The sequence below is a fragment of the Ambystoma mexicanum genome, chromosome 3p, assembly GCF_040938575.1.
Source record: "Ambystoma mexicanum isolate Mex_15411 chromosome 3p, UKY_AmexF1_1, whole genome shotgun sequence".
Classification (NCBI taxonomy): Eukaryota; Metazoa; Chordata; class Amphibia; order Caudata; family Ambystomatidae; genus Ambystoma; species Ambystoma mexicanum.
This window is the reverse complement of record NC_090925.1, coordinates 764,207,890-764,279,978: the sequence shown is the minus strand read 5'-3', so window position 1 is coordinate 764,279,978 and position 72,089 is coordinate 764,207,890.

Here is a 72,089-nt window from a genome sequence, read left to right as displayed (position 1 = left end):
GGTAGAACAATTTTCTGTCCTATATGGAAATCAGAAATGATTTTTGGCAAAAATAAAGGTTTGACCCTTAGAACAATCCTATTGTTGTCGAAGATAGTAAAGGGTGGCCTGGATGGAAGTGCCTGCAACTCGCTCTCTCTACGGGCTGATGTTAGAGCTAACAATAAAATCGTTTTAACGGTTAACAACCTTAAAGGACATGAGTGTAGCGGTTCAAAAGGTGCACACATTAGGAATTTTAGAACCAAATTAAGATCCCAGACTGGAAGCTGGAACGGAGATGGAGGGAACACGTTGGTGAGCCCCTTTAGAAATTGTATCACCAGTGGAATTTTGAAGTAGGAACATTCCTTTGACGAATGCCTAAAGATGGACAGCGCCACCAAGTAGCCTTTAATAGTAACAATCTGGAGCCCCAAATTAGCTACAGATAATAGAAAGGATAAAACATCAGATGTTTTACATGTAAAAGGATCTACATTGTTTTCTCTGCACCAGTTGCAGAATGTATTCCAACGGCAACGGTACAGAGACTTGGTTTCTGGCCTTCTGGCCGAAAGCAAAACCTCCATTACATAATCTGGGAGGTCCTAATCCTTGTATTTTAGCCTTTCAGAAACCAGCATGATGGTTGAGGGTTTTGACCTCTGGTTGGAGAACCCCAACCAGAGGTCAAAACCCTCAACCATCATGCTCTCCTCTCTCTCTCTCTCTCTCTCTCTTTCTCTCTCTCCCTCTCCCGCCACTGTGTTGTCCCGTCATTATCAGGACATTATTTTCCCATACAGAAGGCAGAAAGGCCTTCAGCGCTAGTCTGATTGCCCTCAGCTCCAAAAGATTGATATGTAATTTGGATTCCGATGGATACTAACGACTGCTGACTGTCAGATCGTTGGTATGGGCTCCCCACCCCGTGAGTGAGGCATCTGTCACTACTGTTGTCTCCGGTCATGTTTGCCAAAAGAGTTCCCCCTTCAGAATATTGTCCTCGTAGGCCCACCACAGAAGATCCTGTGCGACCCTGGTTGGAACCCGAAGTAGGTCCAAAATGATTCCTAAGAACTGGGACCATTGAGTTCTTAGAGCCCATTAAAGGGATTTCATTCTCAGGCGGACCTCTGGCACGAGGAAAATGCAGGATGCCATGAGGCCAAGCAACCTCACAAAAATCAAAGGCCGGAAGACTGTGGGCATTCTGAAACTTGGTAATCATCTGAAGAATGTCTTGAGCCCTCACCTTGAGCGATGAGCTCTTTCCCATGGAAGTATCCACTACAGCTCCGATGAACTGGAGTTTTTGAGATGGTGTCATATGGGACTTCTTGTAATTGAGGGAGAAGCCCAGTCTGTGGAGAGTGTAGCAGGTGACATTGAGATGATCCCGGGCTTGTTTGGGAGAATGCGCCCTGATCAGACAATCATCCAGGTAAGGGTAGATGTGAATCCCTCCTCTCCTGAGACTCACTGCCACCACCGGCACCTGTTTGGTGAAAACCCTCGGAGCGGAGGTTAGCCTGTGTGGCAGAACTTGAAACTGGAGAACAGCCAACTGCGAACCTCTGATATTTTCTGTGCTTGAGATTGATTGGCACATGAAAATAACCATCCTGAAGGTCCAATGACACCAACCAATCCTGGAGTTGGAGGAGCTGAAGGATCTGAGAAAGTGCGACCATCTTGAATTTGTCCTTCCTGGGGAACTTATTCAAGTATCTCAAGTCCAAGATGGGTCTCAGTCCTCCGTCCTTCTAGGGTATTAGGAAATAAGGGGAATACCATCCCTTGTTCCTCTACGCTACAGCCACTGGTTCTATAGCACCTTTCTCTAGCAGGGTTACAATCTCCTGCACAAGGAGTGGATCTGGAATCCTCAAAGAGTGGTTCCCAGGTGGATTGTTCTGAGGTCTCCTTATAAAAGGAAGGCAGTAACCATGGGCTACGGTTTCTAGAGCCCAAGCATCCGAAGTAATGTCTCGCCATTCTTCTAGATACTGAGACAGTCTGCCCCCCACTGGTGAACTGTGACTCAAGACCTCAGAGAGGTTTTCAGGTGGCTGATGCAGCGGCCGATGGTAAGGAAGCTGCTGCTTGAGCTGGCTTTTCACCTTTTCCTCGTCCACCACGAGGACATTTTCTTTGGCCCCTTTGACTGGCCATTCCTCTTGCCCTTCCAAATGAGGAGTAGTAGTGAAAAGATCTACGACTCCAAGGTTGTCCACTTGGTCGAAAAAAGGCTGAGGTTGCCTAAAGATTTGTCCGCTACCTTCGAGGTCTGCAATTTATCAAGACTCTCGTCAGCCTTGTTGCCAAAAAGGTGAGACCCGTCAATAGGCATCTTGAGGAGTCTGGATTTTACATCTGGTGCAAAACCCGACTTCCGCAACCACGCAAACCTGTGCATAACGGTGCTGGTAGCCATGGCTCTGCTGATGCTATCAGCAGAATCCAAACCTGACTGAAGAGACTCGCATATGGCCTCTTTGCTGTCTCTAACTATGCCTAAGAAGCCGTCTCTTTCATCCCCTTCGGGAATGTGCTGTGCCGCCATGGAAATGCAGTTCCATAGAGTGAACGTACATTTTGCGAGGGCACAAGTGGATTTGGCAGATTTTATTAACGGCCGGATTGGTCTCTGGTGTCTCCCAGTTTCCCAAATTCTAGTTCAGGTGAGGTATCCACCCCACTTGCAGTCTGCAGATTATCATAAAGGTCCCTCATCCTGGACTCTTTCGCAATGAAACTCTCTGGAACATTAGGCGTACCATAGTGTAGGCCAAATGGGGCCTCTTCAACAGACTGCTTGAAGAAAGAGACTTTAAAAAGTTTGTCAGGCTTCAAAGGCGCCGCGGGCGTCGATGGCGTCAATGACCACGACTTGCATTTATGGCTCGAATGATCCTTCCATGTAACATCGGATCGAGGCCTCGAAGGCTCACGACGCGGATCAGACCTTTGTCCCGGGCTCGAGGGCATGCAAGAATTAGGCGAGACTTTTCCTTCCCAGCTTCTTTCGAGGTGCGGTAGGAGCAAGGTTTGGTTTTTGCTTTTTCGAAATTGTATGCATTTCAGCTCTGAAGGCCTCACACTCGGCCGGAGTGGATTTCTTGGCTGAACAAGCAACTCTTTCTGGGGAAGCTTCCAACGATGAAGTCGACAAAGGCGACTTACGGTGCCTTCTCTTCGACTTCTTCGCGGACGAAGAAGAGTGGTGTGAGCCACTCCTTGACCTGGACTGCTTGGCCTTCTTCCTCCGAGAAGAGTCGCCTCTCGACTCGTCAGTCGAAGGTTTCATGGATCGGGTAAGGGATTTTTTAGGCATTTTGCCTACCTTCAGCTTCCCCATCCGTTCCCTCAAGGCCTTGGGCCTCATTACAAGTTTGGCAATAGCCTTGCCGGTAAAACCGGCAGGCTGTGCCAAACTTGTGAATTTTTCTGGCGCCCAGGGATGGGCAATTACTGGATCATTACGGCCTCGCCGGACCCGGTAATCGCCCATTCCCGGGTGCCGGAAAATATTCTTCTGCATTCCCATTTAAGCCCCATAGGGTTCAATGGGAATGGGGAAGCCGGATGCACCAGCACCACTTGTGAATGGTGCTGGTGCCTCCAACATGCTGTGCTCGCAGGTGCCGGTCTGCACGCCAGTTCAGACCTCCCGGGCACACAGGCACCCGCAAGCACAACTCGTAGTTTGCTGATCCGGTAGTAACGGCACCGGTAGCTTACCGGCGCCGTTATTAACGGACAGGCAAACTTGTAATGAGGCCCATAGACTGGCACTTGGAGCAGTCAGAGGTGTCATGGTCCGCTCCGAGGCACCACAAACAGATTTGGTGCGGATCAGTCAGGGACACTTTTGATCTGCAATCCTGACACTTTTAAAAACCAGACTTCGGAGTCATCTGTGTCGATGATGAAGACATCTCGATGTCGAAGCTTTAACAAAGACGTCACAGGATGTGAAGAAGCACATTGTATTTCTTCGGAGCTATCGCAGAAAAACAGAACTGAAGCCAACGGGCGCTGCGTGTGCTATATATGCCTTCGATTACATCATCCTCGACGGAGGCCTTCGAGGAACATCTAGTCGACGCCATCGATGCACAGCAGCACCTGCCGAAAAATGTTTTCCGAAGCAGCTGAAGCTAGACAACATGTGTCAAAAGATGAGGAATACGTGGGAGTACACAATCCATTCTAAAGAAAAGTTTCCATGAATTACAAATTTAAGCTGGTCCAGTTCAAATTTATAGTCCAAGTTTACGTTAATCCAAAAAAAAGAAAATGAATCCGACCTCTCAGGGCGCGTGCCTATTCTATAAAATTTGCAATTTTCGACTTTCTACATATGGCCTGGGAATGCGCAGACGTGCTTGCATTCTGGAGGAAAATACAGACAGTGCTTGGGAAATACTCGAGACCGATATTCAGATAAGCTCAGAGGTATGTCTCTTGACACTCACTAAGTGCTTCCCAAAGAAAGATCGTAGATTTCTGAGGATTGCATTGCTGATAGCAAAGCGTTTTGTAGTCTTGAGATGGTTGGTGCAACAGCCTCCAATTGCAGAAGACTGGTTAAGGGACCTTACCTGGTGCAATGAGCAAGAGGACACTTATAGAGAACTGGCATCAAGAATTACAGGATTTACACCTCAACAATAGGATGAATCCCCAGTGAAGGTGGCACCCCATGGACTGCGGGGTATTAATGCTTGGCAATGCTGGACTGATGGTTGCCTGCTTGAAATTGTATATGCCGCTGTCTACTTGCAGTTTGATAAGACATTGAAGTGATGTGTCTGGATTTGTACTGTCATCCATGCACCATGTACTTTTGAAAAAATGGGGGGGGGAAAAGTGTAAAAAAATTAAGACTTCTCTTGAGGTCGGGGAGGGGCAGAATCTGGTTTGGAATGGACACAGGGATTATCATGGCCATGGACAGTCAATAGTTGGGCAAATAACCAAACAACACCTACAAGCTGTGTGTCCCTCCTCCTCATATGCCATTCCTCCATATGTGTACTCTAATGCAAAAGTTTAATAGTTAATAGTTTAAGTTTATAGGTTTGGCAAGCGACACCTAATAGCCCAAACTAGAAAGAACAGATGCAAGTCATTGGAAGTAAAAAAAAAAACATATTTGTGGAGAAACCCTAGCACATTCAGAGAGACCCCTTAGACAACATGTGCAGATCCTTGAAAGGGAAAACCTAACTCAACCTAACCCCCCCAACCTCAGCAGCAGCGCTTGTAAAAGAGAACCCCTCTGCAGCTGCAGCATTTAAGGAGTGGCATGCTTCCTTCCTTTTATGCAAGGGAAAAAAACATTTTCCACAGTTGGGGGCGTTACCAGAGGTTTTCCTGTACCTTACAATTACTTTACAAACACCAGAAACCCACAAAACACACGTCTGTGCAGGGGGACAGCCAGGGGAAAAGCAAACGCCAGCTCCTGCACTGGAAATCAAATGAGATAAATCCAAAATTACATCAAGCTGTTTAAGACTTCCTTAATAGGAAGCCAATCCACCAATCAATTCAAAACTTTGCTTCAACCAATGGGAGGACGTGCTTTATAACTGAGGCTAAGAAATGCAGTGTCTTTTGAGGGGGTAGCTAAAGAGAGGAGTTTACTGAGGAGGCAGGAGAGCACCACAGCAGGTGAGCCCCTTGAGCCCAGAAGAGTGGCATGCTCCAGGAAGGAAGAGATGAGGCCCTGGACCCCAGGAGTGCTCTGGGAGGGAAAAAGGCCCCTTGAACACCAGAAAAGGGGTGTAACCCAGTGAGGCAGAGGTGAGCCCATGAGCCTGGTAGAGGGGTGGGCTGCAGGGAGGAAGAGGGGAGCCTGGGACTCCAGAAGAGGGGTGTGCTTGAGTGAGAGGGAGGAGAGCCCAGTGAGCCCAAAATAGAGGTATGCTTCAGTGAAATGCGAAAGCGGGAGTGACCTAGATCCCCAGGTGAGGAGATGTCTAAAGAGAATCGCAAGAAGGGGAAGACTTGTGCGACACATGGCAAAGGGAGGAAGACTGAAGTCTAGAAATGACTAAGCAGGAGACCTTCCTCTCTGGAACTTTCCGTATGCCTTTGATTTTTCTGACCTTCATATTTTTTCTGAGTTTAAGGGCAATGTTTCCCAAGGACCTTTATGTTACAGTGGTATTGGTTGTTTTGACCGAATGCATGAACCATTAGGTCTAAAAAGTCTACCACCAAAGGTTCGAACACCAAAAGTTCGAACCTTTGGTGGTAGCAGAGTAAAAAGAAAATGGAGTTTGCGGGGGTGTCCCCCGCACCGCCCCGCCCACTATACTTTACAGTATTGCCTTCCGTTAAAAACAAAGAAAAGAACCCTGCTGCGCCAGTCCCCGATCACAGAAGTGAAAGGGAACTGCCGCCGCAGGGACCCAGCGTGAATAAGAAGGTAAGGGGGGTTTGTTTATGTTGGGGGTGTGTTGAGGGTGTGGGTGGGGTGTGTTTTGATTGTGTGGGTGTGAGTATGTATGTGTGTTCGCATTAGAAGGGTGCACCTTTCTCACGTGAACGTTCCAGCTGCGGCAAATTCAGCCGCGGTCAGATTACTTAGAACCGTTACAGCCACCCTGAACTAATTTTCATACAATAGTCTTATGTTTTACGTTTGTTTAATACAAACTTCTATGCTTATTCTGGTGTCAGCAGTTGCATGTGTCCTTGGCCATGTGACATGAGCCCCCATGCCCTCTTCCACCTTTTAAGCCATAGGTAGTCATGATATTACACCTGCATGCAAATGGCTGTTTTTACAGTTATGCGATTCAGACACAATTTGCTCTACGGGCAATTTGCATATTTGTCTCCCTCAAATGCATTTTTTGTTCAAAACAATTCTAACTGAATCAGGTCCTGTAGTACAGTCAACAAATCCCTGTGATAAAACAAGTGGTGCATGATACAGCTTTCCACCACTATACTGCGAAACATGTCAATCAAATGCCAGTAGAAACTGCACTCCTTTTAAATACCATGCGAGGTGGAAGCACACATTATTCCTATGCTAGCCTATAGAATGCAATCAGAACTCCTAGAAAACAAAATACAACCAGAGTTATTATTATCCTGGAAGGGTACTCGAACCTCATGTCAGGGTACTACTAAAAACCATCGGGAGGTTTCTAAATTAGTCTCGGGTGCTGTCAAAAGTAGCAAGGTGTAGATCAAGTATCCCAGGATGCTGCTAATGAGAGGGAGCTCAGCACCTTAGCCTTCTTACAGGGAATATTATTGGCTTGGCAGTCAGCCCTGCATGGGTAGGTGGTACCTGGGATCCTAGGGGGACATATATCTCTAGTGGGCACATTGGCCTCTAATGTTATTTTGTCATTTTAAGCCTCATATTGGGTGTTGTTAACAATGGTTGTATTTCTGGAGTGCATGTTGTTAGTGGTGGATTTCCTCATTGGCCTTCATAGTGGGAAAGTTGTTAGCAGATGTTTTGTTAATACCTTGGGTTTCTTACACGGGAAAGGTATTAGTAGGGATTTCGGTTCTATGTGATCTGGTTCAATCTATTTCATCGAAGTAGATTTTGTCAGTTGTTTTCTTTTACAGGAAAATGTTGCTGCAAATATATGCGGGCGAAGACCCTCCCACAGTCCTTCCCTCTTCACTCCCCTACATTATTCTCCTAAACCCACCCCCCACATATATTTGCAGAAAAATCTATCAAAACAAATTAGACGTAATCTACTTTGTCGAATTCTACTATGGCAAAAATTCCCTATCCTGGAATTTTGATAGCGCCATTTCTTTCTTATTGGAAAAGTAGTTGGTATATTGGTTTGCTAACACCTATGCCTTCTTACCAGGACAGATGCTGGTATGGGGTTTAGGTAATATCGTGGCCCTTTTACTGGGATAGTTCTGGGTATACTTTTTCTTAATGCCGTGTGCTTCTAACACGGAAAAGGTATTGATAGGAGTTTCTATAGCACCTTTTCCTTCTAATGGAAACAGTTGTTAGAATAGGGGAGTGTTAACACCTTTGCCTTCTCATTGGGACATGTGCTAGTATGCAGGGTTTGGATAACATTTTGGCTTTTCTTACTGGAATAGTTGTGGGCAGACGTTTTGTTAATGCCCAGGCTTTTTTTGTTACATAGGACAGGTAGTGGTATATGTTAAGTGAACACCGAAGCCTTCTTAGGTGGGATGCATTTTTGTAAGGGGGTTTGTTGGCACCTTGGTCTTCTTACTAAGATAGTTGTTGGTAGGAATAATTGTACTGCCTTGGCATTCTTACTGGGGTGGTTAGTTGATTGTATTGGTTATGTTAATGCCATGATGGTGGTAGGGCATTTGTTTGCATCTCTGCAAGGGGTGATTTTTGATATGGCTGTTTGTTATCCCCTTGGCATTCTAATTGGGAGAGTTGCTGGTAAGGGGTGTGCTGTTACCTCAGGCTTCATCAATCGGTTAGTAGGGCTTTCGTTAATACCATGACATTCTGTCAAGGGTTTAATGCGGCGGATGTCCTGCTGGACTAGTTGAGATCTTTACCGCCTCTGCATTCTAATTAAGATGGGTGTTGGTATGGGCTCTCGTAAACTCCTTATGACAAAAATGTTGGGAAAAATGTACAGCAAAAATAACTGTGCAAAGAGAATTAGGCTTGCTGCTTCTGGAATGTTTTCTGAATTTGAGTGAATATTTTAATTTGACTGGGTGGAAATGAGGACCAGCAACCATTAATTCAGCAGCTCTATTTGTCCAAGAGTTCACAGATTCCCTGTGTGCAACGACATATAAGACGGTATGCCTTTTTTTCTGCCAGGTGGGACCACTGTGGAAATGTTCTCACTGGTTTAATACCTGCAGATTTGTTCCCCACAGTTAGAATCTGTGTGAATCTGGTTGATCGCACAATGCATGATTTGTCTTGCAAGCTCTGGAAATCTCGGGCTCTCTCTGTAAGAGTAATTTCTCTGAGGGGGGCTTATTTGGCAAGGAATTTCTGCAATGCGAAAGAGCAAACAGTACTCTATATTTTCTAGTCATGTATCACGGTCGATTGGCCTGTGACCGTCAGAAAATGGAAAGTGAATACATGAGAATCCCCAAATGATTTTCCAAACTTCAATCCCGTTTTAATAATACTCAATTTCATGAATTTTCTCTGCACAGAATCAGGATTAAAGTAGGTTACTGAAAACAAATCTAAGATCAAACGTTTAAATGTTTGTCCAACTCCGAATACCCCACAAATTCAGTTGAACCTGAGTTTGGCTGAATTTTCTCACACAGGCCTACTAGCCACTGCATGTTGACCTCACCTGCACCACCACACACCGCTCATAGCTCAAATTACACATACCCAGGGCGAGGGGACATATTTTCCAATACCAGTAAGCTCAACTGGAAATGGTACACACACATTTACAGTTCACATTGGGGTCAGGAATAACCGTTATTAAAGCCACCTCCCCTGCAGCTGTCCCCTTGACTAACTTTGTTATCAAGCTACCCTTTACTTAAGTTCAACTTTTCAGCAGTTGTTGCTTGATGCCCTGAAACTGTTACACAAAATGAAAATAACTCATTTTTTTCGGCATTTAAACCAGAAAACGAATTCCATCTTTTACTGGAAGGTGTTTTTTTACCCAAATGTTGTCAGGCTGGGGCATGGAGCACTACATCCTTTGAGCCTTTCAAAAAACCTGACCTAGCTAATCCGGCTGGTGTAACAGGGGGCTCTGCTCCAGACAATGGGAGGAGAAACCGCAATGCACCAATCTTTGGTGGTCAGATACCACAGCACGCCCGACAGACGCTCTCGACCTTTTCTGTTCATCCTTTACAACCGGCCAGCAGAAAGTGTGTGGCAATGGCTGCCTAATTGGAAAAATGCTGTCCACAGTGGGGAATAGTTGGAAGGGCCAGGGCAGGGAAAGGTAGAGGGAGGACTAAAGGACTAAAGACCATTGTCACTAAATGAAGGGAAGGAAAAGACACAGGGAAAGCAAAATGGGTGACAGCTTCCAAACTCACATTGGCTGGAGGCTCATAGAGGTGTATTACTAGTGGTTATAGTGAAGGGACTCCTTCCACTAGGCCCCTGGAAGCATTTTATAATGGCACAATCCCATAGGCAACCGCTCTGTGAATCAGGCCCTGATTTTCATACAAACAACCTGTGTAACAGTAGTTTGTGGTGCCGAGTTAGGCGCAACCCTGGCGGTGTCTAACTTATCTGCTGCACTTAATAGACACAATTAGTCCTCTTCTGGTGATCATATATGTGTATGCCTTAAATGTTTTCATGTGCATACCTGAAGTTTTAATCCACAACAATCTCTCTTTGCCAGCTGAATCTCAACTCACAAGTGCCACGGCATAATAAAAAGGTAATTGTATATTATGTTTTATATATATATATTTATTTTTCCTTTTTCTCACATAAGTACCGTAACTTTCTTTACACGCGCACGTGACTATGAGATATCAGTTTTATCTTCCAGCGGCTGCGAGTACTGAATATCCAACTTTCAACAAATCCCTGTGAGTACCAACACTTGCAGAATATCTACATGTTAATGTTCTCTCTGCCATAAAGGTCACATGACCACTTGAGTCCCAATAGTGATACACCCCAAGAGCACCGTGCAATATTCCAAGGGCACATGCCACCTTTTTACTTATACTCTTTCATCTGGTTAAGACTGTATATCCTAGCGGGTGGGATTTACCCATGACAGTAGTGCTTCATACTTGTATTAGAAGCATCACGTTCCTTCCTTATCTAAGGTATACGCTGTTAGATTTACTGTACAGAAGCAAAACGCAGGATCAGACATACACACGTAGTTTAGGAGCAACACAGCCCATGTTCCCCTCTATTTCCACAGTGTTCCTCACTTTAAGAATTTCTACTCCACTATTTTTTGGAATATTTGTATTTAGCCAGTTGTGAAGTGCAGCCTCAGGACAGGGACGTCATTTTGGGTCTCCCTTGCTACCCCTATACCATCTGCCTCTTTGTTTCTTGTTCAGGCTTCTTAAACAACAGGGGGTTCCACAAGTGTAACACTTTGAGTAGTGACCCTAAATAAGAAAGAAAAGGAATAACAAAGAATTTGTCTTTCTGGAATTCTAAACAATAATTGCTAGACTCATTAAAGGTTTATTTCAGGCACACTTCAGGCGGTGAGTGCCTGATTTAGTCTGTTCCTAAACACCTCAAATTCACAATGCAGACAAAATCCTCCAAAAAGGATTTAGAGTAGAATAAGCATTCATTTCGAACTATTTATTTTGCTTGTTGCAAGTTGCAGTTATTGCATGCTTTTTTCTGCCAAAACATATGGTGATCCATTCTTGTATGAAATGTATATAACTTTACAGTGATATTGTAACCATATTTTTCATAGTGTACTTAGAAATAATGCTATGTGTGACCAATTCCTGTTTTGTCAAGGTGTAAACGGTTGTGCTCCATCGCTTTCTGTGATGTCACTTAGGGGTGGGGTCAAATGACATCACTTCATGTGATGTCCTCAGAGGTCAAGGGTCATGTGATGTCACTTCCACTACCTCTGGCATTTTGGTGAAATGACGTCCCTGCCTCGGGAGTGACCATTTACGATCCAATTGAATGTAGTTCACAGCCCTATCATGTCAGTGCTTCAAGCCTTAATAACAGATTAGGGCCATGTAGAGATGTAGTAGCTAGTTCACATTTGAAAAGAATACCCTATTTTGAGTTTTGTGTATATTTCATATGATTAAATATTTTTTCTTTTTTTTATTCAAATTGTTTGTAGTACACATGGTACTTTTACATTATAACATACAAAAATGATGAATAAATACGATCACATGACAACAGATTACACAAATACAATAAATAAAAACATTTTTTGACAGTAGGCAAAGGAATGGGAGGCAATTTACACATCCTGCCCGGTCCATCTAGTAATACACATCCAGTTTTCAGTTTGCTCACCCACCTTGCATATAGAACCCTTCAATCCTACCACCCAGAGTTTGGTTATTGGAGGTACAAAACCAGCAGTGTGCCGACTCTTCCTGCCTCCCAACTATAGTTTGCACGCAAGGAGGAGTTAGAGAGAGAGACCGCTCTCTCTAGTCACTGGTGACCTTCACTAGATCTGCTTGCGCCCCATTCATAACCTCCTCTAGTCTGTCGAAAATTGACACCAGGAGTTTTGCTATGGCTAGCATGAGTGAAAGATAGGCAGACATAAGACTCTCTTCAAAATCCTCCTTTCCATAATGTCAAAAAACGCCCTGCTCCGGCTGTGCATCAATTCGCAGCGACACATGACAATCGCTGATATCTTTTGCCCTATAGAACTCGATTAGGGGTAACAGAGAAAATGCACATAATCTGTTTTTGATTACCTTCAGTAGTATGACACACGCCCCCACTTTCTCTTCCATCGTTGTTTCCTCAATTATCCGTTTCTGTCTGTGGGAGACAGAGAAGCCCAGATATCTAATACAGTCAACTTTTTCTATAGATAAATCATTGATCTTCCACGTATAGCTTATTTGTTTTCTCTTTTAGTGCAGGTCATCACGTAGGATTTGGGAGGATTTACTGTTAGGTGGCTCTGTGACAGATATTTCATTACTCCTGACAAACAATGCTGCAATCCTGCAGGAGTGTGGTCGAGCAGGACCAAGGCGTCTGCATACGCAATGTATCGAATAGTTAAGTCTAACCAGCGAGGAGCATAGCCGTCCCACATCTTAGCTTCCTCCCATAAATCAGCAAGATATGGGTTAAAAAGCATGGGCGCAACTACACACCCTTGGCGTACACCCCTTTTAACAGCAATGCCCCTGGAGAGTTTGCCTTTGATGATTAGCCTGGCTTTTTGTGATGTTGTTGATGTATAGCATCCAGATCATATCCAATAGGCCCAGACCTGTGCCCCAGCTTGCCAGCTTTTTCCAGAGGCTCGGAAGGTCAGAATTATCAAAAGCTGCTGATAAATCTATGGCCGCTACATACATATTTTTCGGTACGCTACAGTGAATTTTAGAGAGGCAAGTGTGAAGCGTCAATCCACTTTGGATAGTACCCACTCCTCTCCTGAACCCTATTTGTATTGGGTGGAGGCGATGAGTTGTCTCGGCCCGCTTTCTCAATTCTCTGAATATCATTGTGGCAAAAACCTTAGATATCATATCCAGAAGGGAAATAGGATGATAGCTTTTTGAGGAACCTCTATCGCTCATTTTATATATGGGGATAACTATGGAGTTGCGCCATGCGTTGGGGCAGACACCACTCCTTGCAATTTGTTCAGAAAAGGGTGCGCAGGATGTCAGGCCAAAGGCTAGGATTATTATTCCGGACCTTATTTGTCACCCCGTGCGGTCCGCCGGCACGGGAGTTATTTAAATTAGTAATCTCCATTTCTAGATTGTCTCTGTCAAATTGATAGTCCCAGACTGGGGCCTCCCCATACGCACATTACACATTATATTTGTCATTAATTATTTTCCTTTATCTCCCCCTTTTTTTCTTTTCTCTTCTTTATTCCCAGTTGCTCACCAATCTACTTTGATTTTTCTTCATTTAATAGCATATGTATTATTACTTTTCCCGGACTAACTTTGGTCATACTCAGGTCTTGAGGTTCAAATCTGACCAATTTATATGTCCAGATTTGCAGGAAGCACTGGATCTGGGCGCAACCTACCCCATTAAGTTCAGAAACCTTGCCCTGTCATGGCTCGGTTCGGCTATGCCGATGATCTCCTTCTGGTTGATCACACCCCTGTTGGGATTACAGAAGAAACTTGATGCATTGGATGAATTTCCAAAAATAAATGGGCTTAATATTAACATTTCGAAAACAAAAATAATGGTGTTCAAGCCGGTAGGGGGTTCATTGACCAGGGAGTTGTGAAACAAGTCAAGACATATAAATATTTATGTGTGGTGATTGACGAGCGTACGAGGTGGGACGAGCACTGGACATTGTTAACTAGGAAGGTTGAACAAGCCAGTGGGTGCTATTAACCAATTTGCAGCCGCTCACAGGGGTATTCAGTACAAACATTATTGACTTTGTCCAGGGCGCAAATACTACCCAACTTGACCTACGGAGTGGAAGTAAGGGGATGGAATTATTGGAAGCATCTGAATGTATTGGAATCCAAAATGCTGAGGAAGCTTTTGAAAATGAAACAATCTCTGCCGATTGAGTTTATTCACTTAGAATGTAATCTGTCTCGTTGTACTACGATGGTTACACAGAAGTGCATGTTTTTACACAAGATAAGAGGGGCGGAGCAGGGGTCGCTCCTGCAACAGGTTTGGTATGCATGTAGTAGGCTGGAAGGGCACATTAATAACTACTGCTTGGGCCGCTTAAGTGATATATATGAGCAATGGGAAATAAGCATAGCACATTTGACGGATAATATGTTAAATCCGTTGTTAAGCGTAACTTAAAAATATGAGAGAGAGCAAAATATTGTCGACATAGCATCACTGGTTAATAGGGGCATGTTTCTGAACCGCGGTGGGGACCCGGCCTATATTAAAGCTTATCCACATTGCTTCACAGTGCGTGGGTTTATGGCAATACAATTTAAAATCATGAAACCATTGGAGATAGTGGGATTTCAGAGAAATATACTACGCAATGAACACGTCTTATCGGTTGTGTGGTGAGATGGTCATTGAATCAATCAAGTTCAATGATCTAGGAGTGGAGTGTTTGAGTTTATACAAACTAGGGTACCGATTTCTTATGCAGTATGACTACAGGATTGGTAATTGTAATATTCCGGAACTGTGGGATACATTTTTTCAATGACAATGATTTTAATTTAATGTATTATATGGTGTGCTATTGTGAATACATTTTAGGGACTTTTAATGATAAACAGCCTATGGAGATGGGGAATTAGGTTGGAATTAGTTTGGCAAGGGTTTGGGGTACGTGCTTTATGGATGAAGGGGGTATGAATTGTGGGTGCAAAGCCAGTAAAACGCAGGTGCATTTTTTAGGGTAGCACGCCAAAGCACTCAGGGCCAATGTACATTTATTGAAGGGAAGAGAGTATTAAATTAAAATATCTGAATCTACTGTGGGTCCCAATTAAGGTAGGGATAGGGTAAGGGTCGGTTAGGGATGTATCTGTTGGGTGGTTTTCACCTGCTTCAGTAGTAGTTGTTTGCTTTGGAACGGCTCCGATTGCACGTGTCTCTGCGCCAGCCACGCTGATCAATCGATAGCCACAGATCTGTTTTTCTGCAAATAAGAGGGTTATTTGTCCCAAAGGAATCTGGTGCATCAGGAAAAAAATGTAATTGTTTATGCAGTGCCTTAGAACATGCACCAGGTGCCAGAGGAGGTGATTCCTGACAATTCCCCACCTCTGGTTTCCTTAGAAACAGATGACAAAGAAGTACAAACATTATGCTCCATCCCTTGATTTAATATTGAGACACAGGCACCTCTACTTTGACAATACCATAGGTAGAGAGGGAGATCAAGAGACAAAATAATTACTTGTCATTTATATAGCGCTTTAATCCAAAGCGCTTTACATAATATTTACATACATTATTACCCTGTTGAAATTGGTACTGTCTGCATTGATTTATCCATACAATTGTGAAGTGCAAGCACTGTACGCAGGATGCAAGCTTCAGACCCTCCCCCGTGACAGCGTAAAGTCTTCCCAAAAGCAGTCTGAAAAAACACATGCTAGTGGTAGCACAACTTTACAGTCATTTATATTTACAGCACCGGCTCCTCAGTTAACAGCACTCACACTGCATCCACTGCAAAATATAACATGCAGACACCAAGAAGGAAGAGAGGTTAGTGCCCGTGTTGTCCCCCAACAAAATTGAAAGCAAGGAGGTCGTTTTTGGCAGAAAAGCAGCAAACACATCTTGCCACCTGCCAAATAAAAATGTAAAAAGTGGCTCAGGAGGATCACTGGGTACCAATTTGCCCATGTTTTCCCTCTGAGCCAACATGAGGTTGCATCACCCGTACGTCTGGCAACAGGAAAGGGCACATTTCCATCCCTCAACTGCGCTTTACACCACCATCCTGCATCACAGCACCAGTGAATCTTCCTCCACAGATTTCCACAAGCCCTTTGTTGGGGGTAGGGGAGGGCAACAGCAAGCACGCCTCCTGGAAGACCACATGACAGATTCCACAGATGATGAAGTCACACGGATGGAACAGCACAGTAAAAGGTGGTGGAGGCTTTGGCTCTGACTAGTGGTTGAGAGCATTGCTAAAGTAAATCTTTAGATGTTCCTTCTTCCTCCTCAGTTTTTCGGCTTTACCACCCAGTACCAACCTCCAAGGTCCTAGTACTGCGCTTACGAATTGGAGGTTCTGGCTAAATTAATTTGACTTTGCAAACCAGCAGAGCCACTAAAGCCTTTTTTATTCAACTAATAGTGCACCGTGTCGGCTGTTTAATTACCCTATTTCCAGTGATCTACGTGTAAGTATGGTTGTGCAGAAGGATGTGCTTCTCCTTGGCACACACCACTAGCGTGTCATCTAGCTCACACTGACTGACAGAGGTGAGATAATGCAGGTAGCTTGTCTTTGAACTCCTCATTATTCTGCCTTGCCTGTTCTCTCCAAATGACACAGCGTCCTGAATTCTAACACTATCAACAGAAAGCTTTCCTGCCGGTGATTGTAATGTGGCCCTCAAGACATGGGGGAGGAGGAGTTCAGGGAGAATGGTGTTCTGGCCCATAGTCAGGGGGGTGAAGGTTGCCTGCTAGAGTGTGACCAATGATGAGCTGGACTGCCATCTGACACTCCATTCTGACCACAGTCCTCGCTGCATGCAGGGGCTGCATTTGGTGTGTCTGGGGCACTTGATGTGCACCACTTGAACACATCATTGTGCCACAGCCTAAAATGCTTGTGCATTACGGGGGTGACCAAAACACTCTTACCTGGGTTGGCCCGATAAACTGTCTTCTAGCACAGGTTTCATATTACACTGCCTCCCTGTGACTGTCATACTCTCCAGCAAGTTGACGTAGTCCCACACATGAGCCAATGGGTGGTGGTGTAATGGGTGGGGATGTCTTCTGACAAACCTGACTTTATCCCGTTGAGGAAAGACTGAGCCCGCCTTGCCCCCTCCATATGGCAGGCAATAGTAGAGTGGCCTCAGTTCCTCCTCAGCCATATGCTGGAGGACCATCAACGACTCCTCTGCCTGGTGCTCTTTAGTCTTCTGCAGCACCAACACCTCTTCTCTCCCTGCTCCTCAACCCACTGCACCTCTGCTGCTACCTGCCTCTGCTGCCCATGGAGTACCCCACCCCAACTCCCTCCCAACTCCAAGGTACTTTCTGTGACAAATCAACTTCCGGGGCACCAGTGGTCCAGGAGTGAATATCGATTTTTAAACCATCAATCAGCCCCATACGTCTAGTACACCAGAAGGGATCCGAGCAGATTGGAAACACAAGCAAATGATAAACCAATTTTGGTAACGTGGATGGAACAGTATGCATATCTCCGAAAAGTCGTGGAATTTTGGTTAGTTGCAACACAGTGAAAATACAAGTATTACCCAATGATAAAAGGGACTGTCCAGTCAAGGTTGTATCAACAATATCTACTTTATTTATATCACAACAGACAGTTCCAGCAACACTACGAAATACAACCCATCCTGTAAAGGAATGCAGAGGACAGACAGTTTCAAAGAAGGAAAAGGGATGCACTCTGGATACTGACAAGACGGTATTCGGTATGGTTAATAACCACAACAGTGTAAGGTTACTTGGCTTCAGCGCAAAGGGGACAATGGGTCTTAAAATGTCTCTAGGGTGCTTCTGGGAAGGACCAGGGGGACAGAACCACACTATACCTTGTGCTGTATGTGTTCCTGATGTCTGACAGGGTCGAGTTGGCTTCAGGGCGCTTTGCAGGCTCTGTAACAGTGTTCAAGACAAAAGTCAGCTGCGGGTATCAGGCAGTAAAATGGCTCGGCGAGGAAAGTTGAACGAGTGGCTGCAGGCTGGCCTACATGGCGGATCAGGGTCCGCAATCGTTGTCTCAGTGCTGATCAGCTGTTCTGAATCAATGGTCGAGACGTCTCGGATATCTTTAAGAGACTGCGGCTTGACAACAGTCAGCGTTGTAGTCGGTTGTAGCTCGAGGAACTCGACTGGCTCAGAAATGTCCTTTAAGGCAGACGCTGGTGAGGCACTTCTCCCAGCTCCTTCAATGGGCTTGTGTCGTCCTTTAAGGCAGACGGCCCACAGCTGTGGAGTGTGTTGCAGGCAGTTGCCTTGTCCTGGGTTGTAGATTCAGAGATCTTCTAGCACTTCCTACCTAGCAAGTCTGCTACAGAGCCTAGCAGGGCAAGCTTCGTGCTGGCTGGGTATCGGTTCTGGAAAGGCTAGAGGGTCTCCTGGATTTGGTATCTCCCTCTGTTCCCTGGTAGATGTCTAGGGGAGGGATCTTGCTTCCCTCTTTGGAAATCCTGGCCTTCCTTCACTGGCGGAAGATGTAAGGCAGACTGTACCTTCATCCAGGGTCCAAGGTTGAGTTCTACTTTCTTCAGATGATCTGCCAAAAAGAGGGGCTCAGCCCTCTTTTAAAGCCAAATGGGCCACAATGATTGGTGTAGGCTAAGCCTACCTTAAGAACTAATCCTGGGGTCTCTACCAACAATCTCCTGTATGCATGAGGTCATAACCAGAGTGAATTGCCACAGGAAAGGTAAAGGGGGGAAAACCTGTGATGCTGAGGCCAACCCATCTTCCTGTCTGTTGTTGATCAAAGAGTCTCTCTGGTTAATGGATCTCTCTGGGGTCCCTGATTAAGCAGCAGGTCTCCCTTGAAGCTCTGGCAAGACCTGACTCTCTGGCTCCTGCAAACCACATTCTCATACCTTATGAATGGAGTCCCACGGGGACGTGGCCTGGAGCTCATGGTGGACAGAGGCTGAGGCGCCGAGCTCCGGCCGAGACGCCGAATCTCGATCCTTTTTCGCCGTGAGCAGAAGTACCTCTGGGGCCACATTGGACCACGGTGGTGCGGAAACCGAATCTCGTCAAGAGACAGTGTCTCCGATAAGAAATCAGGGCGCAGAACGCCCACAATTCCGCCCGTTCTACCCTACCCCCCGTCCCCGCCGGCACTTAAGATGGCGGCCGCTCCATGATGCTGCATCAATCCAAGACCAGGCAGCCAGCTAGTCCCGCTGCAGCGCCCGCAGAAGGAGAGAGAAGTCAAGACCGCGGTCGCGGCACACGTGAACCTCGCTGAGGCACTGGAGACCGCTGCGCTCCGCTGGCCTTTGCAACCCGAACCACGCTGCAATCGTGTGCCATCCCCGCGAGAGGGTGAGACTCCAGACGCAACGCATTGGGCACCAGACAGCCAGACGCGGCTTTATCCCGCATCCGACCACAGAAGCCCGAAACACGCTGGAAAGCGCATGAGACTCTGGGAAAGTCCAAATCTACGAGAGACGTACAGGGGAAACCACGAGGAGACACAGCATCGGCTCCCCGTCAATGGTGTGATCACTACGCTCCTGAGTCCCGCGGAAAGGGAAGCCAAAGTCAATGAGGTGAGGAGACCTGGGGGACCCGCTACCAGACCTAGGCGGCTACACAAACTACCACATGGCTTTGTGCCTAGCAGCACCCTGACCACAAGCCCACGGCGCCCCACCTACAAGAACCATTAAAGGAAAGGGGGCAATAATCCAAACCTCCTGTGCGAGACCCTAGACCCCCAACATTGGGTACTCCCCCCAACAAAAAAAAAGTCCATTAGCAACAAAAAGAAGCCAAAATCATTTGGAACACTCAAGCTACTGCGCCACAGGCACCGCAATTTGCTTGGGGCCCGCGCCTCTCCAGGCAACTATAACAGCACAGCCCCCAGCCATCTACCGGACCTGAAGACTCAGCATAAGGGCCACAAGCAAGAATAGAGGCACGACTCTCACTAGGCAGGCCCAGCGCTATAGCGTCAAGACTTTAACATGTCCTCCAGGAGCAAACCGACACCCCCCACAATGGACACGTACGTCACCACCAAGCCAAAAAACCCAACCACCCCACAACCTCACACTCCAGAACCCGCGCAAACAAAGGGCGCTGACTCTGCCGAGAGTCAATCCCAAGTACTGGAAGCCATAGCACCGCTGCGCACATTTATCGATTCCAGAATAGACGAATTTAAGTCAGACATTCAACTGATGCGCCAAGATGCTAGAAACTTAACAGAAAGGGTGACGAACTCCGAAACAGCCATAAAAGAGACGACCGAAGAAACTGTTGAATTGAAGACCAAGGTCGCAGATCTTGAAAGGCAGGTCGCCATCCTCGAGGCCAGAGCCGAGGAAGCTGAGGGACGTGCTAGATGGGGCAACGTCAGGATCCTGGGAGTGCCGGAAGATGACGAAGGCCCGAACCCAACAGCATATGTAGAGGCCTTCCTACAACAAGAAATAGGCACAGGAAACCTTACACAAGGCTTTGCAGTTGAAAGGGCACAAGTCCCTGCAGAAGAAACCCCCCCAGGATCCCACCCTCGCCCGATAATCGCCAAAATACTTAATTTCCAGGACTGAGAAACCATCTTGAGGCATACCAGGGAAGAGGGCCCCATAGAACGTGGCAACGCCAAAATTTCTGTCTACCCAGACTACACTCCAAAGGTGCAAAGGGAGAGAAACTAATTTGTACCCATCAAGGCCAGACTCCGGCGACTGATCCTAAAATATATGTTACTCTATCCATCGAGACTAAAGGTCATCTACAAGGGCCGTGCAATTTTCCTAGAGTCCCCATCAGCCGCCAATATGTGGATGGAAGACAACAACCTCGCAGAAGGTGGGGACACCCATCCCAAGGGTAAATGATGAAACCCACTTATCCACGCATCTGACACTTAATCGCATTCCGCACCGCAACCATGCAACAATCACAAGCAACTTACAACCAAGGAGGTAACCTAAACTACTATTAATCAAATAGATGCGGCCCTCGCTTGGCCTCACACCAGGCACAGGACCTAGCCCCCACGAACAGACCAGGACAGGCCAGTTGCCTGCCCGACCCTGCTCGAGCCCGATACCCGGATGGGACCTGACGGTGCGAGAGCGCCTGAGCACCGCGAGAAAAACGCAGTCGCTGGGCGCACCAGTTCTAGTTTTGTTAAATGTTACTCTAGTTACACAGTCTTCACGCTAACGCAACCAACAAGGCAGAGGGCAAGACCACCACGGATCACAAGCAAGATCAGAGCTAAGAACCGAGTTCTGGGAACCACCGAGGATAATCAGCAACCACTGAGAAACGTCAAACAGGGCAGACGCACGAAGTACACCAATCCATCCCAATGGCGACGCAATTGAAAGTGATAACGTGGAATGTACGGGGCATGGGATCATACCTGAGAAGGAATCGGATCCAATCCTATCTCCGCAGGAAGAAGGTATCCATTGCACTACTCCAAGAGACCCACCTGTCGAAGGAGTCTTCGTCCAAATTGGCGGAGCGATGGAGAGGCACCGCAAAGGGAGCACCCTACTCTAGTTATGCTCGAGGAGTTTTGACGTGGGTGAATCCGAATGTGCCATTCTGTCTACTGGGCTCGGAGGCAGACACTGAAGGCAGGTATCTAATAATATGGGGAACCATTGAACATACGGCGGTCTGTATAGTGAACTCCTACTTTCCACAACACGGAATTCCCTCACACCTCAAAAAGCTCTGTGCCAAAATGGCGCACCACAGGGAAGGGACCTTCATATGGGCTGGTGACTTCAACTGTTACAGAAACGGTAATATGGATAGATCCGCACCCCCCCCCAACAACCGCGAAACGCCGCCACTCAAGCACTAAACGAAACATTAGATCACCGCAACTTGGTTGACATTTGGAGGGAACAACATCCCACTGAAAGAAGCTACTCATATTACTCGGCTAATCATATTTCTCGGCCCCTCATAAGATCCACACAAGGATCGATTATCTGTTTATCAATAGAGAACAAACCACAATGTTGGACGCAACAGCATACCCAGGCAGATCGATCTCTGATCATTCACCATTAATCATGGAATGGAAATTAAGGGGACCCAGACCACCGATCCCGACATGGAAAATGCCCGCCGCAGCCCTTACGGATCAAGAATTCAGGGTAGCCCTCGGTAACAAACTTGAGGACTATATGGACATCAATAACGGATCTGTATCAACCTGGGGTACGCTCTGATGGCGATGAAGGTAGTGATAAGAGGAGAGGTGATATCGGGGGCTGGAGGCATCCGGAAACACCTGACGGCGCAGCTAGAAGAACGAGAAGCTGAAATAACACACCTCGAGGCATGCACTGTCGACACCCCGGAAATGGAAGAGACCTTACAAGAAATTTGCGAAGAATGTCGCACAACCTGGGACAGGTTAGCCAAATTTGACTTTACAACAAACACCACCAAGACCCACAAAGAAGCCGATAAACCAGGCAGACTACTAGCCTGGTTATGTAAACGTGAACAACCAAGACACACTCCTACAGAGATCATAACTGAGAATGGGCCAACATGCAGGTCCCAACAGGATATTAACAACGCCTTTGCGGAGTTCTACTGCAAACTATACTCCCACAACAGGCAAATACCCAGAGAAGAAATTATGAACACCCTGGAAGGGATTGTGCTACGAGGCTATCCGAGGAACAGAGAGAAGCTCTGGAAATGGAGATTACTACAGATGATGTTAAGGAAGCTATCAGGTCGCTGGCCACCTGTAAGACCCCTTGCAGTGACGGCCTCCCGCCCGAATTTTACAAAGCTTACGAGGATATCATTACACCGATACTTCATGAGGTCTGCACGGAGGCATATGAAGTAGGGACACTCCCTAACACCATGAAAGAAACAATCATAATCCCCATGCTCAAGCCCAACAAACCACCTACGGACTACGATTCATACCGCCCATTAGCAATGTTAAACTACGACAGTAAGATCCTAACCACTATCCTAGCCAACAGACTCGCGTGGTGGGAACCCTGATTCAAGACGACCAGAATGGCTTTGTCCCGGGACACAACACCACGGCCAACCTAAGAAGACTCCAACACACCATGGCGGAAACCACTACGCGAGACGAGGACCTTGCAGTACTCTCACTCGACGCCGTCAAGGCCTTCGACTCCATATTCTGGGAATCACTGGTTGAGGTGCTAAGAGAGTTTGGATTTGGAGAGGGTTTTGTGAGATGGATCAAGGTGCTCTACAACTCACAGATGGCAAGAGTGAAAACCGGAGTGAGGATCTCAAAGCCCTGGGAGATTCAGAGAGGTATCAGGCAGGGATGCCCCCTATCACCAATGTTATACATCTAAGGCTTGGAACCAATTGCCATCTATTTTAGACAACAGTTCTTCGACGCAGGTATCAAACTGGGCAACCAACACTCCATAATATCCCTTTACGCTGATGATGTACTCTTGTATATGAAAGACCCACAAACAAACGCACAAGTCATACTAGACGTCCTCGACAACTACGCACTTTATTCAGGAATCAAGTTTAGCAGATCAGAATCCTGTGCATTCCCGCTGGCACGACTCAGAGGCCTGGCAGAAACTGATTTACCAGTGGTGGGGATAAAATGGCAACCCGAAGCATTCTGGTACCTTGGAATAAACATCCATCACACCCCGGAGCTCACGCACGACCACAACACCGAAGTGGTGCTGAAAGGACTCCGCAACTCCATTAAATTTTGGTCAAAATTGCCACTCGCAATGATGGGACGGGCGGCCATTACAAAAATGATAATTCTCCCCCGTTTCTTATACTTCTTCACGAACATTTGTTACTATATTCGCCCCACCTTTTTCAAGATACTTGAAAAAGTAATCCGAGACTTCCTATGGGGCCCGTCCAGACATAAACTACCCCTCTCAATTCTCACGCTGCGACACAAAGAAGGCGGAATACAACTCCCTGACTTTCAGATGTATTACTTAGCTGCACAGCTTAGTCATGTGACAAGATGGCTTCAAGATGAACAGAATAATGAGTCCGAGCTACTAAGGCAAATACCCTCCAATCTTTTCCCCCCAAGGAAGTACTCTGGAACCCACTCAAGCAGACACAGAATGTCCCCATGATTGCGAAATTGGGCAGACCGATCTGGACCAGAACTCGCTCCATCCTACAATCGAGCCATCCATATTCACCCAACTCTCCCATCCTAGTGGACGCATGCAAGACCACGATGGACCTAAAGGTAGCGAGAAGCTGGGAGAGAGCCGGGATCTATGTATGGAGGGGCATGTTTAAAGAGGATAAATTCAGAGACTTTGAATCGATGCAGGAGGTTGAGGGACTCTCCAGCGGCCAATTTCTATGTATCATCGACTCAAACAGATCGCAAGAAGCAAATGGGACAGCTGGTGTCAGAGATGTACGAGCTAGCTGATGGATGGAAACCGGTGACCCGGCTCTACAGCCGACTGATGGACAAACCGAACCCCAAAAGCATAGCAGTCAAGGAGAGATGGGAAGTAGACCTGGGCATCACACTAACCGACAAAGAATGGGAAAGAATTTTATTGTACCCGAGAGAGGTGTACCGCAACGCCAGATTCAGGCAGATACAATTGAATACCCTCTACAGGACGTACATGACCCCACAGCGGGTGGCTAACTTCAACAAGAAAGTCACATTGAATTGCCCCTGGTGCGGCACTGACACAGCCGACATGATCCACATGTTTTGGACCCGCGATAAGGCCATGGAACTCTGGTCCAGAGTTAGGCAGACCTGCACAACTGCTGGCATAACCAGATACGAGTGGGACCCGAAAGTCTGCTTATTAGGAGCTCACCCCAGAATAAGCAAATACAGACACGTAGTCAAACTGATGGACCTATCTTGCATCCTTGCGAAAAGAACCATAGCAATGGCCTGGAAGTCCCCAGGGGACCGAGGTATGAACGCTGGATTAAAGAACTGGAAAGGTGGACCGAGGCAGAGACCAGAGCATGGCAGGAAGGGGCCAACTATGGAACAGACGAAGCAAACAACACCCTTGAATCATGGAAGGCCCTCTTAAGAGACATGCCCTTTACCGCAGACCACAAACCCCCCTGAAGGAAACCCCAGAAGCCACAGAATGCCAGGAAGAGACTTGCCTGAACTCCCGAAGACGCCCGACTTGGCCTGATCTCGACACCCAAACTCACAAATTAATCCACCTCTGCCCCTGTATAGACTCTGAAGATATCATAGCATTGAAAGAAGACGGTTTTGTTTGTTTGTTCAATATCTTATTTTTTTGGGGTTTTTTTGTCCTACAATCGAGCCGTCCATATTCACCCAACTCTCCCATCCTAGTGGACGCATGCAAGACCACGACGGACCTAAAGGTAGCGAGAAGCTGGGAGAGAGCCGGGATCTATGTATGGAGGGGCATGTTTAAAGAGGATAAATTCAGAGACTTTGAATCGATGCAGGAGGTTGAGGGACTCTCCAGCGGCCAATTTCTATGGTATCATCGACTCAAACAGATCGCAAGAAGCAAATTGGGCAGCTGGTGTAAGAGATGTACGAGCTAGCTGATGGATGGAAACCGGTGACCCGGCTCTACAGCCGACTGATGGACAAACCCAACCCCAAAAGCATAGCAGTCAAGGAGAGATGGGAAGTAGACCTGGGCATCACACTAACCGACAAAGAATGGGAAAGAATTTTATTGTACCCGAGAGAGGTGTCCCGCAATGCCAGATTCAGGCAGATACAATTGAATACCCTCTACAGGACGTACATGACCCCACAGCCGGTGGCTAACTTCAACAAGAAAGTCACATTGAATTGCCCCTGGTGCGGCAATGACACAGCCGACATGATCCACATGTTTTGGACCTGCAATAAGGTCATGGAACTCTGGTCCAGAGTTAGGCAGACCTGCACAACTGCTGGCATAACCAGATACGAGTGGGACCCGAAAGTCTGCTTATTAGGAGCTCACCCCAGAATAAGCAAATACAGACACGTAGTCAAACTGATGGACCTATCTTGCATCCTTGCGAAAAGAACCATAGCAATGGCCTGGAAGTCCCCAGGGGACCGAGGTATGAACGCTGGATTAAAGAACTGGAAAGGTGGACCGAGGCAGAGACCAGAGCATGGCCGGAAGGGGCCAACTATGGAACAGACGAAGCAAACAACACCCTTGAATCATGGAAGGCCCTCTTAAGAGACATGCCCTTTACCGCAGACCACAAACCCCCCTGAAGGAAACCCCAGAAACCACAGAATGCCAGGAAGAGACTTGCCTGAACTCCCGAAGACGCCCGACTTGGCCTGATCTCGACACCCAAACTCACAAATTAATCCACCTCTGCCCCTGTATAGACTCTGAAGATATCATAGCATTGAAAGAAGACGGTTTTGTTTGTTTGTTCAATATCTTATTTTTTTGGGGTTTTTTTGTCCTACAATCGAGCCGTCCATATTCACCAAACTCTCCCATCCTAGTGGACGCATGCAAGACCACGACGGACCTAAAGGTAGCGATAAGCTGGGAGAGAGCCGGGATCTATGTATGGAGGGGCATGTTTAAAGAGGATAAATTCAGAGACTTTGAATCGATGCAGGAGGTTGAGGGACTCTCCAGCGGCCAATTTCTATGGTATCATCGACTCAAACAGATCGCAAGAAGCAAATGGGGCAGCTGGTGTAAGAGATGTACGAGCTAGCTGATGGATGGAAACCGGTGACCCGGCTCTACAGCCGACTGATGGACAAACCCAACCCCAAAAGCATAGCAGTCAAGGAGAGATGGGAAGTAGACCTGGGCATCACACTAACCGACAAAGAATGGGAAAGAATTTTATTGTACCCGAGAGAGGTGTCCCGCAATGCCAGATTCAGGCAGATACAATTGAATACCCTCTACAGGACGTACATGACCCCACAGCCGGTGGCTAACTTCAACAAGAAAGTCACATTGAATTGCCCCTGGTGCGGCAATGACACAGCCGACATGATCCACATGTTTTGGACCTGCAATAAGGTCATGGAACTCTGGTCCAGAGTTAGGCAGACCTGCACAACTGCTGGCATAACCAGATACGAGTGGGACCCGAAAGTCTGCTTATTAGGAGCTCACCCCAGAATAAGCAAATACAGACACGTAGTCAAACTGATGGACCTATCTTGCATCCTTGCGAAAAGAACCATAGCAATGGCCTGGAAGTCCCCAGGGGGACCGAGGTATGAACGCTGGATTAAGGAACTGGAAAGGTGGACCGAGGCAGAGACCAGAGCATGGCAGGAAGGGGCCAACTATGGAACAGACGAAGCAAACAACACCCTTGAATCATGGAAGTCCCTCTTAAGAGACATGCCCTTTACCGCAGACCACAAACCCCCCTGAAGGAAACCCCAGAAACCACAGAATGCCAGGAAGAGACTTACCTGAACTCCCGAAGACGCCCGACTTGGCCTGATCTCGACACCCAAACTCACAAATTAATCCACCTCTGCCCCTGTATAGACTCTGAAGATATCATAACATTGAAAGAAGACGGTTTTGTTTGTTTGTTCAATATCTTATTTTTTTTGTTATATGTTGTCTACATTTAAATGCCAATAAAATACGTTTAAAAAAAAATGAATGGAGACCCTCTGCGGGGTGGTCTACTGTAAACACAAAGTCCCAGACATGACAGCTCCCTGTCCTTGATTGTATTTATTTATTTATTTGCATTTATAAAGGGAACAGCAGCTCTGGGGCATTGTGGTGCTATTACAGAAGGCTTACTTAGTTACTTAAGTGCTTAAAAGAAACATACATGGTAGTTAAAGGTAAGTGAGGGAAGTTACAGGACTATGTTATAAACAGTGAAAGAGTATGTGGAGATATAGCATCGAGGAGCCATACGCCATGTTGCAGGGAGGCTGCACAACGTAAAGCAAACAGTCAAACTCAGCGATTCATAGCGGCAGAGACAAACTCCATGTTGCAGGGCGACTGCACAATGTAAAGAAAATTGTCAAATTCAGAGATTCACAGCGGCGGAGCCATACCCCATGTTGCAGGGCGGCTGCACAATGTAAAGCAAATAGTCAAATTCAGTGATTCACAACGGCGGTGCCATACCCCATGTTGCAGGGCGGCTGCACAATGTAAAGCAGATAGTCAAATTCAGTGATTCACAGCGACGGACCCATACCCCATGTTGCTGGGCATGATGGAAAGCAGGGAGACAACAGTGCCTTAAAATGCGGGCCTTTATACCGGGCCCGGCTTCTCCTCACAGCTCAGCCGGGTCTCGGTATTCGTAGTGAGGATCATCCAATCAGGCGGCTGAAGGTAACGACGTGCCTCTTTCCCTCCCCTTAGTGCGTGAGGCCGGAAAGAAGCAGAAAAGGTGGCAGTCATATTTTAGCTAGCAGCTGGGTCTGCAGTGGAGGAGTGACTGCAGACTCTGCCCCAAGATGTTAAGGGGCATGTCCTCCAGGCGTGACGGAAAGCAGGGAGGGCTGCTGAGGGCGGGAGCTGGCTTCAGGTTGACAGTTACAAATGAAAGGTTGTTGGGGTTTCCTGTCTCCTTTGTTAGCCTCTGCAGCCAGGCCCAAGTGGGCCTGTTCGAAGTATCCTCTCATTTGTATACTAATTGCTGTCACCAGCTGCAGAGTCGAACAAAAGAGCAGGGCCGATCCATTGAGCCTTTTTTAGTTTATCAGGCTGGCCATGGCAGGGGGAAGCTTGGTCCTCCCCCTTCCTGGAAAAGAGATAGTGTACCCTTCGCTGTCGCATTCCAACTAATTATGACAGGGTGGAATGTGCCTGTAGGCTGTGTCCACCTAGAGTAGACAGTTCTATGTTTTTGTCGAAGTGTGAGCATAGGAAAATGTGTGTGGATTAGCCCCACACATTTTCCTGAGGTTGGTCTACCATCATTCAATTTAATTACAAATTTCAAAATAACCCAGGCGAGCGCACAAACACTGTGCAGATATTCAAAATCCTCACACTCACACACCTTCTGGAGGTACTCCTCGAGTTACTCTGCAGACAGCACAACCTGGCCCGAATTAGTAGCCATATCTTCATCCTCAATGATGGCCCCTTTCTTCTAAACACCTCCACAACCACCAGCTCCCAAACTACAACCCTGACCTCAACAACCCTCTCCCCTCTTAACCACTGTCTTTCCACAATCGCAGTCTTCTCCATCTCAACCTCCGTCCACCTTCCGCCTCGTGTTACCACTCTACCTTAACCTTTCACACTGCGATAGAGTAGACATGATGCCTAAGGTCTCAATATTTAAAACCAAAATGTGACTAAGGTTTCAATGTGAAAAAAGCAAAAGAAGTGACAAAGACAAACAAAGGAATTCTCACAAGACTCACACAACGGGAATGGGTTCTTGAAACACACAAACTGTAGGGAAGGTGATTGAGCACAGCACCGGAAGACTTCTCTGGTTTACATGCAAAGCTTTCTGTACAAACACAGGAAGGTAATGGTGTAAGGAAACTATTTTGTTTTTCAATTTGTTTTGGGTGACACAAAATGAACAGGGGAAGTAAGAAAGGAAAATTATTTGTTTCATTTTTTTAGTAAAACGGGAAGATTGGAGGAGCCTAAAATGCATGCAAACACACAAAAGGCGATAAAACATGATGCAAGAAACACCAAAAACACCACTAATAACCAAATAACTACTACAAAACACTCCCAAAATCACTAAAACACCCATAAACTCCTCCAAAACCATTTATTTGTGTGCCTGTTCTGTCTACTCCTAACTCAACAGCCTAACAAAACCCACAAAGGAAGCAGGAAGGAAGCTCAGTCTTTTAAAGACAAGCAACGGGTGTGAGAATGGCTCCGGGCCTCTGCTTGGCTCAGTGCTTTTAATTGGCCATTGGTAAAACTCCCTTCTTGAGTCTCAGGCCTTGCAATTGGATGTCAGGCCAGGCCTTGCACTCTATCTTGAGGCCTACAGCAGAGTTCGACACTTAAGGAAGTTGAACCTAGGCAGATTTAAGACATGATTATTAATTAATCGTGTCTCAACCTTCAGGGTACTGTTAAGTATACACTGCAGTACCTCACAACTTGGATTTAGAATTATTAATGTATTTTTTTAGAACTTTGTTTTTGGTTATTTTGGTATTTGCTTTCATTGTCATTTATGTCATTGTACTATATTACATATTCTTTATGTTAACATTTATCCCTGTTTTGATTAAATATTTGTCTCCCAATTGATCTCATGTAAAATACGTCTTTTGAGTTTGGCATGTATGCCTTAAAAATACAAAACTATAGTGGACAAATACTTGAAATACTCCCCGTGACTCTTTTTGCACGATATTAAATTCTCCAAATTATTATAATGTACACAACACAATGAATTGTTTGCAGCGTGGACATAATCTTTTTGTTTTAGTACTGTACCTTGACCCCAACCAAGCATGCCCACAAAGGGGCTCCCCTATTTGGTGTAAGATTGACAGTTAAACCTGGCCAGAAAACCGGACTTTCCCCGAGGGGCACTTTTAAAAAAAAGTTAAAGCACCCATAGTTGCAGGTTTCGGGTTCTTAGCACTTGCTACTCTACCAATGGTTTCAAAAAAAGGTAGCAGGCCTCCTCTCCAGAAAGAACCTGGCATGATAACCTGTTCTGAGGTGAGAGTTTGCAGCACACGGTTTTTGCTCACTGTACCTTTCACAGATGGGAAATATCCATTTGCATATCAGTCTTTGTCCCGCCCACATGGGCAGTCCAGCACCGAAATGCTATGGCAATTCCTCTCTGAACAAGAGCACCAAAAGCAACCCCATACACGTGTTTCAGCCTTGTTGGGCCTCATCAGTGAGGTGAAGCTTTGTCTCTCTGAGCACAGGGAGCAGGGAGTCCACGTCTGGTTGCCCCCAGGTAACTCAGGGTGACCAACGCGAAGTTCCTTGCAAAAATTTCAAAAAAAGGTAGCAGGTGCTCCTCTCCAGAAAGAACATGGCATGATAACCTGTTCTGAGATGAGAGTTTGCAGCACACACTTTTTGCTCACTGTACCTTTCACAGAAGGGAAATATCCATTTGCATATCAGTCTTTGACCCGCCCACATGGGCAGTCCAGCACCGAAATGCTATGGCAATTCCTCTCTGAACAAGAGTACAAAAAGCAACCCCATACACGTGTTTCAGCCTTGTTGGGCCTCATCAGTGAGGTGAAGCTTTGTCTCTCTGAGCGCAGTGAGCAGGGAGTCCACGTCTGGTTGCCCTGAGTTACCTGGGGGCAACCAGACGTGGACGCCCTGCTCACTGTGCTCAGAGAGGCACTGCTTCACCTCACTGATGAGGCCCAACAAGGCTGAAACATGTGTATGGGGTTGCAGTTGGTACTCTTGTTCAGAGAGGAATTGCCATAGCATTTCGGTGCTGGACTGCCCATGTGGGCGGGACAAAGACTGATATGCAAATGGATATTTCCCATCTGTGAAAGGTACAGTGAGCAAAAAGCGTGTGCTGCAAACTCTCATCTCAAATCATGTTATCATGCCATGTTCTTTCTGGAGAGGAGCGCCTGCTACCTTTTTTGAAATATTTGCAAGGAACTTGGGGTTGGTCACCCTGAGTTAACTGGGGGCAACCAGACGTGGACTCCCTGCTCACTGTGCTCAGAGAGGCACTGCTTCACCTCACTGATGAGGCCCAACAAGGCTGAAACACGTGTATGGGGTTGCAGTTGGTACTCTTGTTCAGAGAGGAATTGCCATAGCATTTCAGTGCTGGACTGCCCATATGGGTGGGACAAAGAGTAATATGCAAATGGATATTTCACATCTGTGAAAGGTACAGTGAGCAAAAAGTGTGTGCTGCAAACTCTCATCTCAGAGCAGGTTATCACGCCATGTTCTTTCTGGAGAGGAGCGCCTGCTATCTTTTTTGAAATACTCTACCAATGGGCATGGGAGGGTATAGGTATTTTGTTTTTAAGCAAGTAAATGATTTTTTTTCTTTTGGGGGTTGTATGCCCGGAACACCAGGTGAGTGACCCTATTCAGGTCAAATGTCCAACCTCCTCCCTTGCTGCCGTGTGCTCTGCTTCTTTTAATATTTTTAAATGATTTACCCGTTCCTGTGTCCCCTGCCTCCCTCCTGTCCCTCTGCCCGCCTCCCCAAATCTGATACGGCCTGTGCCGGGGTCAAGTGACCAAAAGATCCACTCTTCATTGATCTGCCCTTGCTAAGGTCCCCAAGTCAAAGGACAGCTCCCGAGGCAGCAGCTCCAGTCCTTGTTCGTCTGTGAAGCCAGCCTGCAACAAGCTGCGAATGATAAGGTAAGTGTGGTCTGGGTGTGGAATACAGCCATTACTGTATTCCAGTAAAGCCCTACCACTCTATTACCCTACATAGCACAGCACACCCATGTTAGCTAGCCAGCAAGTAGTTTTCCAATCACTGCTGTGTCCCAATTTGAGGTGGTTCTCCATTTACTGCTTTGTCTCAAATGTAGGCATTTTTCTCCCACTGCCCAGGTATCTCAAACTTATATGTTTTCCTTGGGTGTAGCCCATCCATATTAGTGAGACATATCTTTCACTTGCCCATCTGTGTTAGTGAGCAGTATTGCACACTTAGCCCATTTGCATTAGCGAGCCAATCTTTCTCTTGGTTTATCGGTGTCAGGGAGCAATATCTTGCATGGACAGATCGAGGGGCACAGGGAACACATCACACCTGGAGGAACCCGTGGGGGCGGTCATTGCTGCACATCAGAATGTACGACAGGAGAAGGGATGTGGGCCACATTTAGTCAGGACAGCATTGGTAGGAAAGGGTACTGCCACTAACCAACCCTACCAAAAACTCACCGTTCTGCATACACCTCTCAAACTCTGAACTAAACACAACCATACCGTAACACAATCATACCTCTACAGCACAACAAACTGCACACACTTTACTACACCACAACAAAACAAACCACACCTAGCATCACCCAACAGCACATGAGGGCTAATAACCAAAAATCACGCGCAGGAGGCAACAGTGCGCAGTATAATAATCTTTAACATAACATGCTTGAAATATTATTTGGCTCGAAGAGGAGACTGCATGCATTCATCGTTTCCCACTTAAGAATGTTATGCTCAACTGGCTCAGTTTGCCATCATAGAAAGGACTTTCTTTCAGTTCATATGAGTCTAACCCCCAATACAGTGCAGGGAATGGTCCGGAACAAGACAGAGAAAAAATAAAATCTTGCTGGAGAGCCACTTTGTTCCATTTCTAGCACTGCCCCAATATCCTTTGCTCCTTGGTATTTTGGGGGCGACTGTATTAGGAGTCACAAGTACTATAGTGGGTTAAACCTATGGTTTTCAGGCTACACGCAGATCCCTGTAGCAAACACGTTTACCCTTTGCTTTACCACATTATATACTATTTCTTATCAGATATAGAACTCGCGGTCTCTTACCTTATACTCAGCCTGAGATGATTCATTTCTATACAATGTGTATCAGACATACCCATCATTTTCTAGGTCTTACAGACGTGGAAACATTGTGATCCTAAAGCATAGAGCAAGCTAGAGATAGTTGCGTTCATAGCGCCACCCAGTGAGCATTTAGCATAACTAATGGATCACGTCTGAGAGAGAAAGAGGGAGCATTGTTATGGGGAGGGAGTGACAGTGTACAGCAATCTCGTGAGTTCAAGCATTGAAGTAGACAGTCATCAAGCTAGGTGACTTGGTGGTGGTCTCTCTTCGTTTCCATGTTCCATCAATGGAGAAAGTAAACCTTGGTGTAAGAATAACCAATGTTGTCATTTATGCCCGGATGAACATGGAATAAAGCTGGCCTTAAGCACCTGGTCTGCAAATAAGTGTTCATGAGCCTGGAAAGTGTGCACAGGAAATTCCTGACTTTTGGGTGAAAAAAAGCTGGGCTTCAAGCCTTTCCATGCTTTATGAAAGACAGCCTCCAGTATTAGGTGAGGTGGCACAGTAGCGGAGGCAGCTTTTGGTGCGGGGAGGGCGGATAATATGGAGCCAGCGGGAGGCTGGGGGCTGCACTGGGCACCAGGGGGGCAGCCGCTCTCCTGATCCCCCCCCACCCCGCTGGCTCTGCCACTGAGGTGGGAGACTATTCCATAAGGTGGAGCCCCACACATTGGTCGCCCTAGCACATAACCATTAAAGTATGGTCCACTGTCTGGATAGAACCTCATGCTTCTGGTTTGGGTGGTAAGAATGACATGCACTTGGGTCCCCTTCTGCACTTTTCTGTAGTAAAAAAAATGTTATACTGCGTAAAATCGCCGTTAAACCTTTTTGTTACATTTTGCAAAAAGAGCAAACGCTGCCTGCCATTTACATACGGGCAGCATTTGTAATAGATTCACATGGAATCTGCCTACTTTTGCCATATTAAAAAAACACGTGTATTCCATGTCATGCTGGTGTAGGACGAGGAGGCATGCACATCGGTAGCATATATCCCGTTCTGTGGCTTCACTTTGCCTGCAAAGGCAAATAAAATCTCCCAGAGCATGAAAAAGGGTGTTAAGAAATTTATGCCCGTCTTTAGCAACTTATTTATGCTCCAAGACTAGGGAAATGAGTCCCATACAGTTTGAAGATAACCTTTCATTAATCAGGTACCACTGCGGGAACTGCAGTGCTGGCTTGATGTGGTACTGATGCTTCAGGTCAATAATGAGATGGCAGAATGATTTTGCACTCTTTGAAGTTTCAATAGTGCCTTTTTTGAAAGCCCCGGCTACTAGGCGTCTACTAGGGGTGGCGGAGAGAAGGTATCGCTGCCAGGACGCGTGCTATTTTGTGGTGAAGGGCTAACTTGTTGGATGAATGGGAGGTCGAAGGTTGTATGCTTTCTGTTTTTGGGTTTGGCCCAGACAATCTGGCCAGTCGAATAGAAGGGATGGATCTGATGCTATGGAGAGTTGTTTGATAGGTAGCAATATGAGCAGACTTTAGCTGGTAAAAAGAGGGGAAGAAAGATAAGGGGTGTAACTGCTGATCGTTTTATATTCCTATTAGCCATTGAACACAGCTAGCCACTGAACAGACTGTGTTACAAGTAGTTGTTAAGCTGTCTGTAGCAGATTGAGTTGGCAGCCTCTCACATGTGTTTTTGAGATCTCTGAGCATCTGAGACCTCCACCCCAACACAAAACATACACCTGAGAGCACAGAAAAATTATTGGTGGTCCAGCGAGAGCAGACAACCCAACAGCGCAAAGTTACTGACAGGCTATGCTTATATAAAAAATAAGATCGCTTATTGATAAGGAAACTAGATATCGGGTCAGGGGAGAAGAGGTGGTCACCAGAGTTGCAAGTCTTGTGGCCCTCCCCCTGGCTATTTGGTCTGCCCCTCTGAGCCTGTGACAACATGTACGTCTGCTATCGTTGCAGCCAAGTTACTCCCAAACAAAATGGCTTCAGCCGGGACCCTAACTGTGATGCTGGTGCATTGCATACTGGCAGATTTTTCCATGCAACTAGCAGATGGGTGTAATGTGGGATGCTGGAGGCAGAATAAAGTGAGGTCTGGGTGACAGCTCTAGACATTAACTCGCAAATACTACCACCCCCATTCCTGCACATCCACTGAAATTCCTGAGAGCTGGTAACAGATAACCAGAAAACACAGGTTTTGTCCGTAAATACTCACACTTTTCTGAGTGCAATATAAGACCATGCACCTGTAGTATGCCTATCACTTGTTCCTGGCATTCTACATGTTATGCTTCAAATGCTGAAAATACTAGTATGTCTTCACTAATGTTGAGCAAGCCCGGGAGGCCTGACAATGCACCCGTGATGATGTGCTGGAACACTTTAGCCACCGAGGAGATAACAAAACGAAGCTTTTAGGTCCACACCTTGATGCGTGGTAAACATTGTTATATTGTGAGTCAGGATGTAACATCACCTGATGGTAGCCTGCTTTTAAGCAAAGTTTTGATACAAACACTGCATCATGCAAATCGGCTATTGCATCATCTATGGTAGGTGTGATGTGTCTCTCTTGCTTCATCACCTTGTTCGGCAGCCTCATTCCACACATATTCTTCTGACATTTAGGGACGAGCACAGAGTGTGGCCATCCACCTTCTCAATGATTAAGTGTCAATGATGTCTTTGGAAACTAGTTTTTCCAATTCCTTCTACACTTTGCTTGTCTGTTGGAACGATACCCTGCTACGTTGTAGGGCCACTGATTATATGGTACCACCTATGTGGAGTCTTATTGGATCTCCTTTCAGATACCTGACTCCTTTAGAAAATTAGCTGTATCTGACCACCAGGCCGCTTACATCCACCACATAAACCCCATATGCAAAATTCACAATGTCAAGAAGTTCTATAGCCTCACATCACAGGAGCGTATCTTCACTTACATACCATGATTTTCTGGGATCCATGCTGTAGATCTGCAATGAAAGGACTTTTTAGGGGAATTGGAGTCGACACCCCCAACATATATTCTGACCTTGTGTGTTTCAATGGGCAGGGACAGCAAAGCAGTTGATAGTGAGAGAGCGTGTCAGCCCCTTGTGGCCGATCCTCCCAAAGTTCCTGTCTTCCCTCCTCTTCCTCCTCCTCACCTGACAGACATGAGTCTGGAGTGGCAGATAACCGAGGTCTTCTGGCACGGTAATCCTTATTTCTCCTTTTTTTTGTAGAGTGTATTTTTCTCTCTCGGAAGGAAGCCACAGTGAAAAGCTACCCAGCAGCACAACCTCTGACTCCTCTCCCGAAAGGGACTCCTTGGGGAAAAAAGCCTGTTCAGGCACAAAGTAGTGATTCAGCTGGTAACAATGACCCAACGTCACCAATGAAGAGTACGAAATGGGCTCCGCAGGCACCATGGAGCGGCAGGTAAGCAAGCACCGGGGGAGAGCCACCAAGCAACAAGGGGCGGCTGGCCCAGGGAAAAAGAGAATACCAAATGAACACAGGTAAGAGGTACCTGCAGCGGAAATAGAAAAGGAAACAGCAGTCAGAAGGAAGAGGAGAGAGGCTAAACAGGGGAGAACCAAACCTACAGAGAGGAGACCGGAGCAAAAGAGAAAGGGGTGGAGCACCCGAGGAACACAGCGGAGGGAAACCAGAGAGGCGGACCGAGGGGCTGGGAGAAAAAGGGAAAAAGCAAGGAGAAGTTCCGGCAGGACCCAGGAAAGGAAGATGAAAACATAGCAGTGGAGCAGCTGAAAACCAGGTTGCAACGCACAGCGTCCAGGGAGGGTGTGGCTAATATGCCTCCCTGGATGCTGTAGATGCCAGACTAAACCGCTGCAGGAGCGGCGGCGAAAACCTGGTGACAGCGCTAATGGCTGCCGTATAGTCGGAAACGGGACCACAGGCGCCACGGCACGGGGCGCATGACAGAGGGCCATTACGTTTGCGGATGCCCTTATGTCGATAAGGCTGGCGTACAAGTCCCTTGGATGTCTTTTTTGCTTCGTTCACTTCAATAGCGTCCTGTGACATCTCGGCCTGAGACAGTTTTGGGCATTTCTTAGTAAACGTTGGGCATTGTCTGTTCTTTGCCTGCCAAAATTGGGCATGACATACCTTGGCAACATAATATATTCAGCCACATTGCCTGGGTGCATGACCTTTATTGGGCTCACTCCTGTGTAAGGAAGCCCATTTCCTCAATCTATAGAATTTCCATCTAGTTCACTTGGACACTCAGATTTTGCGCCCCCCCCACCATTTGGGCTCGGTTTAGCGCAATTAATTGTAATTGCACAGGCTTCTTCTATTTTGATTGATTTTAGGTCTGAATCCATTTGGGTGGCTCTCTCTTCCACCAGTTCATGATATCTTCCTAATTCAAGGATTCTTGTCAATGGGATGCCCATTTGTCTCAAGGTGTGTTTTCTTATTTTTACAGAAAACCCCACTTAGATAATTTGTGCTCTTATTTCATTCTCTTCATTTATGAGAGTACAAGTAAATGATAAATGTCGTTGACATGCACGAAATAGATCAGTTGTTTCACCCTCCCTTTGCTTAGCGTCATGCAATAAAAACAGCTCAAAGTCAGCGTTTACCGTTGGGCTGAAGTAGTTCTCAAGAGCTGTTCTGGCAGCCTGGTGGCAAGCATCTACAGGTGTCTCGGTTTTGAATATGTAATGTACTGCTGGGCCCGACATATATATTAGAGTGGATCTCTAAGCAACGTCACTGTCTTCTTTGTTGGCATTGCAATACATTTCTAGTCCTTCCACCCTGACTGCCTATCTCGGACCTTGACTTGATGGGGCCCCTTCAACCACAGATGGAACTGTCATATAAATCATTGGTCCTAGTTCAATTATTTTTTAAAGTGAGTACGCTTATTTCAAAAAGATTCTGAAAAGTGTCCTGAACGCATTTGTTTCTCTCGAACAAGATCTAACATCAATTTGTCTCGGACGATCAAGTACTGCCCCTTTCCCAAGTCATAGCCCCTTTGAGAAACACAGGCAGCGTCCTTGGCTCCGCAGTCAGCAACTTAACAACTCGCTAACACACTTCTTTTGTTCTCAGCAGCAGAGCCTTTCTTGTGCATAATGGGTCATTTCCAACGAAAGGCCTCGCATAGCACATGACAACTTGCAAATCTGTGAAATTTAAAGCAAGAAACACAATAAAGCATTGTTAAAAGCTTTGTTTATATCCATGATGTTGCAAAAATAGTTTGCTTTTATGTCATAGTCGAATGTTCTTAACATCATGTATAACGCATAACGCAGTTTATTACACAACGTGTTACATCGATCTTTGAGCTTTGCAGTATTTTGCATAATAAGACTTATAGGGCTTGATTCATGGAACGTTTTCCTATGGCATTGCGCCATTATAAAACACTTCCATGAATCAGGCCCATTGTGTTTTCCCATTCAGGATGTGGAAAAAAAGCTAAAATTATATTATTTTGGCTTAACATGGTGCTATAAGGATTTACATGTTCTCATGTTGCTTTACATTATAATTTGCATATTTTGCAAGTAAACTATGAGACAGTATTATTGTGGCCTTGGCATCCAAAACTTAAATGTTTGTACCGAGAAAAGTTTGGAAGGTCAAGTGCTACTATTGCAGAGAGGGTTCAAACCCCTGCTTCACTGTTTAGCCAAAGTGTGTGATGCTCGGCAAAATAATGTAATCTCACCTTCATTTAACTGCAGAAATTGGAGTGCATATAAGTGATGAAGTTCACACTCTAACAATGGGATAGATTTCATGATTTTAGGGACAGAATGGTGTACCCTGGTTCTCCTCTGTTAGTGGCCCCAAGGCCTTCACCTAGGAATTGCATTATTGTTGCACTAGCTCTGCCTCAGTCCCATATCACTTGATTTGACAGGTAGACATGTAGGAGCCAGATTCTGAAACCTTTTTGTCTTGAAGGGGATGTTTGAAGGCATATAAAAGTGCATCCCGAATTCACAAATGGTATGTGCTTTCAAATTCCCTGAAATGAGGGTCATCCCCCTGTGCATTTTGAAACAGGCACAGGGGGAAGGGCAAATCATGACAGTCATTTCTGACCGTCCTGATTTCTTTTATTAAATGTGACAGCTGCGGCGTAAACCATGGCTATGTCACTTTCATTTCCATCCCCCAAACAGGGATGAACATATTTTATTCTCTGCATTTCACAGAGATAAACCTTTTCAACCTATCTAGGAGATTTAGGATCTGCAAGAGATGGGGTAGGGGGCTTATGCAATATCAGGGGGATCAGGGCATGATTGCTTGGTTACAACAGTGATGTGTGCAGGTCTTAAAAGATAGGGCTCTCTGTGCAGTGTTAAGTATTAGATATTTTGTGAGCTGTCTGGAGAAGTGGTTAATGTGTGCTGAATGTTGCTAATGTACTTCCTTGTGTGATTGACTTTGAGTGTGTCAGTGATCACCTTAAGGAGTATGGAGAGTTGTGGTGGTAGTTTGGTGTCTAGAGAAATTGAGTGCAGGTATGTACCTTCGGATGGTGTATGGTCTATTGTGCACCCTGTGTTTTGGTGGATGAGTTGTGTAATCAGTTAGATGGGGAAGTAGATGATTTTTAAAGTGGTTATTCTTATCATATCTTTCTACAATCAATGCCAAATTTGAATACATGGGCACACCGTGCAAGAGTGGGAATTTAGGGTTTTAAAAGTTCACTTTAAGTAGACACAGTACACAGAACATAAAATGGTTTGCTTCCGGTTGTTTTCACCCGTGACTCCCCGGGAAGCCAAAGACCAGAGGAGAGTGACTCACGAGAGTAGCCAAGTAGTGGAGGGGTAACTGAACAGAGAGTCTTGATTTTACATTAGTTTTACTTAAGTCTATTTCTAGTTTTGGTTATTGGCAGAAAATATTTCATTACATTACAGCAAAGTGGGCGATGATGTTAGGAAGGAGACACAGCTTGAGGGTGTTGTTTCGTTATGTACCAACTCATTGGCTGCCCACGACCATGCTAAACCCTTTGGCCATTCCTACCCGCTATATAATCCATCCTCAAGATTTCTTTGAGGTAGCTCTATCAAGCAGTTACAACAATCTTTGGCCTGCCATTATTAATTGTAAGTAGTCTGCTAAGAGTTAATGACTTCATTGGAGCTGTAAATGCAAAACTGATACTGATGTAATACAAATTTCCTAACCAAGTATGCCTGCAAACACTTCATTCATATCTGTTACTTGCGCTGGAGTGCTATTTAAACAAGCATTGGCAAAGTCAAAATTTTTGATTGGGTATGTAATGGATAGGCGTATGTCATATGGCTAGATAATCACACCAATTTACAGCTGTTGTCATCTTATAGCTAGGTAGTACCGTTATGGCAGTGACTGGCAAATGCCTACACAAAAGCCAACACTGCTGGCTGTGCCAATGCTTGTATGTGACTGCAGCCAGATGGTTAATGGCAACTACACAGTGTATTGAGTTTAAGTTAGGGGTATGGACTTGCATGAAGTATTGAATTTCTGTTTTGCTCAATTCCCAATATCCATAAAAGTACTTAAGAGAAAATGATTTAGTAATAATTTTTAATGAACATTAAGGCATTGGGCCTCATTACGACCCTGACAGTAGAGTGATAACGGTGCCGGTAGTGCTGCCGGAGCCGTTATCAGTCTACTGCCATATTACGAGTTCTGCAAGCGGGACCGCACTGTACGCCTGGTCAGACCAGACGTGCAGAGCGGCACCCGCTAGCAGAACAGGATGCTAACAAGGGTCACAGGACCGTTGTTAGCATCCTCCCCATTCCCATTGAACCCTATGGGGGCTCAAATGGGAATGGGGATGTACCGGGTCCGGCGAATGGGAATTACCGGGCCTGCAAATGTCGGAATGGCCTGGTAATTCCCATTTTTCGGGACCCGGACCCGAGTTTGGGGGTAGCCATGCCAGTAAAAACGGCATGGCTACTTCCAAACTCGTAATGAGGCCCATTGTGTTGTAACTTGCCATTCACTTGCAACCTACTCTGTGTGCTTGGAATGTTAGGAGTTCGATTAGGATGAAGACCGCCGGCTTATAGCAGGACAGCGTCCATCTTTGGGATACAAAAGCTTCCATTTTCACCGGTATTTCTACCTCTCAAGATTTTCCAGCTTTGATATTTGGGGGACTCTCACTACTACCAGCCCCTCGCAGCTACGCTTTAAAAGCAGCCTGATGCTGTACTGAACAATTCTTGAACAATTAAGGACCATTCACTCCATTTTTCTGATACTGGTGGACTGCCGACTGCAGGATCCACACCGATATTACCCCTAAGGGAGACCTATTCCAGGCACTAGATGAAGGCACCTTGCCGAAACGTCTGAGGACCAGCACTCCAGTGTGCACTACCTGGCCCTTCCAACTGCTTGATTTATATCCAGACGTCGACCATGTGTTAGGTCACCTTCTAGCCTGGCTAATAACAACCAATTGTTACTGTGTTCCTTTGATCTGATTGTACTATGTATCTTTAGCTATCACTTGTCACTAAAGGTGGTGGTTATGCACAAACATTTTTAAAGCACAACTCTATTCTAGTTTTGTACAAATGAAATTGTGCTACAGCATTCAGTTGCCACTAAGGATTTGTAAATGCAAAAAAACTAATTTTACCCGGTAAACTGAACTTTTATGTATTTAAAAAAAACTATTTAAAAAAACTCTCAAATGCATGATTACATAATGCATAAACAGCTAAATAAATGAAAGCTGTACTAAGTTTGAAATTTTGTCTGTATGAACAATTGACGGGTTGATTACTACTACATACTAAAGAAATGTAAATGTGTGTTATATAACAGAACAACTTTCGGTCTAGAGCAATTAGAAAGTAGACCACGCAAATATAGTGGTCAGGACAATCCCCTTGTGTACCATGTCTAAATAGCCCACAGTCCTGACACTTTTAGGGCTTCCCCTCCAGTTACCACCACTGGAATGTTAGGAGTGACTGACATGGAGTGTTGAGTGAGTGAAAGCTCCCTCCTGTGTGTTCTGAGATTGTCAGCTGAAGATGGGGTGACCGAGAGAGAGGGTGCAGGTGGATTTTGTCCCCTAGTTACTTACCTGATGTCCCTATGTGTCATTGTAACCTGTACCTGAGACTGGAACTGAAGTAAAGATGTTTCCTGTTCCTACACCAGTCTCAGTGACATCCGTGGACAAGACAGTGTTACAATACATTGCCTCTTATAGCTGGATTAACTTCCTGTACCATATATGTAGGAAAATAACATTTTTACCTGCGGACACTGTTTGGAGCCCTGTGCTGTCCGAATTTAAATTGTAAATGATCATCCACAGATTACTCTAATAAACATGTTCTAAAGAGATGAGTGTAAAATAGTATCTTGCTTAATTAGCAAGCACAGTTGGATCAACGATTTATATTAATGAGTATATTGTTTTGCTAGTTGTCTAGGACAACTCTAGTGGAATTCGTTTTTTTAAAAATAATTATTCCTGGAACTGTCTTGTCAAACCACAAAGCAACAAGAGCCTTCATAGAGTGCAAACCAAAGGTCATGCCCTGTTTGGCCCTGTCCTGCCAATCCAGCACCTCTCTGCCAGTACCACCCCCACCCCACTCCCTCCTTTTTGGCTGCAGCCAGAATACCACTAGTTCCTTTTTTCCACTTCCACCACTGTCTAAAACATAAAATTCTGCTAATGGAATCAGAGAGTCGTGCTGCCTGGGTGTTACAGCAGCATCTGGGCCGCCCCTGCCTCATCTGCCATGACATCACTGGTTACTGCCCCACTTCGTTATAGCACCACTAGCTCAATGATGTGAATGTTTAACCTTTGTAGACACGTTTGTCTAACTGTAGAAGACACTTCATGAGATCTGTCCCTTTTTAAGGACCAGCATGGATGTATTGATAGCGTGGGAGAGCGAAGCACACACTCTATTTCACAGCTGCACCCACAATACAGATTTTGACAGTGTGAGACCATGGGCGCTGTTGAGCTTCTCTGCAGAGGGCCAAGCCTTCCTGTCCCACCTGGAGCTCAGTGCGCCCTTTACACAGCAATCTGGATTATTCGCTGCGCAGCATAGAAGTGTCTCTCCGGCTCCTGGAAAGGGAATGCGGGTTCCAGAAACATGCCAGTTCGTCGAGGTGCGGCTGCACCAGAGCTACTCCTTCAGCTCCACTGTTGCAACCCATGCAGTAATAGATTATTGGCGGGTGAGCCGAGTATAAATGCAGTGCTGTTAGGGTTATCACCTGCCCAGATTTCGACCAGACAGACCGTTTTTTTTTTTTTAGGTCTGTCCCGTTCTACGGTTTAGATGCAATACATCGGGATTCTAGCTGTCTCCTAGGACAGCAGCAGTCTGAGTTTCAAGACTCAGAAGCCAGGCAAGGTGCAGCAGAAGCGGTCTGTGGCTTTACAAAGGGGTGTGTCAACCAGGGCTGAATAGGCTGCCTGCAGTGTTCCTTGGAGCTGTCATTTACAGCTCTTTTGCCAGAAAAGGGCTGCCCAGCAGGCAGCAATTAATAGAATCTGGATAATGGGGGCAAGTTCACCTCCAGGGACCCTTTCACTTGCAAAGTACCAACTCTGCATGCAAAGTGCTAATGTTGGGGCTGTTCATTTTGATGGCCCATGTGCATTTTCAAGGCAAGTCCAAACAACAGGTATCCCAAGCTATTTGGTTTATTTGTGAATGAATAGGCCAATTGTATATTTATGAAAACATTTACAAGCCTAGCTGCTTGTTTGAAAGCGCAAAAACCCCACCTTTTTTTACAAAGCCAAATATTTCATTTACACTTTTACAAAACTATATGCTGGATGCCGGTTATCAAAAATGAAAGAAGCAAGCAACCTTTATTAATAATGCAACCAGCCCACACCAGACTTCAGACACCTCCTTGCTGCAGTGTCCTGTGTGAATAGTGCAACCAGGCTGCCTCCTTTTTTGGCATCCTGTCACTTACAGCTCTGCAATGATAAATGAGAAGCAAAACTATGAATACCATAATTTGCATTTGGTTTGCGGTAAACGCATTTGGGAAAAGTCCCAGAAGGCCAACCGTTGTTGAATGAACAGCCAGGGCTGCATGGGAGGTGTCGGACATGTTATGGGACCACTTCTCAATGCGTAAAGCTTTATTTCCTTCTCTGTAGACGTATCAACCTAACCAATTTCTAGTGAGAGTTACACCATCCATGGGTTCCTGGCCCACATCAACCTTCAAGCGTGCTTCTTGTAGATCTGTATTCCCATTGGAAGATTACACTTCACTATTGTGTAACGGAGCAAGGTGTCTATAATATCGCTCTACGATATGCTTACCAAGTACAAAAAAGATAAAATGAGGAAATTCAATAGCAGGGACGTTTCTGTAAAAGGCTAGGAGGAACAGGGAAAGTCAGTTGCAAGTCAGTGTACGTTTCAGCCTCTTATCTCACAAAATGAATAAGATTCTGACGGACAATATTATCTGGCAGATTTTATGTCTGGCCTATGCCTCTAAAAGGTTGGTAGGGTTTGGCAGTAGCTTAATGTTAGATGTACCTTAATCAGCTTTTAAACTTGTTTGCCCCTATAAAATTAATTTTCTTGGACAATATTGGCAATATATCTTAAACATTTCAACATATATCTTAATACAGTCTTATTGGTGTGTGCTTTATAAAATGGTTGAATAATCACTCTCAGCTTTCCTCCCTATGCATTTATTTTGGAGTGATTGCTTAGTGGGTTAACTTTCCAGCTGCAGTAATTTATGTGAAACCTGCCGCTAGATCTAGGCTGCAGGTTCTTAACCCACTGAGGTGTTGTAAGGATTTATTGACTTTTAAAGCTTCAAAAAGCTTCTGGGAATAATTTTACAGGTGCTTTTAAAACTAAGATCTTTATTTAGAAGTTAAATGATCAGTGCAATATATTGATCTGGAAAGATAGACATGTGAAGTAATGCACAACTTGAAATTTGAACAATTTATACAGACTGTCTAACCTCTAGGATTTGCCCGGCGACTTTGTGTTTTGGAGACTTTCTCTGGGAAGAGTGGAAGACCTACAGATTTCTGGTGTGCACAGCCATCTCAATGGGGCTGGGGGAATACAGCTATAACGCCTGGATCACCTACTGGAAATCAAACCTTCACAATGCAGTGTCATCAGCTCAGTGAGTGTAATGTTCCTATCATGCACGTACAATATGAGGTCAGGTCTTTAAGTGGTGGACTGGTCTAAAATCCTAGCTTTATCTTTTAACAAAAGTGTGTGAGCCTGGACAAATCAGGTTATTCTTCTGTGCCTTCTCTGTGGCACATCTAATGTGAACTACATATGTCCTGTTTTTCCATCAAATATAAGTACTTAGATTTGGCCAGATGAAATTAATTAAAAGTGATAATTATAAGTTACAATTGTTACAATTTTTCTAGATAGTTAAAAAAGTTGGCATGACTGTGTGCATGTTATATTACCCACCCATTTTAACCCTGAGATATGGCAATGGGAGAAAGTTTACAAAATAGGAGCGGAGTAAGGCGCGCACCACAAATACCAGACATTTTAGAGTTTTTGATTCCAACTGTAGGCAGGTCTGGCTTGACATCAGTGGATCCATTTTTGTCACAACCAGCTCAGCTTTTCATCGTTCCAAGGTAAAAAGGTTAAAAAAAAATATGGGATACATTACTCACCGTAATCGTATTTCTGATGCTTGTATCTGCTTAGATTCACATGCTGTGCATAGGCCGACATCTAGTGGAAGCTGCGGAATATTACAGTTTGTTTTTCGAAACTCGAAAATTGGGCGTCGACACAGGGCGTGCCAGTAATATTATCCCTAGTGTGACGTCCACTGTACCCATGATCCCTCACTTGTCATTATTTTTTATTTTATATAATGCAGATTGCTTTAAAAAAAAAAAGAATATAGATCAGTTAACAACATAACTGCTAGCATGTTTTTTTCTTTCCCCTTGCTATTGTACTAGTTTTTGAATACATGAAAGGGGTGTGTCAAGGGGTGTGGCTTCTAAAATGTGGGCGTGGCTAAAAGTCCAGGTTTTGCTTCAAACAAAGGTTGCTAACCCTACATGCTGCACTCAGCAATCACGACACGTCACACAGTATGCTATTCACTGATGGCTGTGCACAGCCTGCATGTTCAGCACACTTTTATTGCTCAGGCGTGATGACGCATAAAGTGGCCTCACGGTAAAGGCACAGCACGTGTACTGTACCATTGGGTGTAACAGTGGGAGAGGGCACCAAATGGTCTGGCACATGAATCTCCCATGCAGGGCCGGCCCTAGGAATTGAATTGTGGGGCCAAGTGCAGCAAACTAATTGCGGGACCCTTAATTTACATATGACATCACAAGAAGTGACATCACAGGAAGTGGCATCACTCCAACCTGACCTCGGAAGGATGAAACTTTTTTTTAAAACGTTCTTTATTGATTTTCCTCATAATACAAAAGAAATAAACATCAACCCCAGAGCGTCGCACCACCCCCTTACCAGATGAAACAAAAACATAGGCAGCACAGTACAATTAAGAGTACAAAAACCCACAGGCAAACGCAGCAATTCCCCAGATGACTGATTCCATCATAGGCCCTCACCCGCTTCGTCCCTCTCCCCCCACCCCTTAATCTGTCCATTGCGCATATCAGCCCACCGCCGGGGGACTAGATCGCCCTGGAGCCCACCTTCCTCCTACTGTCCTGGACAAATTGAGATGATTAGGCATGGGTGATGGTGTCACTCCCAGGGGAGGAAGTTAACTCAGCGTTTCCAGTGCCTACAGCCATATATGTTCTAAGGGGGCCTCAAAAGTCCAATGGCCTGCTCCGACTTGCCAAAGATGCCTCGTATTGAGTACCACGTTTCTCACACATATTCATACAGTTCAATCATTCCTGAAAACACGGGACACTGCGCTTCCACCAGGCCCTAGCAATCAAAGATCTAGCCACAACAGAGGCCATTCCTAACAGTTTCTTCTCAGTCCGAGACCCACCCTCGACCAGAGCGAGTAACCACAGTTCTGGGGTGTATTGCCTTGGGGGTTGTAACATCAGGGACATTGCTTCCTTGATCTTGTCCCACACTGGCCAAATTCTTGGACAGCTCCAAGACATGTGTAACTAATCAGCTGTATCATACGCACACCTGAGGAACAGAGGGTCTATCAGGGTAATGGAGACGCGCAGGGATGAGTAATAAACTTGGTGTAACAATTTAAAGGGTATTACATGGAAATGGGAAGAATAGCTCAGGGGCAACACGTTTGTCTTGGAAGCAAGACAGCTCAGCGCAACTCAGGTATGAACCCTGATCCTGCGCTCCCGATCCCGCGCTTACAAACCACTCCTTGGTATTAAAAGTGTTATAAAAAAACAATTATAATTATAATTCAGGGACAGGTTACAGGACTGCATACAGATCAATTTCCACTGTTCCTCAGACAATGTCGTTCCCAGGCTGTCTCCCATCTAAACGTGTGACTGCCTGGTTTATCTCTTTTCTGTGCCTTAATCTCCCTGTAGGTGGTGGATACAAGTTTCTTACCACTCAGTAGCGTAATGACAGTTTGAAGTACCGGGAGATGAATGGTGCCTGTGGGTAGGCCCGCCACTTTGACTTAACAACCTCCCGCAGTCTTAAATACAGCAACATTGTTACGGTATTCCCCCCTGCCCTTTAGAGCCTCCCAGGTGAGGAACCTCCCCTCTTGTATTAAATCCCCCAGGGTGTGGACCCCAAGCCTTTCAAAATAAAGCCAAAATATCTTTTCAAAAGTAATTGCCACAACTTGCACTTTATATAAATGGCGAACTCTGGGGAATAGAGCACCCCCTCTCCCACCAAAAGTTTCAGATGTCCCCAGGCCTTAAATGCGGTTTCCACCGGTTGGATTTTTGCCCTGTCCACCCGCTGCGGGACACCACACAACAACCACTTTAAATCGTTAGTATTCTATCTGAGCAGCAAGGTAGGAACAAGTTACTTACCTGTAACTGTTGTTCTCCAGCATGGGTCTGGCATGGATTCACATGCTCATGAATATTCCCCGTCGTCAGGCTGGGAATCCTCGGTAAAGAAAAAATCAGTTTCGTTTCTGATCTGTCCTTCTTAGTAGTAACCAATCACTGATCTCTGGGTCATACTGCCCCCAGCCAATGACTGCCCTCTCCCTAAGCCCCGCCTCTGGAAGCCATCCTCAGATTTGGTAGCACGCCAAGTGGCAGTATGACCAAGTGAAGAGCCGCAGAGGGGTAGGTGGGAGGGTTCGCATGTGAATCCATTCCAGACCCATGCTGGAGAACAACAGTTACAGGTAAGTAACTTGTTCCTTCTCCAGCATGGGGTCTGGCATGGATTCACATGCTCATGAATAAAAGAATACATAGCAGTATACACATGCACAACCACGGGAGGTGGCAACAGGCTCAACATTAAGCAATACAACAACGCAAAATTAAGCATCTCTTACCTCCTCACCAGGCTCACCTTAAGCGAACAGGTTGCGCAGCACTGCTTGGCCGACCCTGGACTCCTCCTTTGGAGTCCCGATCGACGCAGTAGAATCTTGTGAAGGTGTGCGTCGACCTCCACGTAGCAGCCCTGCAGATGTCCAGCAGGGGCACACCAGACAGGAACGCCGTGGTAGCAGCGATCGCTCTGGTCGAATGGGCTCTCGGACGGCCGGGCAGCGGTCGGTTTGCCAACCGGTGACAATGCATGATGCAGCCAGAGAGCCATCTGGAAATGGAAGTCTTTGAGAGGGCCTTCCCTTGATTCACAGACCCAAAGTTCACAAACAGTTGTGACGTCTTCTGAAAACTCTTCGTGCGGTCCACGTAGAACTTCAGTGCTCTAGCTACATCCAGCGAGTGCAAAGTCCTCTCGGCCGGCGTCGAATGCGACGGAAAAAAAACTGGTAACACCACGGGCTTGTTGAGGTGGAAGTCCGATGGCACCTTGGGCATGAAGGAGGGGTGCGTCCTCAGCACCACACTCGTGTCATGAAAAGTCAAGTATGGAGGCTTGCAAGATAGGGCCTGAATCTCTCCCACTCGTCGTGCAGAGGTGATGGCCACGAGGAACGCTGTCTTCCATGACAGGAACTTCAAAGGCGCCAAATGCATAGGCTCGAATGGGGCTCCCATGAGCCTGGTCAGCACCACATTAAGCTCCCACGCCGGGGCAGGAGCCTTCACCGGCGGGAATGATCGGAATAGTCCCTTCAGAAATTCCTTCACCAGGCGATGAGACCACAAGGACGCCCGTCCCGTCGTCCTGGTATATCGTGAGATGGCAGCCAGATGTATTTTTATGGAGGCGTGAGCCAGTCCAGCCTTGGCCAGCGACAGTAGGTACGGCAGCACTTGAGGGGCCGTAATTCGCAGAGGGTTAATCTTCTGTGCACACGGCACCAGACAGAGAACCTCTTCCATTTATGACCCTAACACTTGAGAGTTGAGGACGCCCTGGCCTTTGCAAGAACCTCTCTGCAATCAGCCGGGATATCGTACCCTCCAAACTCTAGTGCTGCAGGAGTCAGGCCTGCAAGTTCAGCGACTGTGGGTAGTGGTGGAGAATGGCGCCTCCTTCTCTGGAGAGAAGATCCGCGTCCGCCGGCAGCCTGACTGGTGGGGACGTTGACAAGTCCAGAAGGTCCGGGAACCAGATCTGCCTCGGCCACGCCGGTGCGACGAGGATCATCCTGCACCTGGACTTCTTGAGCTGGTTGATGAGGCGGAGCAGCAACCGCAATGGAGGGAACGCGTATAGAAACAGGCCGTCCCAAGGGAACGAGAAAGCATCGCCCTTGCTCCTCGGCTGTGGGAACCTGCTGGCGAACCTCTGGCACTTGGAGTTCATCGCCGTCGCGAACAGGTTGATCTGGGGTTTGCCCCATCGTTGGAAGAGTCGATCCACTTGATCCTGGCGCAGTTCCCACTCGTGGCCCGAGCACAGCTCCCTGCTGAGTGAGTCGGCGATGGTGTTTTTTATTCCTGCCAGGTGTAAGGGAACCAGAAACATCCCCTGGGCGACGGCCCAGTGCCACAGATCCTGGGCCTCCTTGGATAGGGCTGGGGATCTGGTGCCCCCCTGCTTCCGTATGTAGAACATCGTGGTGGTGTTGTCGGTGAAGATCCTCACCACTTTGTCCTTGAGGGACGGGAGGAACGACTTGAGCGCCCAGAACACTGCTCGGAGCTCCAGGATGTTGATGTGGAGAGACCTCTCCTCCGGGAGCCAAAGGCCTCTTGCGTGGAGATCTCTGGTGTGGGCCCCCCAACCCTCCAGAGAGGCGTCCGTAGTCACTGTCTCCTGAAACGCTGGGGTTTGAAAGTCCGTGCCTGTAGTGAGGTGAGCCCGGGTGCCCCACCATAGGATCGCCCGACGGAACTCGTCGTCGAGAGGGATCCTGTCCTCGAAGCAGCCCGTCGCCTGAAACCAGCAGGCGTCGAGGAACTCCTGTAGCGGACACATCCGAAGTCTGCAAAGGGGCACAAGGTAGATGCATGAGGACATCATCCCGAGAAGGGACTTGATGGACCTCACCCTAGCCACGTCCGTGGCTAACAGGCGCCGCACCTTGCCCAGGATGGTCTTGGTCCTCTCCTCTGAAGGGGAGGCCAATTGCTCCACTGTATCGAGCTTCGCTCCCAGAAACAGTGCTACTTGCGATGGAACCAGGTGGGATTTGGGGTAGTTGATGGCGAACCCCAGCTCCGTGAACAACCGGACGGTCCTCGCCGTATGCTCGACGGCGAGTTCCCTTGACCTTGCCTGGATTAGCCAGTCGTCCAGGTAGGGGTAGACGTGGATCCCCTGCAGGTGCAGCCGCGCCGCCACTGGTGCCAGGCACTTGGTGAAAACCCTGGGTGCCGACTTTAATCCGAACGGTAGGGCTCTGAATTGGTAGTGGCGTCCCTGAACCACGAACCTGAGGAACTTCCTGTGCCTTTTTAGAATGGGGATGTGGAAGTAAGCATCCTCCAGGTCCAACGACGATAGGAAGTCGCCTTCCTCCAGCTGTCCCAGCACGTGCTGGAGGGTGACCATCCTGAATTTCTGCGCCTTGATGTATTTGTTTAACCGACGCAGGTCCAGGATGGGGCGCCAACCGCCTGTCTTCTTTCTGACGAGGAAGTACCTTCAGTACACCCCGGAGCCTCCTGGGGACGAGCTCGATGGCACCTTTCTTGATCATCGCCTTTACCTCCAACAGCAGTTGAGGGGCGTGATTCTCCTTCCTGGACACGGGAGGAATGCGAGGGAACTTCTTTTGGAATTCCAGCGAGTGCCCGTTGGCCAGGGTGTCCAACACACAACGATCGGTGGAGATGGACTCCCACACTCTGACAAACTTCGTCAGCCGGTCTCCCACTGGGGTGCTTCGGTGGGGGCCCGACAACCCGGCCGGGTCAGTCTTGCTTGGAAGCGGCCTTGCGCCTTGGCCTCCTCGGCGACGACGGCGGGATCCCCCTTGCTTGCCGCAAACTCTGTAGGCCTCCTGGGAAGAGGAGCAGGCCGCCTGGCGGTAGTGGAGGAGCCACCGCTGGATCCTTTGGAGGCACCCTGTCTGCCTCCGGGGCTCCGAAAGGGCCGTCGCTGCTGAAGCACCCCAAGGGCCCGGGCCGTCTCCGAGTCGGTCTTGATGGCCTGTAGAGACTCGTCCACCGCCTTACCAAAAAGGTTGTTGCCGTCGAAGGGCATGTCCAACACTCTGGTCTGGACGTCCTGGCGAAAGTCTGTCGCCTTGAGCCATCCTCGTCGTCGGAGGCAAACTCCCTTGCCCAGTTGGCGAAAACCGGTATCGGCAATGTCCGTTGCCACCGTTATGGTGTGATCAGACGCCACCTCGCCCTCCTGCAGAATTTCTAGGGCCTCCGCCCTTTTGTCATCAGGCAGGAAATCTAGCAGGGGAGCTATCTTGAACCAGAGCTCCTTGTCGTAGCGGGCCACGATCGCTAAGGCATTGGCCGCCTTAATCGTCGTCGCCGCCGATGAGATGACTCGTCGTCCCATAGAGTCCAACTTCTTGCCCTCGCTGTCCAGCGGGGAAGTGGAAGTTGAAGCCGCCACGCCTGCTGCCTTCTTCTTAGCCGCTGCTGAGACGACTGAGTCTGGCGTGGGCTGGGCCCTGAGGCACAAGGGGGCGGCATCGGGGATTCGGTACTTCTTCTCATACCTGTCCCTCTTGGCAGGTGTCGTGGAAGGGCTCTTGAGGACAGCAAGCCCCTCGTCCCAGATGTCGTCGAGTAAAGGCACCGCGAGGACCGTCTTCCTCTTGGCCTCTCGTCATTGGTACAGAAACCCCTCCTTTTTCTGTTCTTCAGGGCAGAGCTGGAAGAGCTTGGATGCCCTGGTTATCATGGCGAGGAAAGAGCCAACCTCGTCGGCTGGGGACGCCCGCGGGGGGGTGACGACGGGATGTCCGCTGTGTCATCGCCGCCGTCATCGTCCGTCCCCGTCGCCGTATCCGTCGCTGTATCCTCTCTAGGGTCCGGCGAGGGGGATGAGGGGTCCACCGGTCTCGCCGGCACGAAGGGGGGAGCGGGGTGGACTCTGCTCCGCTTGTTCGGAGGGCTTCCCGACGGGCCTGGTTCTGGCTCCTCCGTCGGGGTGCGTCGTAATCTTGTCCTTATCTCGGTACATAAGGATAGGATTGCCAACAAAATGGCCGCCGAGCTATCCTGGGGCTCGGGCAATGGCTGCGACGGACGGGATGGCCGCTCCACTGGGCCCTGTTCGTCGTCATCGTCGCTATCTTCGATCACGTCAGCAGGGACCGTCCCCTGGGATCGAACCTTCTCGAACCTCTCGTTGAGGTTTATGAACCTCTCGTTGAGGCCTATGGACCTTTCGTTGAGGTCCTTCTCGGTCTCCACCAGTTCTTCCTCAGAGGCTGATTCCGATTCTGTAATGGCCACCGCCCCCCCCCTCTTTTTCAGCCGGGGGCTTCACTGGGGTCTTAGCGATGGACTGGAAAGAGGATTCCCTCCGCAGCGGCAGGGATACTCTGGGCCCAGAGGCCGTTTCCACTGGCGTAGTCTCAGCCGGCTCCGCCAGGGTCGCAGCGACCACTTCGGTAGAGGCCTTAGCCGGGTGGATCAAAGCCCTCACTACCTTAGGTGCATCCTGGGCCTTCGCCTTGGGGGGAGGGTCAGCGCCTCGCTCCCCCTTCGAGATCGACCGGGTCCTCTCCAGCAGCCAACCCGGGTTCTCAGACTTCCTCTTCCCCAAACCAGAGCGCTGGCTCGTGGCCGAACGTGTCGGGGAAGTAGAGCCCTGCTTGGCAACCGAGGAGCCTGACCTTTCGGTGCTCCCAGTGCCCGCGGACTCGCGGTGCTTGGCCTTCTGTTGGGCCCCCGTCGCCGGGGCGCCCTCACAGGACTTAGAAGCCCGCTCAGACCTCTTCTTCGCCTTCTCACCTGCTGTGCCCTTCTCCAGCCAGGTGGCGAGGCGGGAAAGATGATCTTGTTTGGTCCGTTCCGAAAGGTTCTTGCAGAACGCACAGTCCTTCTCCACGTGCGTCTTGTCCTCATGGAGACAGTAGAGACATTGCGAATGCTCGTCCTCCTTGAAAACGTTATATAATCCGCATCCAGGGCAGTTCCTGAACAGCTTGGACCCGGGCGTCGAGCTCCCCTTGTCCTGGGCCATGTTGAGGTAGGCCGCAGATCTTCTGGAATCCTCCAAGAAGTGTAAACTCGACGAAAACTTCACCCTTGAGGGGCGTAGAAGAATTCCGAAACGGGTCCCCGTTATCGGAAGTAGAAACGGTGGAGCTTAAGGCTCGATTAAACTGAAAAAATGAGAAAATCTCCTGAAAACGCAGTAAAAAAACTCGAGAGCTAAATACGAGGACTCCCAACACTTGAGCGTGCGGTAAAAAGATGAGGATGGCTGCCAGAGGCGGGGCTTAGGGAGAGGGCAGTCATTGGCTGGTGGCAGTATGACCCAGAGATCAGTGATTGGTTACTACTAAGAAAGACAGATCAGAAACGAAACTGATACTGATTTTTTCTTTACCGAGGATTCCCAGCCTGACGACGGGGAATATTCATGAGCATGTGAATCCATGCCAGACCCCATGCTGGAGAAGTAGGCTTATACGTCTGGCTATTCCAAGCCCCCTTTCTCATAGGGTTGGGTCAACGTGTCATATGATATTTTGGCTTGCTTGCCAGCCCATACAAGGCGAACCATCATGCTCTTGAGACGGGTCCAAAAACCAGTCGGGGGCCAGATCGGAAAATTATTAAAGATATATAGAAACAGGGACGTCATTTCACCAAAATGGCAGATGTAGCGGAAGTGATATCACATGACCCTTGACCTCTGATGACATCACATGAAGTGATGACATTTGACCCCACCATGAAGTGATATCACGGGAAGCAATGGAACATGACCTTTCACCCCTTGACAAAAGAGGAAGTGGCAAAATAGCATTGTCCTAAGTACACTATGGTTACGATATCACAGTAATGTGATGTACATTTCGTACAAGAACGGATCACCATATGTATTGTTAATATTAGTGTGTAGAGGCCCATATTACCAAAATACTGTGAATGCAAGAAAACGTCCAAGGCGAAACTAGGATGTGTTATTATATAGCACTTACCTTAAGATAGAACACATATACATACAATATCAACCAACCTGTGTCATTTATCGACCTCAGAAAGATGAAAGGCTGAGTTGGCCTTGACAGGATTTGAACCTGTGACCTGCAGGTCACACACACATGTTCAACCAACTGAGCTATCTTACCAGTGAATGTCCTCAAAGTCAGAAAGTATATTACACTCTGTAGTGGATACCATTAAACTGGTAGCTGAGATTAGGCTTAGCCTGCTAAGCCATTACAGAAGGGGAACAACCATATGCAAATCAAGCTTGATCCTATCCAAAAAGGGGCAGTCCAGCCGAACTGCCAGGTCACACATCCCTTCTGTACGAGACAACAAGCATTCTCAGACATGTTCGGCCTTGTTGGGCCTCATCAGTGAGGAGTAGCTTGGGTCTCTAAGTACAGCAGGCACGGGACCCACCTTGGTGACTAACCTTGGACATACCTGTCCCACTCTTGGTGACTAAGGTAAAACACAAGAGGTGATGGCTGGAAGGTTTAGAATTAATCTTAACCTCTGTCATTGCTCTATATAATATTTGTTCAGTAACACTGGTCAAAACTCCTCGGTGCACAGTAAAGTAGCTCATCAAAATGGCCCACGTGGACCAAAAGAACATGCCCACATTAGCTTGGGGCATTGCCCAGTAGGCCACTCCGAGTTTGCAGCAGAGGCCAGTTTTCAAATAATGCACGGGAGCTTCCCGCCTATACTCGCAATCAAGTGTGCCCATCGCACAAGCACAACTTCCTTGCATGCACTGCCAAGATTAATCCTACTGTTACACTGACTTGAGCACAAGCTCTCTATGCCCATTATTCAAGCATAAATACAGGGGTATCAATTTTAAGTGCAAAGCTACTAGCCAGCCATCAAAAGTCACTCGCCACCTCAATTCCACACATGCACATGGCACAGTTGCCAAGAGTCAATTATCAGTAGCTAATAACCAATGCAGAGTGCACATTTTGCACCCTGATAAAGAGAAACATTCTATTTGTTGTGTGCACTAAATGAGTTAGTCAATATTTTACTGTTTTAATCATGACTTTAAAAATATAATTCAATTTCCTTTTCTAGGAGGATAGGGCCATGGAACAATTCACATTTTGGTGTTGACCAATTAACAACCTCCAATACAATTGTACCTAATTTTTCTAAAAGGCCAAGAAAGTCCTATCATGGCTGTTAAGCAAAACCAGGAAACGTGAGGAAGTAATTTGCCCAGGATCACACAAATTGCCAAAGTGAGCAAGTTGGGATTTCAGCCCTAGTTTCTTGGCTCCATCCATTGCATCTCAACCACTGGGCCATATCGTGCCACGCAATATTTAGTTTTACACCAACAGGCAAAGCTTTCTGCACAGCCTAAACCAGTATAGTCTGTGTTCAATAAATCTGACTTGCACATGCCCCGGGCTCCGTTGCAGTCTAGCTAGGTTTGTGCTTTATAAATTCCATACATATGTTAAAATAGCCTGGCAAGTAAGTAATATTCACTCTTAAATGGAACAAGATCATCACAATAGTTTGAATATCTGCAAATAAACGTGAAGCAACCCAGAAAACTGCACCTGCACAAATTAGAAATGAGCCATACTGTGCTGAAAGTTGCAACATGTAATGCAATACGAGGGACAGAAAAACGATGGATATGTTACAAGTGGCCTCCATTGTATTGCAATATACATATACAATAGCATTTTCACAAGTTAACAAACTCGGTCAGAGAATTCTTTCAAAGCAAGAGGTCACCACAATGAACATGTTTGAAAGAACCTGCGTCCCGTTACCTGCTGCCTCCCCAATTAATTCATTGAAAACATCCACAGTGCCTTAGTTCACAGGCCAATCCTCTATATGCTGTGGCTGTAAAGACAGAGCAATATGCCGATTTCCAGTCAGACCGCATAATGAAACAGCAAACTCGCTTCCCACAGACCATATATCCGTCTGCAACATCAATTCAAATGCTTCTATGTAGGCCCAAGAGAAACATGAGCACACACGCCACGTTATATTAAGTCCCTTTCTCGGTGGCTGGCTGCGGAGCTCGACGGATCTCACGCTACACCTCAGGGGCTGCGTCCCCCGTTACGCCACTGCCTGCACCCTGCTAATTAAATTTGGCAGCAGGGGTCTGAGTCGGCCGGCACCACTTCCAGCCAGCAGTGAAACTCCCCATCTTCTATGCTGATTCTCTGGAGGAGTTGGAGCTTCCGTAAAAAATTCTTTTTTCAAATCCTTAAAAAATAAAATAAAAATACAGCAGTCGCAAGCTAACCACAGAGGTCGCACTCACGGACCCAGAGGTCGCATTTGCGGAATAGGAAGGAGGATCCACGCCTCTACCTTTTGCTCCAAATTATCAAGCGCTGTCACATAGTTTTCCATGTAGAGGTCCACTAGAGATGGTGTAACCAGAATCTCCAGATATCGTATGCCCTGCGGGCACCACCTGAAGGCATCTCTGACTTCGTCCCTGTGCACCCTGGGGTTTAGCGGGAGCACCTCCGACTAAGACCAATTTATCTTTATACTGGAGATGTCTCCAAATCGACAGATCTCTCGTACCAGCAGTTGAAGATTGCGCTGGGGATGTTTCACATACAACAGCATGTCCTCTACATATAGGGATATTATTGAGACCTGAGGGTAGATCTTAACCCCTCTGTGAGCATGGTATTCCCTAAGGCAACAAACCAGCGGCTCGATTGCGAGCAAAAAGGATAGAGGACAGAGGGCAGCCCTGTCTTGTGCCCCGCGTCGGGAGAATATAGTCCGACATCCTATGATTTGTATACACCACCACCCTAGGAGCCACATACAAAATCCGGACCCACTGGAGGTAAGACAACCCGATCCCTGACCACCGAAGGACCTCGATAAGGAATGGTAATTCCACAGAGTCAAAGGCCTTCTCAGCATCCAGGGCGGCCACGGCAATCAGGACTTCAGGATTCACATTATGCATGAGAAAGAACAGGCGTCTCAGATTATTTTGAGTGGACCTCCCTGGGATGAAGCCCACCTGGTCAGGGAGGACCAGAGCGGGTAAATATGGAAGCAGTCTATAGGCCAATAACTATACGAGGAGCACTTTAAGGGATCCTTGGCAGGTTTCAACAACACTGTCATCAAGGCGGTCCTTCTGTATTCGGGCAGGACACCGGAGGCTCTGGCAGATTCATACATATTGGGATGATGTGGGATTAGGAGATCGTCATATTCCTCATACAGCTCGGCTGTGATCCTGTCCAAACCCAAGGCCTTGCCATTAGGGAGAGAGAGGATCACCCTAAGAAATTCCTCATCAGAGGGGGGTTAGTTTAAACTACCCCGTGTGCCGGATCTAGCCAGCCCAGCGGCCCTCTATCTAAATATTGTACAATTGCATCTCGCTGAGCTGTCGCTTGGGAGGCGTGCAATCGATCATAAAAGTCATGAAAAATGTAGTTGATCTTCTTAAGATCCCTGGTGGGGTTCCCTGCCGGGTCCTCAAATTCTAATATAGCCCCCAGTTGGTTCTCACGCTTGATGGCCCATGAAAAATGTCTGACTGGGGCGATCACCTTCACCATATGCAGCAGACACAATGGGGTCTCAGAGGAACCGCTCCTCTCTCCCAGCCATGATGGACATTTCCTCCCTCTTCTCCCGGAGTTGGGTGCGGACAACAGGAGTATTGTGAAGTCCCTGCTGCAGCTCCAAGCTTTTAATTTTGTCCTGAAGTTGTGCTATTGATCTGTGCAATGCTTTTAGAACACCCGGCTCCATGGATATACAGCACCCCCTAATGTACACTTTAAAGGTTTCCCACTCCACCCCAGGGTTTGGGACTGAAACCTTGTTAACCTGGAAAAAGTTATGTATGTCCTGTGCGAGATCCTCGCGGAAGACTGCATCGTCCAGTGCACAAGCTCTAAACCGCCAACGCAGGTGTCGAGGGGATCGAGCCAGACCGCAAAAGTAGACCATGACATAATCTGTCCTTGACGAACTACCATGTACACCTGAGTAAAAGGAGTATTCCCTAGTGGTGGGATGCAAAGATTGCGAAGCGTCGTGGAGCCTGTGATATTCATCAATAACCGCCAATCTCAAAGCAGCCTTAGGTAGGTCGTGTTGGGTTGAGGAAGACCTATCTAGATCTAAGGATAAGGCAATATTGAAGTCACCCACCAATATGACTCATAATTCAGAAATGTATGCAGGTGGTTGGCGCAATGTTGGAAGAAATCGGGGCTGTCTGAGTTTGGAGCATATATATTAGCAAGAAGAATCCGCAATCCTGCACACTCCCCAGTTAAGATAAGATAGCGATCCTCCTCATCCCTAATCTGATTGTGCAGTTTAAAAATCAATGATCAATGAATGTACGTGGCCAGCCCTTAGGATTGGGAAGTGAAGGAAGAACAGTACCTATGAATTCCCCAACCAGGGATATTGGGAAGCCTACCGTCCCGAGCCAGATGCGTTTCCTGCATACATAAACTGTTCACACTGTGGTTCTTAGCATAATTGGCAATCAGTCTGACCTTCTTCTGGTTAGTGAACCCCCGTATATTCCAAGTCATCAGATTGATGCTATCCACCGACATCCCATCGGTACTCTGCATTCCCATGCAATAATGACCAAGTAACCTCAGCAGGGGCCCCGAGGGACCAATAGAGAAAAAATTGTAACTGTTGGTGCTGCCACCCCCCACGCCTCAACACCACCGCCCACCCACACCAGAAACACTAACTTACTGGCTAATGTATCCACCCCCTCCCAAATATCCTCAAAACACAACATTTCACAACACCCGCAGTGACTGTGGAAACAGGGAGCCCCCGGCGGCCGCCTCAGCTCCTAGTGACGATGGACTCACTTCAATCCGTTTGGCTTTCGTACACCCTCAGCCCCCAAAGGGGCTTCAGTCTCAAAGGTATGCTTTCAATGTAACCATCAATGAGTCATCGTGGCAAGCGGCGCAGTGACTCTCCGGGATCCGGTAGATCTAGTGCGAAGCGCTCAGCTGCTTCAGGGTACGTGAAGAACATCATCTTTCCCTTGTGCACTACTCGTAGTTTTGCTGAGTACAACATTGCATCGCAAATTTCTTTCATCCTCAGGATATCCTTCAAAGCTTGGAATGTTTTCCTTTGTTCCTGCACTTGAGGGCTTAAGTCTGGAAAAAGACAAATCGTCGCCGAGCCCCATCGCAGTTCGCCCTTCTCTCTGGCCGCTTTAAGCAGAACATGTCTGTCTTGATAGCTAAAAATCTGTGCAATAATGGCTCGCTCAGGAGCGCCTTGGGGGCTCGGGCCACCAGAGAACGATGAGCATGCTCCACCAGAAACATACTCGAGACCGTGGGCCCCTCCAGGATTTCTAAGAGTAGCTTCTCAACAAACTTCTCCATATTGTCAATAGAAGTGGATTCAGGGACCCCGAGAATGCGCAGGTTGTTTCTTCTCAACCTGCCCTCTAGGTTGTCATTCTTAGCGACTACCTTCTTAAATGTTTGCTGAAGGGGTGCAAACTCTCACTGTAAAACAACCACTTTGTTCTCCCCGTCGCTAATCCTCTGCTCTGCATCTGTCATACGACCACACAGTTTATCAATTTGAATAGTGGAGATATCAACCTTGCAGGTAAGAGCATCACTTGTTGCCCCAAGATTATCCATACTATTTCTGAGTGCCAGCAGTGTCTGATTAAGGGCTGAGACATCCAGGTGAGAGTGGCTCGGTTCGGGGTCCTCAGGCAACACTACCGGGTCAGGTCTAGCAAATTGGTCCATCTTATTTCTTTATTTTATCTATTTTTCCGTTTCTAATGCGCCAAAGCCTGCGGGCATCAGGGCGCAGAGAGAGATCATGGGTAACAAACGATGTAATATGGGAGGTTTCACTGATCCGATTTATGAGAAAAGAGTAGTTTTCAGGATTTTTTTAAACCTAAAGAAATTTCTTTCACATCGTAGATCTGGGGGCAGCTTGTTCCATGTAATAGCCACTCTAACAGGGAAGAACATTTCCTTCCCATTGACTCTACGAGATTTTGAGCATTGAAGACGCATAGCGTCTTTAGATCTAGTATTCCGAATTGATGTTTGGACCTTAATGCGGTTTTTTAAGATAGCCAGGGGCATCACCAAACAAACATTTGTGCGTCAGAACATTGATTTTGAATTCTATTTCTTGTTTGCACAGGAAGCCAATGAAGGTCTCTCCTATGCTGCGACATATGCTCATATTTTGGCACATTTTTAACTAATCTGACAGCGTCGTTCTGTAGGATCTGTAACTTCTTAATAGAGCCTTTACTAGCTCCACCTAGTAATGCATTACAATAATCAAGTCTTAATAGAGCCAGTGGCCTGACTAGTGTAGCACAATTTTAAATCGAAAAAAAAGGTTTTAATAGGAGTGTTAACCTGAGATGATAGTGAATACTCTTAGTCACACTAGCAACCTGTGCATTTGCCTTGAGTGATGCTTCAATAGTAACCCCTATTGTTTTTACTTTGTCGACTACTGCAATTTTGTGATGGTCAATGTAAAATCTTGTATATGATGTTCCTAATTTTTCTCTTTTTTTGTCGGAACCGAAAATCAGGAGTTCAGTCTTCTGACCATTTAAGCTGAGACCGTTGTTCATCATCCAAATATGAATACTTTCGTAGACGGATGTGATCATACCTGCATCTTTTTCATAGTTTCTGCTTAACCTGAACACAAGTTGAGTGTCATCAGCATAATTTGTGAATTAAAGACCCATGGACTCCAGAAGGGCATATAGGGATCTACAAAAGACATGAAACAAGGCAGGAGACAAGCATGCTCCCTGCGAAACTCTGCATATATTACGACCCTGGCGTTAAGGGTTTAACGACACCGTAAAAGGTGTCGGCGCCGTTAAACCCTTAACGCCTGATTACGAGGTCCCTTTGCGGGACCCGACCTTAACGGCTGGTTTTTCCAGTCGTTAAAGTAGGGACCCGCAAAGGGACCTTGGTGCTAATTACGGTACCGTTATTTGTGGTACCGTAATTAGCGCCTTCCCCATTCCCATTGAGCCCTATGGGGCAAAAATGGGAATGGGGAAGGGCCATGGCGGCATGGGGAATTACCGCCCCACCAACCTCGGAATGGGGTGGTAATTCCCCATTCCGCTATGGCTGACACCGGCATGGACCATGGTGCTAACAGCACCATGGTCCTCCGCCTGGGTCGTAATGAGGCCCAATCTGTTCTAAGCTAGAGGACACATTTTGCCAGATGATTTTAGATTTCCTGTTGCTCAGGAAAGATTGGAACCATTTTACAGTATCAGGAGAGCAGTTTCCATATACCTGTATACATTTTAAACATTTAGCGTAAACAACAAGATTGAATGCCCCCGAAAGATCTAAAAGCATCAATAGACCGGCTTTACTGTCATCTACTACCTCTAGCATTTCAGATTGCAGGTCTGCCATACCGGGGTCAGCTCCATGTGCAGTCCTAAAGCCGGGCTGTCGACAATGTAAGATATTAGATTTCTTAATGTGTTGTTGGAACTGACTCGCAGCAATTTTATCGACAATCTTGAGTAAGAATTGTGTGTTGGTAATAGGCTTGTAATTAGAAAGCACTGTAGGATCAAGATTAGATTTTATAGCTGAGGTGTCACAGTGACATTTTTCAACAGGTCTGGTACATCATTGTGCAAAAAAGAGGCATTTATAAAAACGAGTTAAAAACAGCGCAAAAGTCTCTAGATGTTGTAAAACGATCCTTGAAGGTAAAATATCCATTTGGCAAGAGGTCGGACGCATCTTTTTCAGGGTTTTAATCAAGGAGTCAGTGGTTAGAGATTTAAAAGCGAAAGGACAGTTAGTAAAAGTTGTGGGTTGAGTAGTACAAATCTGGTCATCACAAGTATTCTGTGTCTCCTTTGCCGAGGCGATGGAGGATTGTGCAGAAAGTATTTTATCTGCGAAGACTTTTTGTATTGCTTCGCAGTCTGCATTAGTAGGATTGAACTGTTGTTTTTGGGCTTGTGGTTTTTCTAAAGTTTTAACAGTCTCAAACTGTTTTTTAACGTCATTCGTGGAATTGGCAATTTGAACGTCATATGTCTTTTGAAGCTTGAAAAATTTTCAATCAGTAGTTTCTTTCAAACATTTTCCATTTCTCTTTATCTACTTGCTCCTGGGATTTTATCCATATTCGTTCTGCTTTTCTCTTTTCTTGTTTCAAAAGAGTAAGTTGGGAGATACACCATTTTTGGTTGTTTTCCTTTGTTCTAATTTTCTTCTTTGTTAGTGGAGCCACTTGATCTATTTATTTACTGATGCTGTTAGTGTATTCTGAGGCAAGTGTAGTCGGTGTATCTAGATCTGATGTGGAGATCATTAAATCCTGGATAAATATCTGTAACTTCTCAGGTGAGAGTTTATAAAATTCTATTCTTCACTAGTTGTGTTTTATTTGATGTCTGAGGTTTCTTTACAGGAACTGTAAATTCAAAAGTTACTGTATGGTGATCTGACCAGATACGCAGGTTTGTAGAGATATATTGTGCTCTTAAGTTATTGACTGCTTTCCAGTGGCTTGTTTTTGGCTTGGCTTGTGGCCAAAACTATATACACCAAGAGGTCCTCAGGAAATTCCATCCCAGAGAACAGCAGGCCTAGGGACTCGGCCCTCGAGCCACCCAGCAGTAAACCCACAGCCAGCAAAAGTCTGTCAGGGGGAACAATCCTTGAGCAAGGATAGTCAATCCCTCAGGGTCGCTCAACAATGAAGTAGATAGACAGAGCCGAGGGATGGGGTAAAATTGCTGTAAGCCATACAGCTAGGATCGGGCCTCTGACAGCTCACAGCTCTCAAAGACACCCCTCCACCTGAGAAACTGTGTAGTGGGATAGAATACCACTGTTCTCCAGCACCATATGTGGTAACGTGTAGTAAATCTGCGAGCAGGAGAGATACACAGCTGCCCCCCGCTCTAGGGAGGTACCACTCAGTTATTCAGGGTAGTTGGACCCAGGATCCCTTCCAGCCCATCCTGCCGACAAGACCAAGACTTTACATCCACCAGGAAATTCCAGACTTAGTAGGCAGAGGGTCTCTACAGAGGCAATGCAGCACTTTCATGCAACAGGATGATTGACCCCACTGGCTGTCATGTGATCCAAGCCCAGGTCAAGCAGCCCACGGAGAGGAAGCACCTCAGATCTGGTGCTTTGTCGATACTTCCTGCAATGTCATATAGCTCAAACAGATTTTTCCTCACCGGCCCAGCAGGTGGCAATGGGGGAACTAATCCCAAGCCGAGTCGATCCCTGCACATAGATAGGGCCGCACTGCAAGCAGCTCACCCAGGGGATCCCCACAGGAACTACTGCCAATGGTGTGTGAACTGCGCGACAGACGAGGCCCAATTCCACCATAGGCATTATATTCACTCTGCCCCGACTTTCCCAGGCTACAACAGGATGCATCTGCACCGCGTTCCCCCGCCACTCCTCACCTCCTCTGGGGGACGCAGCGCTCCGCTGCTCTCGCCAGCTCAGGATTCCAGGCCTCGCTGCCGATCCAGCAGCGCATCGAAGCCTCCCAGCCCAACGGGGTCCGTCAGATGAACAGCGCAGCACTGCAGGGAGGCACCTGCCTCACCGTGAAGCCCAGCAGCTGCGACAGCCGCGCCGGACCTGCACTCGGGGATCGACGTCCACAATCCCCTGAGTCACCAGGGGGATCGTAGCGTCTCCTCTCATCCCGCCATGACTGGGGGCCAGCAGCCTCACCAGGCCCAGTCGGGGATCGCCCCTTTGCTACGGCTCAGTGTCGGCAAGCGTTATTACCAGCCTTAGCGCGGCTCGCAGCTTCCGATCAGCCATATGGGAGAGGTCGGCAACAGCAGCAAAGCAGGATAACAGCAGGATTTTAAGAGCCCTCGTCGGAGCTCTTTGCCCCAGGCCCCGTGCGGTACAAAGTACGGCACGATAGAGGGTCTGGGAGGTTAGGCGCGGGGTGGGGGAAACAAACGGCGTGAAATACAAGGGGAGGGGCAGCCAAGCGGCGCCCCCACCCTCAGAGTTGCCAAAGGAAGCACAACACAAATGGGGGAAAGGTGTGAGGAAAAAGCAACAGGGGGGCAGGAGGAAGTCCGGCCCCCCAGAGGTACAACAAAGGGCCAGGGGGGTATAAGTACCCCAACGAAAAGCAGGTTAGGCACAACCAGGTAAGGAGCTCACCTCATTCAGGTAAGCTCCCAGGGCCTGGAAAAGGGGGAGAAGGAAACGTTTTGCCACCCAGCGAAAAAAGGCAAGGAGAGGAGAAAGAACAAGGAACAGGAACGCCGAGTACTTTCTTCGGTACACGGTTGAAGAAAGTCGTAGGCAGCGGCAGGTGTCCAGGAACGGATGCCCCAGGGTAACTAAGACTAGCCGAGGAGAAGGCTGGGCATCTACACCCCCTGGACACGAAGTGCCCAAAAGCGAGTTGGTGTTATTTTTGGTTGTTATGATTATTGTTTGGTGTTATTTTCTGTAGGAAATAAACAAGCCTACGGCCTTTAATTGTTCCACGAACAAAAAACCTGTCTGTACTATTATTTCTTTATCCTGGGTACTAGGGACTAGGAACAAGAGCGAAGGGGAGCCTACACTACTCAGCCTATCAGGCTGTGGCCATTTTGCAGCCGCTCAACAGCGCCCCCCATCCCGAAAGGATGAAACTTGAGGGGATTGAAACCCGTTGCCAGCAGTTTAAACACAGATCTCGCATTAGGCACATTAACCCCATTGCTGCATAAATATTGATTTATGACCCATCAAGTATAAAGGTACTTTCTTGTCTTCCACATGTCCCTTTACTCCAACACACACATAGACATTTGCTGTTTTTATTTTGCTTTGTAGTTTTCTATTTTCTCACAACATTTGCTTTTATTTAACTAATTAATCATTCTAATGTTACTGTGTGCCCCTTATCTGCCATGCACATTTTCTATACTAGTGAACAGTTGCATATTACATGTGGGGCTGCATGGCTCACGTAACGCTACACACTACAGTGCATCACAATCGGCATCATTCATTTTACTGGGTCAGATATTCTGTGTGCCCATTGTTACAAAATTATATTAAATGTAGGTAATTTCACTTTTGCCCGTTACTCAACACAGACTTTATGAATCACAACCAGAGCTTTCTGCTGTCTAACTAGGTACATTTGAACATTTTTGGGCCACGAGGAAATGGGTAAAAAAGGGTGCAATAGCGCAGTGGGTAATACATATGAGCAGGAATTAGGGTGCAGACTAAAATTCACATTGCTTAATCCCAGTTTTGCAACCCCACCTTTTACTTTTCACAAAGCTGTAAAATGAACACCATTGGCTTAAATAATTAACACTTGCATTACAGATTCATCCCAAAGCTCACCCATGGATGCAGAGATGTGTTGCACCATCCCTGTAACGCATACAGCAAGAAGCAATTATGTTTGTGGGTATGCTATAGAAATGATCAATGCTACTTTTCAAAACACACAAGGCAGGCAAAACAGTCAATCAAATTTAGCAGTAGAATAATTTTGAGGATCAGAACAGAATATTGCACCATATCCAGGGAGGGAACGAGATCACATTGCCCTGTTTTGTAAATGGTTCTCTATCCAATATTTCACAAAATACAAATACCCCCCTGCAGAGAAGACATGAGGGAGAAGGGCCCAGGCCCATGACATAAGTACATATGCACGGGTAGTATAGCTCAGTGGCAACGCGCTCGTCTTGGAAGCAAGACGACGCAGAGCAACACAGGTTTGAATCCCGGGTCCACGCTTAGAAACCTCTTTGGCATTAAGCGTGTTACAAAAAAACAATTATAAAGTGGGGGAACGCTGGTGACAAGAAGAAAGAAGGTAGTATGGGGAGACGGAGCACAGGGGAAGAAGAGGGTAGAGCCACAGGGAGAAGAGGCTGTTAACACGGGTGTGGGAGGGATACCCTGTGACACAGGGAAAAAGGATTGTGGCACGGAGCAAAGGGACAGATAAAATGGGTGGAAAAGGGGCAGTGTTATGGAGAATTCTCAAAATGTGCTAATTTCCCTTACCTTTTGAGACCCCCAGCAACTTTGCTGGATTTCTAGGATTTAATTTGATCTACCTAGGAACAGTGTGAGCCTTTTTATTCCCACTAGTCCATGTATTTTGTGTATGTTTTACTTTCGTGTTCTGTGGTTATGGAGTTTTAAAACAACTCCAAAGGCATCATCTTTTTCTGTGTGTCACACATCACCCTCAGTGCAGTGACACAGGGTTGCCTTTCAGACTTCCCAAGGTTTAAATACCTTCTCTGGGACTGACTACCGTCTCCCAGAGCATGTGTTACCTTTTCCTACTTTAAATGGCTGGTGGCAGTGGTTTAGATCAACTACCGTGATTTTTCCTGACCGATAACAATGGTAGCTAAAATTCGGGTCAGCCATGTTTTTCAATATGGCGTCCAAGACCTATCTGTAAAAACAGACTCTGGTCAACGTTTTTCGCCATTTCTTTTGGGAAAAGTCCTTGTGTTTGTCTCTGTGCGCCAAACCAGGTTTGGTTCCTTTGTTCATGGCCTTTGGCGGGCTTCAGTGCTGAAGCCCTCCTCTGGCGCCTGCGTGTCTGGGGTGGACAGTATGTGAGGGAGATGCCCAAAACTCCCTGTGCTTAGTCTCCTAGGAGACCTCAATGCACTCTGGCGTGATTGGCTGGCTGAATGTCCGGCAAGGACAGCCACCCTGCTGTGTGAGTGACAGCTAGGCTGGAATGAATAGGGGAAAACTGTTTAAAAGCAGGTCTCTCGGACTTGGAAAGCACAGTCTACCACTGGAACGAAAGAACCGAAGACGAGCTGAAGGAAGATGACTGCTGCAACTCCTGGATGACCGGTGAAGCCCTGCTGCAGGTCTGAATTGCCTGAAACTCCAATCGACAGAGAAGCCCATCAAGGTTAACTTCTTCCCTTGGTTTCGGAGGGAACAACCAACTCGTAAGCCACCTGGACACTGTCCCCATCTGGTCGGATTTTCATCAGAGTGCTGTTGAAAACCTGATAGCCAGAGTGAAGGAAACCAGCTTGTGATCTTTAAGGCACTAACACCTTAAACCGACGTCTTGCTAAGCTTTTGGCCTCATCCCTGGGCAGTGCAGGAACCTCCCGACGTCCTCCTTCTTGTCCGCATGACTGAAGCCCAGAAACAGCAAGACCTGCTCGAACTGCCAGGAACAACTGCCTCAGCTACAGCTTTTCTTCAATAACAAGGTACTGTGCAAACGCGATCCGGAACTCGTTTCGTCCATCGAGAAAGTGCATGAAACTTTCCTCAACTTCGAAAGGCTCGTCCTTCCCTAAACATTCGTCAAATTTTTCGCCTAGCCAAATTCCTCTAAACTCTGTGGCAAAGACTTTACTGTTACTACCAGAACTGTGCTATCCAATATAAAGACTCTGAACCATTGACTTTGGGCCAGGCCTATGAGATGAATTGCTGGTTGTAGTTACTGAAACCTTTTGCCCTGCCTATGAATGCATTTGTGCTGTTGATTTGAATAACCTTGTCTTTATACCCCTTTTTAAAGTATATGAAGTGCCATTTTGCTCCCACTTCAGTGGAGGTAAACTTGTTCATTTCTTGCCGGTTGTGTATTTGTGGTTTATAAGTGTATGATATTGAGCTGCTCTTGCTAGTGTAATGTTTTCTAACTAACTGAGCAAATAAATGTATATTCATTTACCAAGAAACCTTGAGTAAGTGTATATTTGAATCACTGTATTGGTTGGTCCTTTGTGTAACTTGTTCTACTGCTCACTTAAACTCTTGAGATAAGTCTGGCTGCTCAGCCATCGCTACCACTTTACTGTGTAGTATAGGCTTGTACCAAAGGTGAAATTGTGCTTACACTTGTAGTCCTAATTGCATGCAGTGTTCCCAAAAGGTACTGCATGTGATTCTGCCTAACAGCCAGTGACAGATGACATGGGGGAGATGAGCTGGTGAGATGCGGGAAAAGGGGCAGATTACATGGGGGAGAAAAGACAGGGGATGGTGGGTGAAGGGGCACAGGAGAAGAAGGGTCTGGTGACACTGGGGAACAAGGGATTGATGACAAAGGGGAATGGGCAGATGACATGGGGAGATGGGCTGGTAAAATTGATGGAGGAAAGACTGGTGACATGGAGGAAAAGGGGCAGATGATGGGGAATAGGAGATGGTGACATGGAGAAATGGGTAGATGATATGGGGATGAGCGAGTGAAACTGTTGGGGGAAATGCTGGTGACGGGAAAAAAAGGAGCAGATAACATGGAGAAGGGGCAGATGACATGATGAGAAGGGTCATATGACAAAAAAAGAAGGGACAGGAGGGGAAGAGGCATGTGAAAGAAGGGTCCAGTGACACAAGGGACTGGTGACAGATGACATGGGGGAGAAGGGCTGATGACATGGGTTCGGGAAAGGCTAGTGAAAAGGGGGAGAAGAGGTAGATGACAAAGTACATGTGGGTCCCATTGTTTCTGGTGAGCCACTCTACGGTTTCAGTCACACCCTCCTGGTGCTCGGCTCATGCCCACCGGACATTCTCTGGTCCATCATTTCTCTAGTGTGTGGGTTGTGGTTGGTGAGCATCTGCATTGAACATTGTACCATAATCCCATGAAATCTGAGCAGTGCCATACATGCCAACATTTCCACATTTCATTCGGGAGATGCTAGTTAATTTCTGGTTTTAACTTCCCAGATATGGCATGGCAGTTAAACCTAGGACCAATGGAGTGAGGTTAGTTGGCAAGTATGCAGTGTTACAGCTGGGACTGTCTTTGAGCAGTCAGTGGGCAGTCATAAAGGAGGCCCTGCGACAGTCAACCGTGGGCACAGTGTCACCTGATTTAGCAGAGCATAGAAGCTGGGGATTTGGTGTTTTGCATTGATGCAGGCAAATAAACGGTTCCATGTAATAATGTCGCCACAAAAATATCGCCATACAAAAATATCGCAGAAAAATTGTCGTTTTTTGTGGCAACATTATTGCATGGAAAATGCAGGGGCCACCCCCGCAACTCCCAAATGTTATTTTTTTTTTTTTAAAAAAATGTTTTGCCCCTATCGCCACATATATGGTCACCCAAATAATATCGCCACAACATTTTCCCGGCAATATTATTTACGGTGACCATATATGTGCCGATATTAATACCTGATACCAAATAAACCTGACCAACTGTGATGTCTACAAAGTGAAACAGCTTGTGCCCAGTTGTTATTAGGTGGATTGTTACGCAAGATATGGTAATAATAACCACCTGAAAACATCTCTACACACAAGTCCCCATCCCCTGAAGCAACAAAGGTTACACCATGGAATGTACACTACCTGAAAACACTATTTGCCTCCCCTAAATGTCCCTGAATAGCACACTAGCCCATAGTTGCCAACATGATCCATTCCAATCTGTAGCTCCGTATCCAGTCCTCTTTTATTTATTTGCACTCTGGGACTTGTAGTTTCACATTGTAAAGCTCAGACTGCAAGTCCCAGAATGCAGCACAAAAACCAGGACTGTATACGCTCCTACAGATTCGAATGGATCATGTTGGCAACTAGCCCACCCAGATACACCAGCAGAACTCTCCATGCTCCTTAAATGCCATTCCGGCAGACAGTACAATCAATCTATGTTACCAACCTGGAGCACACGTTGCACAAGAAGACTCACAAAATATATATGACTTACACACCACAGAGAGCCCTATCATTTCAGATCTGCACACATCATTATCATAACAAAGCAACCTTGTCCTAAATTAGTCCCATACCCTGCCTCTTGCTTATCCTCAAACTCCAAGAAACCGTGAAAATGGTAGGCTATGTGTAATACAAGATTCAATAACATAGCATAACAGTTCATAGAAAAAAGTCTCACTTATTCTCTTGTGGGGCAGTAATCTGGGAACAAAGTTAATGATGGCTCTGCTGAGGCCAGTCCCCTTTATTACAAGGAATTACTTTATCTGCCCAGGATCACACACTGTGGTTAAACAGTGAAGCTGGGATTTAACACACTCTAAAGTTCAGGCACTTGAACACATGCCTTTTAAATTCAATTTTTTCCAAATATTTACATGACAAAGGATCAGATATGAAATTAGAATAACTTCAAAGAATACCTTCTTAATTTTTGACACAGAGTAAGGATATGTCGAGCAGTTTCCACTGACATACCACATAATCGGCATAGTCTTTCGCCATAGGGTTGATTCATCCATCTGCCCATGCATTCACGCTTAGACAGGATGCCAAATCATAAATATGTAATAAATCTACGAATTTGAGTGGAGCAGAGAGATATAGGAACATGGTCGGTTGTTACAAAAGCTCTGTGTGCTATAGTCCTCTTTTTAGCTAAATTGTCAATATTGTTTGAGATATCATTAAGTCTAGTTTTTTTTTTTTAATTAAATGGTCATTTTTTGCCTCCAGATAGTCTTCTATATCAGCACGGATGCTCTTCAGATGAGTCAAAGTAGTGAAATATAGGAAGGGATTGTGACGAGTTTGATGTAATTGAGTTTCAAGAAAGTGATTGAGGGTATTAGCCGGGGCTGCGTGTGAGAAGGGAATAGTTTCTTACCTGTAACTCCATTTCTCCAGCATTGGTATCTTTCATGGATTCACATGCTTAGAATATTCCCCGTCGTCAGACTGGGACCCCTCGGTACACATATATAGCCTTTTTCAAAGGAAAAACTTTCGACACTTTTGTGTCCTATCTACGTCCTTCTAGGACCCGCCTACGCATGCTCCGCAGGCCGTGCTAGTATAAGAGGCCCGCCCCCGCGGCTCCCCTTCAGATTT